Raw genomic sequence first — 72,089 nt, 5'->3', positions numbered from 1 at the left:
AATCAACACCTGTCGAATAAAAGGGCGGGCAGAGGAGTCTGAGGTGCTGGTAAATCTGCCATCTGCGGGACCTTAGGCTGGGCTCTCCATCGCTGACAGGTTGAACAATTGAGCTGGTGGTGCTTGATAGCCTGATGTGATCGCAGAATCCAGTACTGCCTCCGGAGCTCTGCATACACTCGCTCCATTCCTGGATGTAACAGCCGATCATCAAACTCCTTAATGAGGAGCTTTGTGGTTGGGTGACGTGGATCCAGTACAATAGGATGGATCTCTTCCAAGTTGGTGTTCTGTAGTCTCCCACCGACCCGAACAATACTGAGTGTAGGATCCCACTCAGGGGCAAGGCAAGATAGCCGACTGCGGGAGGACACAGGTTTCTGCGCCCAGAGAGCAGCCACCTCTTCAGGGAAACTTTGGGCTTGGCACTCTCTTAGCAGTAAAGACTCTGCATCTTGATGACTAAATGGACTGTAGGTCGGCAGGATTCTTCGCTCTCTCCTGCCATGCTCTCCGAGTTGCTTCGACCAGCTCATTCCATGTATTGAATCCGTTGGCGTCAGGGACAGTAGATCCAGTGTCCACTGCTGTTAAGCAGCAGAAGGTAACACTTTTCAATTCAGATGAGCTCACTGAGGGTGTGGGGTCAGGTCTCTTAGGCCAGTGCTCAGTACCCTGTTTAAGGAAGGGTGGCCCTAGTCTCCATCGACCAAAGTCAGCCAGAGCTAGGAGTGATTTGCCCCGGGTTATGTCGTCAGCTGGGTTGTTCTGTGTGTCGACATAACGCCAATTGCGTGTATCCGACAACTCTTGGATTTCTGACACGCGTGTTCCAACAAATACCTTAAAATGGCAGGAATCTGATTGCAGCCACTCAAGGACTGTCATGGAATCAGTCCACAGTGTTATCCGGCGTAGGGTAAGCGTCATCTCCGTCTCCACAAGCTTGGCCAGCTGAGCTCCAGCTAGTGCAGCACAGAGCTCCAGGCGGGGAATTGATTGCTGTCGTTTTGGGGCGACCCTTGACCTAGCCATCACGAATGATGTGTCGACGGTACCTTTCCTTTGTACTGTCAGGTAGGCAACTGCACCATAGGCCCGTTCCGATGCGTCGCAGAACACATGGAGGTCAAACTCCAGATTCGCACCATCATCACGAGTAGGTAAGTAGCAACACGGGATGGATATTGTGCTGAGCTGCTCTAGCTCAGATTCTCAGGTGCTCCATGCATTTCGGAGATCCAGAGGCAAGTCAGGATCATCCCAGTCTCTTCTCTTTGACCATAGCTGCTGAATGAGCACCTTAGCCCGTGTGGTAAAAGGCACCATAAACCCCAGGGGATCATACTGACTGGCTAAAACCTGGTAGGCCTTTCTCATTGTCAGTGCTGAACCAAGAGTGTCTTCTGCACAGTTCCACCTGAGGCCTAGAGCAGGTTCCAATGGGTCGGTTCTGTTCTGAACTAGCCATTGTTCTGTAGCGACTGACCTTGCCTCGGTAGGCAGATGAGCTACTACCGCTGGTCGGTTGCTGGCCCACTGCCGTAGCTCAAACCCTCCCTCGGCCAGTAGGCTGTGTAGTTGGTCCACTCGATCCTTGGTATGTTGGGAAGGCTCTTGATGCAGTTGTCCACATAAAAGCCTTGCTCCACTGACGGTGGAATGTCAGGATGACTGTCCTGGTAATGACGAGCGTGCATCTGCAAAGTGAAAATGGCACAGCAGGGACTACACGTTGTACCAAATAGCAGCACCTGCCAATCATACACATCAGGTGGGTCCTCGCTGCGCAGGTCTCTCCAGATGAATCTGAGAAGGGGTTTGTCCTCAGGCCTCAGACGGATCTGGTGAAACATTCCCCGGATATCCCCACTGATAGCAACTTGGTGCTGTCGGTATCGCAGGACTCCTAGCAGGGATGGGCCCAAGGTGGACCCCGGCAGCAGTTGCTCATTTAGCGACATTCCCTGGTGTTGGAATGAGCAGTTGAAGACCAGTCTTGGTTTGCTGTTGTGGTGTACCAAATGATGAGGAAGGTACCAAGACTCTGACTGATCTACCCCCTCAGGTTGTAGCTTGGTGACGTATCCTGCTCGGGCAAGCTTGGCAATCTCTGCTGAATAGACAGCTGCTTTCTCTGGGTCTTTCTTGAGTCTTTTCTCTGTGCTCCTCAAGTTAGTTGTAACCGACTGGATGCAACCTTCCAGTTTGGGTGCACCTGACTTGAGCAGGAGGGGAGTAGCATAACGTTGAACTCCCCCAACGTTGACCTGCTGGGTTTTATCCTTAAGAAGCTTTATGGCCTACTGATCTTCTTTGGAGCTGGTAACAACCTTCTCGCTTCGATAAGGGAGGACATCGAGCTGCCATAATCTCTCTACATTTCGGTAAAGGAGATCCTCCGGACTGGTTACAGAAAGGAAGAGGCACTGAGGCACCGATGTTTGGTTTGGATCACACCCCTCAGCACCTTGTAGAGCCCACCTGAGGGCGGTGTGGATGGCTATGGGGCCTCCTTTGGCACCTTGGCGCACCGGCTCAATGGCAGTGATGAGGTGAACATGATCTGACCCTATAAGCACTAGAGGTTGTGCATTGTGAAAGGGGTGAAGCGAAATCTTCCGTAGATGAGCGTGCCGTCTCTGGAGCGTCTGGACTGGGTAGTTCTGCTCCACCAAGTCCAGGCCTGAAGCATTGAAGGCTCTCTGGACCTTATAGCGCTTCCCTGTTGTTTCTTTGGGGGAAATCTCAAAGGTAACCCTGGATCCACTGAGGTGAGTAATGTCAGATCGTACAGTACGGAGGGCAAGGCTCTCCCGCACGTTGTACAGCAGTAGGTAGGATCATGGACCGCTGAGCACCGTCATCCAAGACTGCAAAGGTTTCCATTAACTTGGAGTTGTTATGTAGTAGGACAAGCACGACTTTCAGAAGCACGTTGCCTGATGGGATGGAGGGTGTCAGATAGAGCCGACTCTCAGAAGTGCCAGATGGAGGGTTGATGGAACAATTTTGGGCTACACCATGGAGGACTTGAAGGTAAATGCCACCACAGTCACTGCAGGGTTTCTTGAGGTTGCATGTCTCCGGTGGATGGGAACGAGCACACTTCCAGCAGCGCTTCCCTTCAGTTATCCATCCAATCAGTTCCTTTGTAGGTTGCTCTTTAATGCTGTCGCAGCGAGTAATATAGTGCCCATTACTGTTACAGAAAAGACAGTGCACCTTGAATGGCTTCTTGGGTTTTGACTGCATAGGAGGGCCAGATACCTTGGGCTTTGCTGGTTCTGCACCGTGGTAGATGGTAGCACTTTGACTCCTAGTCTTGGATGGAACCTTCTCCTTGTAATTGCTTGGAGGTTTCTCTTGTTGGTAGCATTGTAGTAACCGACTGGACAACCGATACTGTTGGGCCTTGGATTGGAGCCATCCAGCAAAGTCCTGCAGATTGTAGGGGTTCAGCCTTGCAGAGTTAAGCTTCCCCTGTAGCTGTAGAGACTCAATATATCCATCCCGGAGATATTTCGGTAGCTTGCTGAGCAGACGGTCTACGTGTGAGCAGCAATTAAGCTTGATACCTTGGGGTCCCTCCAGTGAAAGCAGCATGCTGACTAGGAGGTGAACCTGTAAGGAGAATCTCTGGAAGCTATGGGCATCGTTGAATCAGGTGAAGTGAAGATCACTGCAATTTCACTCTGAGCCAGCTGGTGTAGTTGGCCATACTGCAACTGTAGAGCCTGCATAGCGGCTGAGTACGGGTATGGATGGTGGCAGCAAGACTGACCTATTATCTGAGCCTCTGGGAGTTTAAGATGTTCCAGCAGTACATGGTACTTGTATTTCTCAGTCAGTCCCATGTGAGGTTTGAGGAGCAGTTTCAGATTGGCGAACTCTCTCTCGCTGTCGGATGAGAAATCTGGAATAGTGGGTTTCGGTGCACCATACAATGTGGGAGGTGGCATGCCAAAGCCAGGTAGTGCTACAGTCGGGGCTGAGGGCAGCTGAGATGGGACCGCTAGTGCTGAGCCATTCACTAGTTGAGCAGAGGTAAGGGTTTGAGGCAGTGAGGCTAACGGATATGTAGGACCATAGTGGGCAGGAGCGTAGCCCGCTGAAACGGGGCCGGCCTCTTGTCGCGGCTGCGGTTTTAGCACAGTCTGATAGCCTTGAGGCATGTTAGACTGCAGACATAAAGGATCTGAAGCAGGTAACTGCCGTTGCACTGGAGGTGGGGCAGACTGATCAGGAGCAGCATAGGGATAGGACGGTCTAGTGGGCTGTGATGGTACAGGTCCTGGAGGTAGCAGAGTTATTGTGCCAGAGATTGGTGAAAAAAGGGAGCCCTGCTGGTGCTGTGGGGTTGGATGAATTGGTCTGAATCCAATATCACAAAATGAAGGGCTGGAGGACTGTGTGTCCCTTCCTGTTTGACCATTCAATTGTTCTGCCTCTTCACTTGGAACATGATCTATCGTCTTTGTCCTAACCACTGGCTCCAGGGACTTCTCATGGTGTCTCTCACTGTGTGGCTCTGTATTATGGGACAGATTTGTCGGCCCCGGTGAGGGTGAATAGACTGGATTTATGTTGTGTTGAATCACTGTGGGAGGTGGTGTTGGTGAGTGTGTTGCGCTCTCCATGCGTGGAGGGGCCTCACCTACTTCTTCCTCCATTAAGTATGATGTAATACGGTCCATTAACTCCTGGCGTCTGCGCTGTCGTGCCTCGTACTGAGCTAGTTTGCTGGTAAGTTGAGCGATTTCAGCAGCATCTTGCCTTTCCTTCCCGGAGAGGGACTCAACTAGGTTCCTCAATGAATCCATACTCAGAAGGTCTGCAGCTTGGGATTTGTGTGGCTGTGTACCTGCCCAGGTTGGCGGTTATATCTGCCTGGCCACCACTCACTGCTGCTCCTTTCTGCTCCTCTGGCTCTCTCTCAGGATGGCAGGAGGAAAGGTCAGGTCGTGATGGCTGTAGTCAAGGACATAATCCTCCAAATACCTGGGGGTGTGATGTTGCCTGGCTGGTCTCCCCCTGGGATCGGGTTGGGAGAGCGGTGCTGATTCTTCTTCTGATGACATCTTCTGAAGTAGCTAATAAATCCGGCTCGAAGGACCAATGTTGGGATTCAACCCTGTAAATGCTGGATAGTGTGTGTATTGGTCGCTTCAGGGCTCCTATCAAAGAGCACGAGTCACCAGGAGGAGTTCAACTTTTTACTCAGTAGTGCTTTACAGGCAGTCACAAGCTGTACATTGTTGCATATATGAAAGAAGTTTCTGAAATAAACCCAAAAAAGGTACGTTAATGTAACAGCTGTTATAACTACTATTATCTGACATAACAGTGGGTTAATAATCACTTTTATTCTACTTTGTTTAAGAATGCTTGATTCTAATTGGCTGGGAGGAGGGCATTAACCCGGCAGGTTGCACGCTGACCGAGCACAGCGTCATCAAATAGTAGATCAATACGCCGCTTGTATTTTTTTTCTATCACAGAAATTTCAAACATGAGGTCCATTGTAAAAATAAACCTTGTTTAAAAAAGTTTCTAAAATGTGTCGGAAATCTATCGTAGGGTCAGTCGATACATAGTTTTGTAAGCGAGATACAATGTAGCAACTACGTTATTAAACTAACGTTAGCAGTTAGCTACGTATGCGCACAGATTTCCCCCCCAAATCTCTTGTCTAAACGCGGAATAAAAAGTGAGAACGCAACGCCACTTTTGCGTTTTCTCTTCAGATCGTTTCCGTCTAAACATAGCCTAAAGCCCCAAAAACGTATCACACTAAAATAAAGCAAGCTAGCAGATAAAATTAGCAAGCTAGAAAACACAGTTAACTAGCTAGCAGCTTCACATCACAGGGTAAAAACAGTAAGTATTCAGTACTCATTTCAGACTGAAACAACTGAGGAATAGCTGCAAGCGATTTCTTAACTTACTTAAGTAGCGTACGTAACTAACGTAGCCGTGACTACACCCACTGTAACCTACACAGTCTCCATAGGGTGAGGAATTCACAACAGTCGGAATATTGTTTTTTCCAGAATAAGGGCAAAAACCAGAATATTATGTGCATGTAAACTTAGTCAATGTCACATTAATGCAATCGGCACGCAAGTGTGACACTGACGCAACGTTTGTGGTCCAGACGGCGGGTTATGCCTATTGTTAGTGTGTAAAGCAACATCAGTTCAACAATTTGGATGATTGTGTCAATGCCTTCCTCACTATTACACCGTCTATCACTAACAAGAATGCAACAATATAGTACACTGTAATTGCTATAAGCACATCTTGAAAGCCAGACATGCTGGAGATTGCCATCTGCTTGTTAGCCCTCTGTTTTTTCCTGTCAATAAAAATGTAATAATGTTTGCTCTTTACTATGCAACACAGTATATATTTCAATATCTGAAGTTAATGGGTTTTTAACTGGAGTGGCCACATTTGCAAATAACAACGTTGTTCCTGCAAATGAACTCAACTCCCTGATGAGGTGAAAAGTCTACGAGCCTCAACAGTGGGGAATGATTTCACACAGGCTCCTTATCATATGGTATACACACCAAATACACAAGTGCACACAAACACACCGGCTGTCACTGCATTCTTGACTGAATATGAAGGAGGCTGTGAAGAGAGGTATGAGCCTCTCCCTTTGTGGATAGAAATTTAATTATTTCTCTCTCTCTCCTGTATTAGCCTGTATTCAGGTCAGTAATAAAACCTACAATAAACTGGCTATAACGTCTCTCCGGCTGCTTATTGAGGGATGTTGCAATACATAAAAACTTAAACTGCAAAACGTATGTTTAGTATACATTACAAACAAACACATATGTACAGTGGGGAGAACAAGTATTTGATATACTGCCGATTTTGCAGGTTTTCCTACTTACAAAGCATGTAGAGGTCTGTAATTTTTATCATAGGTACACTTCAACTGTGAGAGACGGAATCTAAAACAAAAATCCAGAAAATCACATTGTATGATTTTTATATAATTAATTTGCATTTTAATGCATTACATAAGTATTTGATCACCTACCAACCAGTAAGAATTTGGCTCTCACAGACCTGTTAGTTTTTCTTTAAGAAGCCCTCCTGTTCTCCACTCATTACCTGTATTAACTGCACCTGTTTGAACTTGTTACCTGTATAAAAGACACCTGTCCACACACTCAATCAAACAGACTCCAACCTCTCCACAACGGCCAAGACCAGAGAGCTGTGTAAGGACATCAGGGATAAAATTGTAGACCTGCACAAAGTTGGGATAGGCTACAGGACAATAGGCAAGCAGCTTGGTGAGAAGGCAACAACTGTTGGTGCAATTATTAGAAAATGGAAGAAGATGATGGTCAATCTCCCTCGGTCTGGGTCACCATGCAAGATCTCACCTCGTGGGGCATCAATGATCATGAGGAAGGTGAGGGATCAGCCGAGAACTACATGGCAGGACCTGGTCAATGACCTGAAGAGAGCTGGGACCACAGTCTCAAAGAAAACCATTAGTAACACACTACGCCGTCATGGATTAAAATCCTGCAGCACACGCAAGGTCCCCCTGCTCAAGCCAGCGCATGTCCAGGCCCGTCTGGATGATCCAGAGGAGGAATGGGAGAAGGTCATGTGGTCTGATGAGACAAAAATAGAGTTTTTTGGTCTAAACTCCACCTGCCGTGTTTGGAAGAAGAAGAAGAATGAGTACAACCCCAAAAACACCATCCCAACCGTGAAGCATGGAGGTGGAAACATCGTTCTTTGGGGATGCCTTTCTGCAAAGGGGACAGGACAACTGCACCGTATTGAGGGGAGGATGGTTGGGGCCATGTATCGCGAGATCTTGGCCAACAACCTCCTTCCCTCAGTAAGAGCATTGAAGATGGGTCGTGGCTGGGTCTAAATGGGTCAAAGTCCTGGAGTGGCCTAGCCAGTCTCCAGACCTGAACCCAATAGAAAATCTTTGGAGGGAGCTGAAAGTCCGTATTGCCCAGCGACAGCCCCGAAACCTGAAGGATCTGGAGATGGTCTGTATGGAGGAGTGGGCCAAAATCCCTGCTGCAGTGTGTGCAAACCTGGTCAAGAAATACAGGAAACGTATGAACTTTGTAATTGCAAACAAAGGTTTCTGTACCAAATATTAAGTTCTGCTTTTCTGATGTATCAAATACTTATGTCATGCAATAAAATGCAAATTAATTACTTAAAAATCATCATCATGTGATTTTCTGGATTTTTGTTTTAGATTCCGTCACTCACAGTTGAAGAGTGCCTATGATAAAAATTACAGACTTCTACATGCTTTGTAAGTGGGAAAACCTGTAAAATCTGCAGTGTATCAAATACTTGTTCTCCCCACTGTATATACTGTACAGGCACAGTATTATTACATACTTTATACATTTTACAGGGCTATATTAGACATGTTCTCAGATTTATTTTTGAGCACAAACACATCTGCAAAAATGCATGATTTCTCCTGTCCCATAGTTCACGAGGAGAAAACAAGTAAAGCCGATACTGCTGTTACAAAGCACTGACAAAGGCTGTCAGCTTTTCAGGCTAATTAAAAACTCAGCTTCACTCTGTTCCCTGATCACTCCTCACAAAGACCCTTGAGTGGCATCAATGAGCACGGTCAGGCTTAAGTGAATGTTTACCTCCCCTAATGACTATCTGTCTCAGTGCTGAGTAAATGCATCTGCCTCGGTCCTCTCCGCCACTCGTTAAGGTTACACACACTAACACAGAGACGAGACCTCAGCCCTGAGGTCTGTGTAGTGGCTGTTTGTCGAGTCGACACGACCATTTTGCGGGTTGTTGTTATTTTTGCTGTGCATGATGATTGCGGCTGATTGGTGCACAATGTTGCTTAGCACTTAGAGGAATGCTAGTTTGATTCCACACCTGTGTTGTCTGCTTGAAGCTGCGTGCAAGTTCTTTCTGCTTCTTTAAAAAAAAATGCAAGTCAGGTTGCTGAAAGAACTGTCGGCATGTGTGAATATGAATGTGAATGTCTCTTTTATCTGTGTTCGCCCGGTGATAGAACGATGACCTGCTCCTCGATGATGAGGTAAGATCAGATGTGCCGAAATTCTTTCATATGAATGGCCAAAATGTATCTGGGTGGATGAAATAATGTGGATGTTAAATAATACCGCACTTTAAATAAAGTAAGTTTTTTCCGTAGATAAAACTTATGCATGTGATTTAAAAGGTAAGTTTAACTGCACTGTGCTTTACATTGCCGTAAAACTCAGATTAAGTATGTCTCACATTGCCAGACCTTCCTCCATAGCGCCGCGGAGGAGGGTCTGGCTAGTCCACACAGCATTCCTGGATGGGAGAAAAACATGCTCTGGTGTATTGGCATTTCTTTAAACCAATTACAATCATCTTGGGCGCCGCTATGCCGAACTTGTTTTGGTGGAAGAAAACTCAGATAGGACAGATAGTCTAGCTAGCGGTCTGGATTTACCCTGCAGAGATCTGAGGAGCAGTTAACTATAGTCCTCATAAATCCACCGGAGTTTAAAATTTCAACACAAAGAAAGTGGAAGGTACCGGACATCCAGTGGAATTTTCCAGTGGCACTGGAGCAATCCCGGAAGTGGAAGGTCGTGGATATAGACTATATATAAGTATAGAAGTACTTGTTAGCTGCACAAAATGGATGTTTCGTAGTCATTACGGTTAGGATTTTACAGCACTTTCAAAATAAGAGGAGAACAAGCATGAACATGTCAAATGCCATGGCTGGCCAAAACAAAGGGAGCACAGTAGCTAACATAGCTCCCTTTTTCCATTCACAGCACGTAGCTTTTTTCAGCTAAACAAAGCTCTTAAAACCGACAGTTTACTACATCCTCACCGCCAAAAACGCGGATACACAGTAAGAGACTAGCTGGAGAACAAGAGCCAGGTATTTCTCTCAGGAGTTGCTACTGTATAGAGACCAGAAACAGAGTAAATATTGGACTTACATTCAACTGAAAAGGTGAAGATATGTCAATAATGTTGCAATCACAACTAGTTTCTAAGGCCCACAAGTGGCCCAAAAAAATCAGTTATTACAGGTTTTATTACAGGTGGGGATGGTGCAGTGGATGTGACACATGCCTTTGGTGTGGGAGACCAGCGTTCAATTCCCACTGCGATACTTTAACCAATGTGTCCCTGAGCAAGACACTTAACCCCTAGTTGCTCCAGAGGCGTGTGATCTCTGACATATATAGTAATTGTAAGTTGCTTTGGATAAAAGCATCAGCTAAATGACATGTAATGTAAAGCTATACTGTGCATCAATTTTATATTAATGGACATCTGTTACATTCAAGCCATTGTCAAATTAGTTGATACATCAGCTCCACAAAACTTTCGGTATATACATTATGGCCATGTTTACAAAACAGTGTTGTACGGTGACATTCGTGCACAGCAGCTCGAGTGATGCACTTTACGTCACCTCTAACTCCCATTTTCCACTGGGCATGTCTGTGCTGCGTTCCAGCTGCGTTCAGATTTTGTTCCATCCTCCACCACGTGCCATACCACACTGCGAGCGTCTTGCCTGCCAGAATCGCAGATTATATTGTCTCTACTTTGTACTTTACAGAACAAACACGTGTTTATTAAGCTATCTACCCACTCCAGGCACTTGTACAGTTAACTCCATGCCTTCTCTTTTCTGGCGTTGTCTTTATAAAAAAGATCTGTGCTGTGGTATTATGTTTTTCCACCTTCAAGATGAATCTCGCATCGTCTGGGGTGTTGTACAGGAGACATATATGATAGTGGTGTTTCACTTGCTTCCCGGCTGTCCGAACGCCCCACGGCTTGCGTGAAAATAGACCTTGGCCGTATCTTTAGCGGAGTGGAGCGGAGTGGAGCGGAGAGCAGCTTCATGCACGCTTCTGGGCGCCAGGGCACGGCTGGTGAAATATCAAGCACTGACTTGAATGGCCGTGATTGCTCGCAGCGGGCCGCAACGCATCTGGAATGCAGTGCAGACGCGCCCAGTGGAAAATAGGGGTGAGAAAGGACAACAACAAGAGCTCATCTTCCCAATTTCGACAATGCAAAGCCAGATAAGTTAGAGACCTGCTTACAATTGTTTGCTAAGTCACGTTACATAATTTCTCAAATATATGAGACTTTACAAGGCATGTGTCTTCCAGATACCGTTTAAAAGAAGAATGGGAAAAGGAACTAGGTGTCTCAATACTACCAAATGTTTGGGAGGGGAGCTTGGACTATATCCATGACTGCTCCATTAATGCTCGACACTGCTTAATACAGTTTAAAACTCTTCACAGACTTCACTATTCTAAAGCAAAATTGCATACAATATTTCCAGAAGTGTCACCCCTCTGTGAGAAATGTGAATGCATGGACGCTACCTTACTTCATAGCTACGCTTTATGTCCCAAATTGCAAGAGTTCTGGTGCGACATATTTCATTTTCTCTCTATGATCTTGGAGGTCCAGATAGAGCCTGACCCTGTTTTAATAGTTCTGGGTATATCTGAGGAGTTAAGGAAATTAAGAGTAGCACAACAGCGTCTTCTGGCATATGGTGCTATAATCGCGAAAAAACTTATCTTACTTTTTTGGAAAAAGAAAGAGGTGCCCTCCTTCAAGCACTGGCTGACAGAACTGACCGATACTCTACACTTGGAGAGAATTAGATTCATCCTGAAGGACAAGCTTAGGGATTTTGAGAAAGTTTGGCTTCCCTTGGACTCTTACCTTGGCAGAGAAGGCCTTTAAGACATGAGTAAGAATACACTCCCGGGGTGGGAGGGGTGGGTAACTGAAGAAAGGGATCCTTAGAGGAGTTAAAGGGAGGGGGTGGTAAGCTAGGGAGGGGGTGGTAAGCTATGTCGGGTATTTTCAATTTGTATTACGTCTGTCACTGTTTCTGTTACTATTTATATGATGTCTGTTACAGTTTTTTGTTGTTTTGATTATTCTTAAGGAAACATGTAAATGCCATGCAAACTCCTTTGTTGAATGAAATGTTTCACAATAAATATATTTGAAATGAGAAAGGACAACAGCAACATTCAGCTTTGGAGATGAAGAGGACATAAAAATAACAAGATAATTACCTTTTCTGAAGAGTCCATCATGGTTTGTTTTTTTATCCTCCATGTAAGCAATTGTGTGGAGGGTTGGGGGTGGTGCAATATCACCGAAGGCCTGCGTCGTGTGGATGTTCCGACAGTGTTGTTGTCATTACTTAGAAATCGTCATGGGGGTGATAGAAACTATGCACTATAGCTTAAAGTGTGCATTTCATGTGCATTATTCCTGGCTGCAAGACATTAAGGGACAATAGAGTAAAAGCTGAATTAAAAGAAGCTAATCATAACTCTGGATATGATAGGAAAAAGATAGGAGGAAGATGGTAAGAATGATTTTTTTGGTTGCCATTACTGGATGGTGCTAGTAGTAATACTGCAGAATCCCATGTAACATTTCTCCATAGTTTACACATTTTTAAACCTCTGCTGAATGCGGTTGCCAAGGTTCCGCTTTTGGAATCTTTGGTTACTGCGGCCTCAAAGGGAATATAGGATAGCTCCTTATTATAGGTCACTGCTCAGCCGCTGTGACCTACACATTCCCTGCACCTATCTGAAGCCATAATGAGCCCATTGCTGTGACAGTCTCTTTGATTTTTTGTTGTGTTATTGGTATACATCTGGCCTTGCATGAACATCCTTATGTTCCATCAATTCTCTTGCCTTGAATGTCTCTCCTGAAAATGAATAGGCAAGCACAGCACATCACAGTAGGCTACAAATGTAAACGTATCTCATCTTGTACACACAAACATGCACAAAATGATGAATGATTTATTTGAAACGGTAAATATGAGATGCGGGGACTTGTTTCCACTCTGCTCTTTTGAGTTTGGGGGCTCTGAAACCTAAAAAAAAAAAAAAAGTGTTCTAAAAACTGCCTAAAATGCAATGTGAGAGTAATGAGCCGTGGCACTCTCCACCAAGAATCATCTTTTATTCAAAACTTTAAAAAAAATAAACGTTAACCTGTGCTTGCAGACAAACTTTAAAGAGGCGCTATGCAGTTTTGGCCATTTCTTAGCTGTTTAATCGCTTTTCGCTCGCAGGTTTCTCTATAGAGCTCCCCCTACAGCTTCGGAATAGATATTTGGCAGCTCCGATGTTTACTTGTGTCTGACTCCTCGCTCGGTCAGTCTTCCGTTTCCTCTTTCTCTGTTCCTCCAACAATGCTTTCCTAACTTTCTGCTTCTTTTTAGCCGGCTCAGCCATGACGATAGTGTGAAAAACTCCATCGCTACCTTGTTAGCCGGTTCCTGAATGGGCGTCTGTGTGCAGTGCCGTGAAGCAATTCGTTACATCGCGAGACCTGATATCACGCAATACTTCTTGACGCTGGGGGGAAGCGAGACGACCACCATTCAACCCGAAAAAAGTCATATAACCATTCCAATGACTCCGAAGCTGTTCAGTTAAGGTAAATTAAGCTAAAAAAAACTGCATAGTTCCCCTTTAAATGGTCAGCTTCAATGCAACTTGGAAAAAACAACAACAGCAAAGTAGAAAAGATCCTCATTCAAAAAACAGCACAATATAGACCAAAGAATGTCTGTTCCTATTAGGTAGTTGTCCTTCACAAGTCATCATGGCTGCAAGGCAGGGTCAGAAGAAAAGCAACCCAATCCCGAGACATGATGATGAAACCCTGACAAATCAACTCATTCTTTCACTCCGGAATCTGCAAGTTGCCATGCCACGGGATTTCAGTTTCTCTTTGAGGTTGGGAGCCAGTGAATCTCGCGAAGACGCGAATCAATGGTGTTCATTTCTCTAATCCAATCCCTGTATAAAACCTCCCTTTGAACGTCTGCAGAAAAGCTGAAAGGCAGCACATATCCCTCCCTTCGTTCGTCTGCTCCCTGCCTCTCTGATCCATGCTCAGTGTCCGACGCACAGGCGCGCGGATAGAGCGGGGATAGAGCAGATCTAATTAAGTTTGCTGATGGTGAAAGTGATGATTGCTCTGCAGGAAGAAAGGAGAAGAAGGAAGAAGGCAAAGGAGATAACGAGAATAACTGCAGGGAGGCTGAATGCACCCTTCTCTTCTCCTCATGATCATCATCATCATCACCACAACCATCATTTATTTCATTATTACATGATTCAAACTTTTTATTAAGATTAATTTACACAATGATATCATAATTTCTGGTTTTCTTTACAATCTACTATTAGGAGATTGACTATACATCTATTAGAGTCCTAGAATGTTCATTTATCAAATCACAATGAGATGAATTTTCTGTTTTTCTGAACAACTCAAATGTTCCCAAATATATGCTATATTGAAGTTTCCGTTTCCTTTCCTTGATAATTAGGGTTTTTTGTAAGTACAAAATTGATTGTGCCATTCTAAATCTATTTGCAGAATTAAATAGAATTCAGAAATGTGATGGCACTCGACTTACTAAAAGTTGACATGTGCTGCTATTTTATCCCGATTTCGTCTTTTCTCTCCATCCTGCTTTGGATCTCTATTGATCGCAACAGCAGGTAACTTCTGTCGGTTTTATAAAATGAGGTATCTGACTCGAGCATATCGGCATCCTCTGACCCCCCCCCCACCTCTGAACACCTCCTACTCTCACTTCCTTCAGTTACATCTTAGCCAACCGAGAGTGTGCTCGCTGCTGGAATAAATTGAATTGCGGTTGTATGGTACACGGAGGGAGGGAGGGGGGGAGAGAGAGAGAGAGAGAGAGAGAGAGAGAGAGAGAGAGAGAGAGAGCAGCGAATGCCATTCACACGTTCAGTGCGCTGGGAGTCCAGGCACCGTCAGCAGCTTTCCGTGCGCCCTGCATGCGCTCCGAGCGCGTCGCTCCAATAAAGAGCAGAAATGAGTTAGAGGGCAGCAGCTTTAGCGACGCTCCTCACATGCCGGTGGTCATTTTGGCCCCCCGCACATTCATCGACTCCAAAACCTACTGGTTTGTTTAAAAAAAAGAAATTGGTCTACCTGGAAGGTTTGACCCTGTGCGCACTAGAGGCATCGTGTCCGCTGCGACTCATTCCGTTGGATTGGACCTACAGTACTTACTACGCATCGTCTGAGGCTCTCCGCTGGAACTATATGCCACTGTGAAAAAAGAGAGGAGAAGAGCGCGCTCGGGGGAGGTTGGATGTCATCTTCTGTTTCGCTCAAGTTGCGCTGCCCCTAATTGTGCGTCTGTTTCCATTTGTGGCGATAATCCTAATAAAGTCTTTTGCCAATGTCGCCGCGTCTGTGCGCCGAACCGAACCCAACTTCACGGTCCTATCAGGGGATTTTGCGGAGACTAATTCCGACCACTCCCGGACCACAACACTTACACAATAAGGTAAAAAAAAACGTCATATTAAAACAATAACGGAATTGTACACATTGAAGCTTTTCTAGCATCCAATTTAAAATGAATATACATTATTTAAAAATATATATAATTTGCTTTATTATGTGCATTACGCACACGCACTGTATATACTCTAACCTCTAAAAACAATAGTGACCCTTTGCCATCATTTATGACCCAGCAATACTGGAGAAATGCAGCTCTCAGTTCATCTTTATCCAACTCACGCCCAAACCAAAATTACAACCTTGTTGATATCTGCTTCAACTCCTCTCCCTCTTCCTCTGCTTCCTCCTTCCAGCAGGACTCATCCGGAGTGCAGGGAGCATGAGGAGTCACCGGGGCCGGGGGAAGCAGCATGAGTGGCCCGTGCATCTCCGTTAGACTGACGGCCCTCATGTTTCTATGGAAGTGGTTAACATTAAGCCTGCTCCAGAGCTGGGTGTCAGTAGGGGCCAGGGCAGCGGACCCTGTCGGGGCTGGCTTCAGCGGCTCCACCGGGCCACTGGGCTGGCTCCTGTCGGACAAGGGACCTTTTCACCACTCCCAGGAGTTTGTCGATTTCACAGAGCGCTACCAGCAAGGATTCACCACCAAGTACAAGATATACAGGTGAGAGACAGTGGACAGCTGGGGCCAGGCATAACTGTCTGCAAAGCTCAGATGCCTGTGGGGAAGGTTGTTTGTGAAATGGCCCAAATGCAGAGCATGTTGTGTAATTTCTTTTAAGCCTTGTGGCCTCCCTTGGAAGAGAAGATGCGTTTCTGCAGGATCTTTAGAAAAGTATAGGCAATAGATCACATAATACTTTTTTTGTCTATAAAAGATGCAGATTTAGTAGGTGGCAAAGTGTGGGATGATGCGTTGAGAGATTACTTAGTGGAGTTTTACATATAAATAAAAGCTCTGCATGTGTTCTATACATATAGCTTATCTGGGTGTGACTGGCTGCTTCCTCTTTATGTGGGCAGCAGAGACATATGGTTTAAGTATGATACAAACCCTCAGAAAGCTGCATATCAGTGGAAACTTAAAGTGGAGATAGAGCAGGAGGGTTTGGGCAAAGCAGCGGGATGTAACAGATATCTGACTGAGCCTGTTGATGTGTGACAGTGGGTAGACGTGTGGTGTGAAGTATAGTTGTTTTTTGTTTTTATAGAAGCAGCAGGGTATTGTTTTAAAGACGTTTTTCTTCAGGTTGCAAACTCCCACGTATGAATTCACAGGATTTTAGATAGTTTAGTTTTAGACATTTTTCTGTCAATCAGATGGCATTAAAAGTATACAACATGTATGCTGTTTCATTTTGTTTTTTTTAAATAACACAATTCTGAATCTTGCTTTTCAAGAGAAAGCATGTTGGTTTTGTCATTTCACAATTCCACCAAAGTTTACCAACCATACAAAGTGAATGACTTTGGCTACGTACAGTACACAAGCAAACCATACTGTAACAGCTGTAAACCTCAACTGTACTCAGCAGGCTTTCTTCGTTTGTAAGTCGTCTGTGTGTACGTAAGCGTGGGTGTGTGTTTGTGCATTATACTCAACACCCAAACTCAGACTGATACAATTATTTTAGGTGGTTGTTCAGTGTCCGTTTAAGGCAGTAAGCATGGCAAAGTGTGTGTGTGTATGTGTGTGTGCTTGTTTAACTATATTTGTGGGGTCCAAAAACCTGTAGTCCAGTATTCTTGCGGGGTGCCAACAGCGTTGTGGGGCCAAAATGCTGGACCCTGCAAGTTTAAAGGGCTGTTTGATGGTTAAGACTTGGTTGTAGGATTAGGGATAGAATTAGGTTATGGTTAGGGTGAGGGTAAGGGTTAAGGTTAGGTATTTAGTTGGGATGGTTAAGGTTAGGGTAAGGGGCTAGGGAATGCATTATGTCAATGACGGGTCCCCAAAAAGATAGTGCCACAAACCTGTGTGTGTGTGTGTGTGTGTGTGTGTGTGTGTGTGTGTGTGTGTGTGTGTGTTTTATACATGTTTATTTTACAAAGTCCCATACTAACTGTATTTTGCATACTTTGATGTTTTGACTTCAGGTTGTCGGGGTCCTCTAGAGGTTAGAAGAAACTTCTCTGATCTATAGTCAAACCTTTTCAAAATACATTTTTCATGTGGAGTAGCATAATTTTTGGGGGGTTGGGTTTCTCGATGTTGATGTACTGTTTTCAACCGACAACAACAATAAGGTGACCATGATCGGGCGTGCATACTTGAGTGTCTGTATAAGTGGCTGTGTGTTGTGCCAGGAAAGTGTTGATGAGAGCGGTGCTAGCAGAGCATCCGCAGCCGTGAAGTGGAGAGGCTGAGTCCAGCTGAACAGAGGTTTGACTGACACTGGCATTTAGCAGCTGACAGGGGTGACAATGCCAGGCAAAGATAGAGAATGTAGCGCTGTTGGCTTCCTCACATCCATCACTTCCTCCCTCGCTGCCTCTCTGCTGGCCTCTTCTTTCCATCTCTCGCAGTGTCTCTATACCTCCCTTTCTCCCTTCCTGTGTTTTTGTCTTCGTACCCCACCCTTAGCACTAAAGTTGAACAGATATTACACATACATACACAATATTCACAGTTTACCTAAAACTCACATGGGAATTGTCTGACCTACAGACTGATACCTACAGTATGACTACTAACCTCTATCACCAAATATACAGAAATACAAACTTGACAAGTCCATAACCCTCCTTTCCCCTTGAGCTACAGTGGCCTTTTCAGTTTCCTCTAAAGAAAAGTAAGCTGACTAATTAGAGCAAAAAATCCAACTCAAGTGAAGGGGAAGATTATCAGTTTGTTAAAAAGTGGAATGCAATTCCTGCGTTGTCGTTTGCTTTCCTTGCCTTGAACAGCAAGTCTTTTTAGGCTTTAAATATCTTGCACCCGAAGCACCGCCATCCATAGCTGAGCAGTCGAGGATGCCAGTTAGCTGAGAGCTGAAGAGATCAGAAGTGCCTTTAAAATGCAACGGGCTGCACAGTTTTTTTGTCCCAAAACTGACTCATGATTTTTTATAAAGCCAGGAAAATCTAGGCAAAGTAATCTTTGGGTCATTCGTATTGATCAACAACACTGTTGTGCTTCGTGCAGACACATTACAGTCCTTTATGGGTCAGTAAAAATCTTGTTATTGGCTCTTGAATTGTCACCGCTATGGGTTGTAATCCTAAATCCAAGTCCAAAAAGGCAAACTGGCTTCTTGTAGAACTACTGAGCAGCCAAAATGTCTTCAATGTTGACAGTTTTCCTCAATGCTTTTGCAAAAATGTTTGGTCTTTGTAGCTGTAGAAAAGAAGTATATACACGCAGACTGAGATAGAGGCAGAGGAATAGTAATACAAAAACCTTTAATTATCTGCCAGGTTAGAAGAAGTTTAAATAAAAACATTAAAATCCAACCTCTGTCTCCGCCTTTGTCTCCATATCTATCTCTGTTTTCTCTTTTCTCTCTCCCACTCTCTCGCCCTCCCCCATTCTCGCTCTTCCTCCCTCCCTTGTCGAATGATCTCAAACCAATTGCTCTTCCTCGCTCATAAATATTCTCCAGAGCTCAGTTGGCCTTTACCGTCAGGGGGCAGGGAAGAGGGAGTCGGGGATGAGGGGGAGGACCGCAGGAGTGTCATTTCAGAGGTGTATCCCCCCCTGCTGGCCGGTCACTGCACCGGAACAGCTTGTAGCCATTTCTAATAAAAAAAAAAAAAATTAATTAAGTTTTACAACAACCTTCCATCTTATTAAAAGAACAGATTTAAAAGCTTGAGAATCACAGCTTTCTGTCACACTGGTGTAATGTGAAGCATTGTAACAAAGTGATTTTCAAACTGCAAATCCTCTGAGTGAAATAGGTTTTCTTCTTCTCAAGGTCTCATCAAATGCAATAATGGAGGCGATGAATTAATGGGTTCAACGCCTTTTAAAAGCAGCGAAACACAGCCATAGGAGGCACTTAATATGACTTCCGCTGTGATTGCAAAAAAAAATGCACGTGTTATGTCAGGCATAATGGCTGGTTTTAAAACACTTATTCATTCTTTTATTCTTTGTCTTCTCCTACGCAGGGTTGCAAATCTCTTAAAAGCTTTGTGGCTTTAATTTTATAGTGAAAGCAGTCGGCTGGTTGCATGTTTCCTCGTTCGCCAGATACACCTGGGCATATTCGCAAAAGACAAGACTAAAGCAATTAACAGCATTTCTTAATTGACTGCTCTTGCGGTTCACACTGATGGCATGAGTTCAAATTAAAGCTATTTTGTGCAGTTGCTGCTGTTACGCACGCATCAGAGGTGGAAATGTGTGTAAAATGAACAAAAGCATGTTTCATTTCATAATTTAGAAGCTTGTGGGGTTGTGAAATCATTCCTGTGAACGTGAGAATCTCTTGCGCCATCATTTCTGTAGTCGAGCCACAGCCACAGACAATAACATATTAGTCAAAATGTCAGCTCCTCCTTTTTTCTTCTTCATGGGCCATAACTTTTATATCACGCCTCATCTGACGTGCTTTCTCCTTCTCTTTTCTCTTGTCAGCCAACTGGCTATCACATTGACTTCATGTGATGTAAGGAGTCGTCTCTTGTAATTATGGGGTGATTAGTTTTTCCAGTATATGCAAACATGTTTGTAGAGAGAATATGTGTTGTGTTATCATGTCATTTAGATATGGTGGAAGTATTCTGCTTTTTCTGTCTCGTGTTTGTGATAATGCTGTTGTGTTTTGAATGCTTTAGATGAGACAGCACATTTAAAAGGGATTATACAATGGGATGAAATACATGGGTATACAACCGCATACATGGAGCAATGAAGAAATGAAAAGAAAAGAGAGCCTTGAAGAAAAACATACTACCCCAACACCCCCCCTTTTTTTTGTTGTTGGTCCAATCAGATACTTCATTATCTTACCATGTATGTCTGTGCTGACTACTGACTGTCTACGATAAATACAAAAATAAGTAAAAAAAGAGTACCATACTATAGTCAACCATGCCATATATAATACAGTAGATGTACAGGAAATAATAAATAATGAATATTTAAGACAGCAATACAAACTCTTAAACTCTTCCATTCTGGTAAAGGCATTTTAAATATAAATATCTCATTTTCAAATCAAAGGGGCAACTCGACTTTTTGGGAATGTTTTCTTAAGATGCAAGGCGTGATGTTGTTAAAGCACCACAAAAGCTCTTATCTAAAGGTGAGGGAGGACAGTTGGGTCAGCAAAGTATTTGATTTTACATGCTGAGACTGTGACCTTCCCTATTTTTCGAAAAGTCAACATTGTTTTCTTTGCACCATCTCCATGATATTTCCCTAACCTTAGTGTTTGTGCCTCAACGAAGCCAACTTTCATATCAATCATTTTGTAATAATTTTGACAAACAATTAGGGAGGCCAGATCAATTAAACACATTGGGAGGCAATGATAAACCTCTTTGTTTGTTTAGTTTGGAGGACTTGTTGGGAAGATTGCCTTAATGGTTTGTGTTGAGAGAGAATAGGACATCAACTCTGGTCTCTGGGTTCAACGTAGTCTCCATTGCCAGACCTTTCTCCACAGCGCTGCCGAGGAGGTTCTGGCTAGTCCACACAGCAATCTGGGATGGGAGAAAAACGCATTTCTTTAAACCAATCATAATCGTCTTGGGCAGCAGTAAAGGCCGGACGGAGCAATGGTGCATCTGCAAAACAGCCTTGGAAAGGAACTTGTCTTGGTGGAACATGTGTACGTTCGAAAGTTGTTTTAGTCGTGCAACAGAAAACTCAGATTGGACAGATAGTCTAGCTAGCTGTCTGGATTTACCCTGCAGAGATCTGAGGAGCAGTTAATCATAGTCATAAATCCACCGGAGTTTAGAACGCCAAAAAAAAGAAAGCGCAATGTGAGGGACACCCGGCGGAACCTCCGGAACAATCCCGTAAATGAAACGTCGACGATATAGACTAGGTTCAACGTAACAAAACCGTACACCCAACTGGAGTCTCTGCGGTGATATAACAATGCTCATCCATACTTCCACCTCAGCTACTAAGAGAGGACACATAATAATAGCAAGACAGTTAGCTGTTCCTTGGCACTACATTCCAAACATAGGTTGTTTCAAGCAATATGAGAATAAAGAGATATATGGGCAAGTAAAAAAAAGGTAGGTAAAACTATTTCACTATTCTGCCTTGGTATCATTGCAATAAACAGTTAGTCATTGAATGCAGTTTGTTTCACACTTCATTTATTGTTGGTGCTATGTATATATTTTAATGCAGAACACATTCCAGCACTGCCCCTCCACTTTCCTGGCATATGTAACCAAATCAATCTGACCTTGTTGTAAACAATGTAGAATGCTGTTGCAGGTAAGGGGCTGTTGATCCGGCAATGGTCTCGTTTGTTTTCAATCAATATATTAGTGTCTGGAAATGATTATGGTAAAGATTTGTTTGCAAACACATTGCAGAACAGAACCAGAGAGATAGTGTATACCGAGATACAGTTTTCATCAAACTGCAGTTTTCTCTCATGCATGAATGACAGAGTCATGCAATGACAGAGTTGTGGTGGAGACAGGTCTATCGTCCTCCACTCAAGAGGTTGACTGTGTCTCCGGGACAGAAACAGAGCAGCCTCCTCCCCATGATCACCAGCAGCAATGGCAGTGACGAGGACTTCATCCAGCGCGAAGCTTATGGCTTCTGACAAGTGTGTGATGGGGGAGTTATCAGGGCCAGAGGTCCACGGAAGGAGAAGCAGCTTCTATGAAAGAGAGACTCTGTTCGACTATATTTTATACGGATGGCCATTGATCATTGGGGTAGAGTCTGTACCACTTTCAGTAGGTTTATTTGTCCCCTCAAAGTCTACTTATAGTTGAGCAAGCTTTTTACTTTAAAAACACAATTAACAACAACACTAACTGAAGCTGTTTTCTCATATGAACTCCGGACAATATCAGGAGAATCAGGTCCAGAGTTTTCCTTTCACACATTTGTTTCTTTTATTTATTTTGAACAACATCAACATACTGTAAAAGACGAGAAAAAGAAGAAAAAAAAGTTATGAGTTATGAGTTTGAGAAGGAGCAGGCAGAAGCATAATGCTTATACAGTCCTGCATCTACTTTACAATATCATATTATTACATAAAAAAACAAATAGATATGCGTATACAACATTTTAAATCATACAACAATCCAATAACTTAAACAACATACAACTGTACTGTGTGTACATTCCCATTTATATATCCAGGTCACCTTTCTGTATTGGTATATTCTGTATAATTACAGTTTTCTTGAATATATTTTTGAACTATATAATAGTATGGCACTGTTTGATCTCATTGTTTAGACCATTCCACAAGGTCACCCCACGAACTGAAATGTAGCGCAAAATAGGAGATTGGCCGTGTCAGACACGTTCTCACCGGAAATACTCTTTTTGGTTTAGGCGAGGGGTGACGCCTGGGTAGAGCGTGCAGGAGGCAGGACATGACACTGATTACACTGTGTCACGGAGCTGCATTTGGTCATGAACAACCAAGTCTCTTTCCGTTCCGTTGACCCTTATTCACAGAAGTTCCTGAATCGCATTGTCTCTCCAGGTAGCCGTTTTCCTTGGCGTCTTTGTGTCAGTGACCCTTATTTTTCATCCTTGCATGTTTGTTTTCTTCCGGTTTCACCCCAGCCGCATGATAGTAACGTCATCAACATGCCCACTTGCTCGCTGTGAATTTTCCGCACAATGAGCTGCTCTATTCACACATTGGCTCAATCGGACATTACGCAGACTTTGCACTTGGGAGCTGGCAGTGCCTTCTTATACAGGTCCTCTGGGTAATGTCTAAACAAGTTCAGCGTTGCAGTCCATGTGTAAAAGGGGCTTGGAATAATCAATCCCAAATTTAAAACTGGTTGTGTCAGGATGCAATGGCAGAGTGTCTTTTCAGTGCACAGGAAGTTGTAAATCAAAACTTTCAGAGTAGATTTAAGGATCACTAATAACTGCTCTTCACAGCACAACTTTAATAAAAAATGTTGAGACATGTTATGATGTTTTGGCAGCAAAGTCCTATACATCTTCAGGAATACAAACAATTATTTACCGTCACTGTATAATTACATTTTATAATTTTAACTTTTAGATAAGAAAAGGTCATGAATACAGTTTTACACTTATTTAATAGAGAAAAGAAAAGCTTTAGTTTGTTTTACGGCCTGTGTCACTATTCTTGATAACTTGGCCTGTCCGCCTAATATTGAGATATTGGTAACATTGCTTACCAGTGATATCATTTCAAAATGTGATAATAACTGAAAGCAATGACATTAAAAAAATGAGACCCAGATTAGAATAAAGCATCTCAAAGCATATCAACTGTTAAAGTGATAAACAACTAAGTGAGAGCGCTTTTTTGCAGGTTGCAAAACATGAGGTGCGCCGTGCTGCCTTTTTTGTTAAAGCCTTCTATTAAAAAAACAACGAGCAGCTTGCTGCGTCTTTCTAATTGTTATTGTTGCTAAGCAGCCGCCTCTCAATTCATCCCATTTGCGAATCAAACGCGAATTCAAATTCAACAGAAATGACGTCAGGTGCTTTTAGATAGACACATTGCATGTTAACCACCACGATTAAACACTAGAATTTCTGATCTGAGTTGACGTTTTTTTCAACTCGAGACATTCAGATCACTCCAAAAACACAAGATGCATGGAGTAAAAAAAAAAACGTGAAGCACAATGAAAAAGCAGCGAGCAAAAAGCCACACTCTCATTGAAAAGAATTACAAAAAAACGTCCTACAGGCACTCTGCCTGATCGGGGCCTAAGTGTAATAACAAAAATGGCATGTATGTGGTGACACATTGTGTGCAGCTATAGAGATTATAATTTTAAAAAGCCCATGCAGGCATGTCATTGAAAGAACGCGAGGAGCAGGATTTAGCGTAGCTGGTGGCTCTTCTATCTTCTGTTCCATTTGTTTGTAAGTGTGTGTGTGTGTGTGTGTGTGTGTGTGTGCGCGTGTGTGTGTGTGTGTATTTGTGTATGCGCAGCGTGTATTAACAGTATGTACATGCCTCATTATGTACACAATGTGATTCCAGGCATTCCTTGTTTTCTGTGTGAAGAGGAGTCTCTTGTCAACAGTGTTATGACAAATAGGCAGTACAAAAGGGATCAGTAGGCTTCATGTCAGCAAATCATGCTCTCTCTCTCTCTCTCTCTCTCTCTCTCTCTCTCTCTCTCTCTCTCTCTCTCCGACTTGCCCTTGCTTTCTGTTATCAGAGGTGTAGTAATATTCTTCGGACCTAAAAATCAATAAGCAATTGCATTTTTAACAAACAAAAAAAAGAACGTCTGAGTTTGAATTGCCTCAGTATGCTAAAGTACAGGAAGATTGCATGTTGTTAAAGCTTTGCTTAAAGGCAAAAGAAAAAAAAGAAAGAGATAGCCACCATTTTACATAAATGGCTCACTTGGTGAAAAAGCAGTACATTTTCACCAAGTGAGCCATTTATGTAAAATGGTGGTTATCTATTTCTTTTTTTTCTTTGTTGTCGGTTGGAGTAATCCATTCAGTCAGAGACATTTACATCAGGGAAGTAACTATTTAAAGAAAATAGTTACACTGGCAAAAAAAGGCTCATCCTCAACAAGGATGATTTCTCTAACAACCCAAATAAACACACACACACACACACACACACACACACACACACACTCACAAACACTACATTGGTAAAGTCGAGGTCTGTTGAGGTGGCGGATGCAGTTGCAGCAGCAAACAGCATTGGCATGAGTGTATCAGCAGCAGTGGCGGTTCTAGGGGTGGCAAGGGTTGCCAGTGCTCCCTTGACCCCCCTCTGGCCCCCCTTACTGTGACAAATATTTTCCTACATTTTTCACCCCATCTTTATCCCCGAAGATTGGATATTACTCATGTTTGGTGATAAATAAAATGTAGGTTAACACCGAATGAGTATTCTTGTGTTTATTGTTACATGCGTATCATTAGTCTTTTGTAGAACCAAACCTATGGAGGGTTGGTGGTATGTACGTATGTATGTGCTTTTATTTGGTACTCCTAAAATTGCATGTGGCCCCAGCCTGGCCCCTCCATTTGAAATGGTCTAGAACCACCACTGATCAGTGAGAAGGTTACTAAGGCCACTGTGTACCCCTGGCCTGTACGAATATGATTGGATGGTCATCTGGTAACCAAGCAGCCAATGAATGAGCCACTGATGGAAATGCATGAATGAAGAAGCTGATGTCAATCATACTGTAAAAGCATGCTTGATTATTGCAAAAACAAAGACTTTTTTTATTTTTATTTATATCTATAATTATCTTATAAACCAACATATAAAATATAATGTGATTTTTATTTTCATTCCATTTAATGAGACTAAAGAAAAGACAGCAATTGGTTGTTTTTCTGGTGAGGACAGTTCAAATAAGGGTCATCAAAATGAACTACAATTATGTTTTCCTGTTTGCTGAAAGTGACTACCTTTCCATACCTTTTTATGCCCAGACATCCACCTCGACCTCCTCCCACAGAGGTGTTGGGGTGCTACTTCCACTTTTGCTTCTCAGCGACAGCAAAGTGCCTGACTGGAGACTGCAATTTGCTTCCTGTCTCCTACAGTCAACCCTATTTTTGAAGAAATACTTGGGCAATTTGGGAAAATATGTTTATTGACTTTCTTGCAGAGAGTTAGCTGAGAAGATCGATACCACTGTCACATCTGCAAGCTAAATATAAGCTCCAGCCTGCAAACAATTATCCTAACAAAAAATTGGAAGCAGGGGGAAACTGCTAATACTCTGTACTCTGTTATTTATTTATTTTTTTAAATCTTTATAGCAGCACTTCTACAGCTCACTGAATAATGCGTTCTATTCTCATTTGTTTAATTTCTATTCAAGTCTAAGTGTAAAAAAAGACAAGTTGTGCTTTTATTTGGAGTTATGTAGAGGGCTTTTAATGGCTGGGAGAAGGGAATTTCTGGCTCTTGTTGGGGTTGCCAGGCAACCAGGGGATTTTCCTGAATAATGAGTAATAAAGACTGACTTTAGTCTCCTTTAGCCCATCTGTCGAGTATTATTTTAGAACAGACAGTAACATTTTGAGTTATTCAATGACACCAAAGCAGGAAAAGAATAAATATGTAGTATGGCCAATATATCGATATTATATTGATATTGATGTATAAGACTAGATATCGTCTTGAATTTTGGATATTGTAATATCGTGATTTGACACAAGTCTTGTCTTTTCCTGGTTTTGCAGGCTGCATTACAGTAAAGTGATGTAATGTTCTGAATTTACCAGACTGTTCGAGCTGTTGAGCTGCTTGCCTTAACCCACTTCGTCATTATATTCACATTATTGATGATTATTTATCAAAAACCTCATTGTGTCAATTTTATGTGAAAGCACCAAAAGTCAACCTTACTTGAATGAGATGTCCAATAAGTTGGACTCTTCTTCAACCCCTCAGCATAGGACTTGGTTGCTTCCTTTATCACCATGTTGCATCCCCAAATGCAATTCATCCTAATCCTCTACAGGGGTTTTAGAATGCCTGTGGCTATGATAACAGTCTCAGTAATTTAGTGTTTGAAATGCGGACTTGAGTAACACTTGGTAGCATCAAAGGCATGACCAATCTAAATGAGCAGGAAACAGTATGCTGTGTTGTTAAAAGGACCTCTCAGCTGGTTTAATAGGATTTTCACAAATTAATGGTCTGATGTTTGTTTGATCATGTTGGAGAAACTGTTGGTGTCAATTCCATGAAGCGTTCACAACCAGCAGCTATTAACTACATCATTACACTCTCTTCTGTCGTCTTGATCTCGCTTTCGTTCCCTGTTTGTCTCCACGGTGGGTGGATTACCAAAAGACACAAGTGTCTCCAGCATTTCTCCCCCATCCTACTTCCACTCTCATTTGACTCTCCAGCTCCTGTTGAGACTGGATCATCATAAGCTCAATTTACAAAGTTGATGAATGCCAATATAAAGGTGCCTTTAAGGAAAATGCACGAAATGCAACCGGCATGCGTAGAATTTCTTTTGATGTCGCTCAAATGAAAAGCCTCTCTGTTTGTAATTCTCAATTTCTAAAATCATCTATCTGTGTCTAATGGTGCCTGCGTATTGAGAAGGATCAATGTCACATCAGATTAAACCAAGAGAAGAAAAACAGCAAACTGCGACAAAGAAAAATTTAAATCTGAACATTGAAAACTGCAGAGCAGTTGCAGTTACTGTAGCTTGCAAGGTCTTCCATATTCATGTAATTGGGTTCATCTTCCTGAATGAAGCATGAAGGACTTTTCTTCCATTTTGAACAATTCTCTTTGGGGAGGTCCTTGAAATAACATTGAGTCTACATCAACCGACTGTTTTGCACGACTGGTTATTTTGGTATCTGGGGTAACCCAGCTACAAACACACACATATGTTCTCGCTTAGGCTTCTTTTGATGATAAACTAAAGTTTGTCTATCATGGAAAGGTAAATGTTGGGTAGCTTGTGAGTTTCTTTTTTCTTTTTCTTCGCTTACAAAAATGCAAACCATTTCCAAATGATTTTCTTTCACCTGATGCCACAGTATTTGCTTTTTGTCTCCTGCCCCGTTTTCTTTTCTTTTAATTGAATGCTGTATTCCGAGAGCTTTGATTATTTAAAACAAAAAACAATGTAAAAAACAACAACCTAGTTTTGTAGTGGCCGTTTATAGATTTTTTCAGGCCTACCCTGTCTCCTAAAAAATATCTTTATATACTACTGATACTACAAGCTTACATCATGTGGGACTCAAGATGAGGAACATACTCTCCCGTGTTATATTGCTACGATTTGTAGACAAACTTTCTTCACTGGGAAAAACGTTGCCAGTGAGTATAATCTGACCAACAAAAACTAGATGGATTAACAGAAGAAAACCTGCCTGCATGAAGTCAGAGGTGAAATGAGACTTTTCTGAGTCAGTTAAGTCATTTAATTAACTTCCTCCCCTTTACACCACTATGGCTCAAAATAAATGTGCATTAATTACATGAGAATAAGAGAAAACAAAATGTATCGCAATCCACAATTTCTCCAGTGTGTAAATATTGTGCATTTGCTTTGTAAATACAGAGTTTTGATATGTAGAGCAATGAACTGGACATAACTGCTGTAAAGTCATTACACAGTATCTGAGTGAAACAGCGAGAAAATGAGAGATGAAGGAAAACCGTCTTTAGAGGTAATCAGCTCGCTGCGTATGCATGCAAATATTTGGAACACCTGCAAAGATAATTCAAGTTATTTTTTCTTTCTCTTTTTTTTTCTTTGTCTTCTTTCTCCGTGACAGTCGAATGTTCTGATGATGAGTTCAAATGAGAATGCATCGTAGCTCAACACATTAACATTAGCATGAGTGAGACACAAGCGACAGAAGAATCGTAAAGCTCATTCATGCTAGACTAATTAACTTGCAGCCTGAAGAGGGATTTTAACATTGTGTAAATTGTTACAGAGGTTTTGGTTTCATGCATCAATACCATGAAGTCTTCACATGTTATATCAGTCATATGTGACTTTTGTGTAAAGTTCATAAATGGGCCACAGAGTTGTTCAGGTTAATAGGAACAAACAACAGAATTCATGCGCAAATCTCTCTGAAAAGTTTTTAAAATGACTATGCATTACTGTTACCTGATTTAGCATTGTTTTAAAGATGTGGTATGGCCCTGTGTGGTTTCCCATCATTTTACAGAATTATGAAGCAGTCTTACCATAACTTGTGGTCTTTTTATACACCAGAGGATCAGACTTTAACCCTGCAGAATGCCTTTGTTTTTCACAAAGAATAATGACATTGAGGCTGATCTAAACAATAGTGTATGTGGGCCAGTGCCACTGTAATTGTCCATGTGATATACAGTATCACATAGAACCCAAGTACAGTATGACATTTTATTGGAACTCTACTTGGTGCTTAAACAAATCAAAGAATCTAATTAGTAGCCATATTTTTATATTACCACCAAGAAGGTTATGTTTTAGGTTTGCTTGTCAGGATGGTTACGGTAAAACTCCTGGCCCATGAAATCATGAAATTTGGGTGAAGGGTGTAGCATGGGGAATGGAACAACCCCTTCAATTTTGGAGAGGATCCAAATCACAGGGCGGATACACAAATCAAATTATTAAAGGTGATGTAGGTAGGATTGTGAAGATCCAGGACTTAGCCAAACAATTTCAACATCAACAACTTTTCAGTCTCTCCACCCCTTGCTAAAGCCCAAAACGGTCTCCTAAGCCCCTCCCCCCACAAGGGAGAATGAATGTGTGTGCATGAGCAGTGATTGACATGCAGTGAGACAACCCCCATTTGGTTGGCGGAGGTCTTGGCTCTCAGACTGCCCTTCCAGTTTTATAGTAGTGTTTCAAAATGTCTGAAGTAAATTACAAGAGGCTCCTTTGTCCTGAAAGGCAGTTTTACATTTTCTGATGGCTTCTCTTAAATGTATTTTGTGTTATTAAAATACACGATGTGTCGTGTGAGTGTAATTTAATTTTCAAGACAATTTCACTGTTAACATGCCTCAGGAGATAACACTAGCAGTAGCAGACATTTATGGAGCACGCTCAGTCACATACTGTACTGAACAGACACAATCTGCAGTGCTATGCTCGGTAGCGCGTTTCGACTGCATCAGCAGGTTATTCGCTGGGTTGATTCCCTGATTTGTTATGTTGGGCACCAAGCGACGCCCTCAGGCTGCCTGTACGCTGTGATGGATCTGAGACGGGCTGTGATGGACAGGTAGCAGGGTACAACTCCCCTGCTCTGATCACGGCTCCTTTAGTTCCTGCAGGTCCAGCTTGCTCAGAGGGGAGTTCGGCGTGTGTGTGTGTGGGGGGCTTACAGGTAGATGTGCAGCAGCCCCCTGCTTCACAGAGCTCCAGGTGAAATAAACTTGTGTGTGTCTGTGATAGGCTATTTCAGTCACTCAGCATCTCACTGAGAGGAGTTGAGGGTGAAATAAACCTGCAGTCTTCCATGAAACGAAAGATCTTTTCACGTGTGTTTGTGAGTGGCATGCAGAAGGTGAGGTTACATTGTGACTGCGTGTGTGTGTGCGTACATGTGCGTGCATGTGTGTGTGCTGTATCCACCAGCTTAGCTTTGGCACCAATCATAAATGTCCATCAGCGAGCAGCATGGCGAGGCATTGTGTCAACTGTTGATCACGGTTAAACACTAATGGCCGCTCGTTATGAAGAAACACAGATATGAAACGGGCCTTAATGAGCTGTTTTCTGTTTGTATTGTGCTCAGGGGGTCATTGTTATTGGTGAGAAATTGATTGGCAGCTACACCCGCACCCATGGGGGCTCTGCGATATTCTGGGTGATAGCAGAGTTGTTGCAGCAAGGACAGCTTTGTTAAGATGTTTGCAGCTGCAGGCTGCGTGAATACATGTGTGTTGGCAAGAGTATATTTGCATGAGGGAGTTGGTGTGTGTCTGTAGAGTGTTGGGGGTTCTATATGCATATATATTTATATATATAGAAACGGAGGACGAGCAAACAGTTTGTCACTTTGTGCAGTCCTGTCTGTTGCAGAAGCAAAATGTTTGAATGGGATTCTGCTAGGGGTTGGTGATATAGATAAAGTGATACTTGTTATTGAAAATCTCTGATCAATTTTGTTAAAATCAGTTAAGACATAGATTAATCAACGAGATGGGAATGTCTGTTTATCGGCTAATCCATTGAATAGCTGACAAATTTAAAGTCATTTCACATTGAAGCAAAAATACAACCTAATGTAACAATAGATAGCCTATTTAACCGCCACCCATCAATAAACCCACAGATAATTATAACCCACCTGCAATGCTTTTTGTTACACCACAGTATGGTTCAGTCTCAGTGCCCCTCAATCCTGTTTCCAGCAGCAGCAGGCAGCTATTTTCAGCAAACAAGCTCTGATAAACCCACTGTACACTAAACAGCAGACAGACAAAGCTATTGACTAGCTGGTAAAGAAAGTGGAACGTTTATCAGCTAAAAGCCAGATAGTTTTCTCAGGAGTTGGTGGAGACCAAATTAGAGCTTAAAGGTGAGTGAATATTGGACTTTCACTCATACAGTAGACGAAAACACAACTCCAAATGAATGTGGAATGTATTTTTTTTTCACTAGTGTCCCAACATTGATGAATGCAGTTAAGATTGGATATAAATTGTAGAGTAAAGTATTTTCTTTGTCTCAGTTCATAGGGCATTGTCATATTAACTAATAAACTGTAGAACTGGTATCCAAATTGCAGAAAATAAAATGGGACGTGGCTGCCAATCTGTCTTGTTACAGCATCCAACAGACTGTATCTTTGCGTTATCAAATCAAAATTAATAATAAAAAGATGAAATGGTTGAGTGATTTTCTCCGAAATAACTGTAAATAAGTCAAAACTAAGTATTTGCATGAGTCTTCTCACATGTTGTGGGGTTGTCTGAGTCATGGATATTGCTCAGCTTACATTGAAGATGTTCATTCCTCTCTGTATTTAATTCTCAAAATGAAATTACAATATTTTTTTGTTTTGCTTTAGATGTGTCTTGGTGGGAGGTGGGAGTGGAGAAGGTGGTGAAGAAGATATTGTTTCACTCTGTTTATTTATAATTGATTATTCTTTAAACAGACCTTCCGAGCACTTAATCTGAACAAGAAGGGTAGATGCAGAGTTTTTAGGAGAGATATGTTAATCAAAATAGATATGGTTTGTGTTGCAGCCACTCTCTGACATAACATGGTGTATTTTTGTGTGTAAATCTTACCTTTACAAAGCAAAAACACATTGAAAGGTAAATTCATGCAAGTGCATGTCCGATTTTATTTGTGTCAACCACTGATCCAACAGTGATTGAAAGGTCTACCATTTCTCTAGAACCATGTTTGGATAGAGCTAATCTATGCATCAAGCAGCAGCAATCAGTCTGCAATTGGTAGATAAAGGCAGCTGGCATGCTTCAAGGCCAGGCTGAGTATCAAACGACTTCATTTGAAGCCTGTTACCAACAAAAGAGGCCCTGAAAGCCTCCAATAGTGACACCAGATGAGAAAGGATTGCGCTGTTATTTAAAATCGGGGGAGAAAAAAAATGTTTTTCACTATAATTCAAAGCAATTCTCTGAGCCGGAGGTAGAAACAGCATGAGACCATTCATTAGTTTACTTTAAGTCCACATATTTAGCATTTATAAGCATCTTACAAACTGCCATAACTTTACTCTGCAACACACTATAACGTAGTTTTATGCAGCTATAAGGACACTTGTATGGGTTTATTAATGTATAGTATTTGTCAGCAATTTACCTTCTCATGCTATTTCTCTCTCAGGCTCAGATAATAGTGAAAAACACTGTGTTTCTCCACCCAATTTAAAAAAAATAGAGCAATGTTTTTCTTCTCATGTTTTTGAGGCGCTGTGGTTGGACAGTTACCTGTTTATGTTCTAAAGAGTGGTAAAAAAGATTGACTCAGGTTGTGCAGACACATTTTACGGCTCACAAGGAAAAGATCCGAATAAGATCCTCCATGTGAGGGGCAAGCTGTTTCGTCTACTTTAAAATCACAACAGTGGGTCAAATTTTCCTGATTTTCAAGAAGCAGAAAACAATAGAATTGGTGAATTTAGTCTTTGAATCATCCATACGTCTTGCTTCTGTTGGACCCTTGTCCTTTTCTCGAACGTGCCTGCATGTAGCATTCATGTGTTGTGTGTCCTTTGCTTACTCTTAGCATGTGTTTCTGTGACATTGCAGGGAGTTTGGCCGCTGGAAGGTGAACAGCGTGGCCCTGGAGAGACAAGAGAACAATGGCTTTCCTTTGCCGCTGGACCCAGAGTTCCTCCAGACCATTAGGCAGCTGGGAAGAAGGCCCAGTCTCAGCGCCATCACTGACAACATTATCAAGAAATACGGAACCCACTTCCTGCTCTCTGCAACACTGGGAGGTAAATAAAGTAGACAGGCTGTGATTGTCTTTGTTTTTATTGACCTACCTTAACACAAGGGGGAAAGCCCAAGATTAACATGTGGCCCTATTCCAAACAGGAAACCTTCCAGGAACCTTTTTAAGGCTTGTGAAACTTTACCAGTATTTCAACTTGAGCAACAAGGGTCTAAATTCAGTAGTGAGTGAAACAAAATGTAATTATACTGTATTTCATAATTGTTTTAAACACTAACTAGAACTTTACTATTTTGGAGGACTCTGAACGTCTCTTTTTCAACATCCATTCATACATCACAGTCATGCAGCAGTAAATTACAAAGAACTATGCGATGAATCTGCATCAGAGAAAGCTGATGCTTTCCATTATCGCTCTAATTAATCCATTATTTGTTCAGATGTGGTGGAAACCCTTAAATAGGAAAAGGTTAAGGGGACTTTTTTTTTCCTGTTCCGAATATATCAACCACAGTGTCCTAAGTTGGTACCATGTCATCAACATCTTTCTCTGCTTGTCCGTCATTGTTGCTGTAGACCATCAGCTATCAAATGAAGGAGAATTGCCATACAAGAGTGATCTTTTAAAATGGTCAAAGATCGAGCAGTTAAACATACAGTATTTGAAGCTCTAAAGCTTCTTGTGTGCTCAAACAACTAAATGTGTGACTAAATATTGTCTCAGCTGTGACTGTTGGATTGTTTTGTGGTTGTTTAAGCTCATATTGTCTGATTCAACATGTACAATCTATGTTTGGAGTTGTTAAAAAGAATCTCCAGTTTCCATAACAATGGATGTGAGTTAGCCAGAGTACTGTGCAGCAAAGCTCCCATGGCTATCTACTGCACCATCTCCTTCCAGCTCCTCTGCTGGCTCTTTTCATCTTGTGTCTCTTGTGCATAAACTCTCAAAGCCATGATGAATAACCAACAGTATTTAAAATAGATTGAAAAGACAATCACGTTTGTGTGTTGCAAACAAAAAGAAAGAAGTACAGGAGCTAAAGCATGGCCTGATATTACCTACAGCTGAGACTACAGCTGAGTGGGAGGTGGGGCTCCCAGCAGGGCTCCAAACAGTTTCTCTGTGAAAGAATTAGTTATGACATTACTTGTCAAAACAAGATCATATAGAATAGCGTAAATGTTTGATTTGGTTAAAGATATAGTATAGACATACAGTAGTATTTGAGAATTTTACTGTTTGTCTCACTTTCCCAGAGTCAGAAACTAATAAATGCCTGAGGACAGCCTTTTTATTTATTTGGTGTATTTTGAAGTTGTGTCAAACAGCAGTATTAGGCTATCTTGGCTCAATTGTTGAGTGTCTACGGGATCAAATAACATAGTCATGATGGGCTTTTCTCATCCCATAGGCATCCAGGAATTGAGCGAAACTAAGCAAGTAAACTAAGCTTTGTCTGAGAGAAGGCCCACAGTCTTACATTTTGAAAACCCCTGACCCAGTGGCAAGGAACATATAGGTTGTTTTTATCTAAGCAGTGTGCAAGTGTTTTAAAGGTGCTTTGTGTAGCATATTTTAATGTTAATAATTCTTGAAATAAAATGTGATTCTTGGTTATAACCCAATTTTACAAAGTTTCCAAAGGAAGTTTTTTTTTTTTTTATAGAAGAAATGTGTCAAAATAAAGAAGCTTGTTGCAATGCAATTAAGACTATTATACCATATTATTTCTGTAACTTTATTTGTATTGGAAACACTTTTTTTTTTTTTTTTAACGATTTCAGGACTTAATAAAGTACAAAGTGAGTTATTAAAATTGAGAGTTTTTTTCACATTTTGGTGGACACTGTATCCCCAGTGGAAATGTACATTGTTAGTTCTAAACTCTTTCCAAATTAAAACCAAATTCCCCATGAAAGCTCATGCTGTTAGAAAATGATTTTTCCATTGATCTTTCACTCTTTCCACCGTTTGTCAATACACTGTGCTCTGAAAGCTTTGGCTCTTTTCGTATTAAAAGACTTGGTGTTTCATAAAGCGTCTCAATTTGTGCACTATACTGTAACCACAGACGTATCACAATAACAACGTAGACCACAGTATAAAATGAACAGAGGCAGCTAAGTTTCTAATTAGCTTTCCACCTTTACCATGTTTATCTGCCTATGTGATGGTTTAATTAGCGCTGGCAGGTATTAATGGGTTAATATTTATCATTACACCACTGAGAACAGTGTGTGTGCATGTTCACAGGCGATGAGTCATTAATGAACTGTGTGTATGTGTCTGTGTGTGTATGTATTCTTAGGGGAAGAGTCATTAATGATCTTTGTGGACAAGCGGAAGTTGAGTCGGACATCTGAAGTGAGTGAACCCAATGGCACAGCTGTGACTCTGGAAGCTCTGCACCAGCTGGCTGCCTCCTACTTTATTGACAGGGAGAGCACCCTGCACAAGCTGCACCACATCCAGATCGCCTCCACCGCCATCAAGGTAAAAGCTTGCTGCTCTGAGTCAAACAATAGCAATAAAAGAAACAACCCCTTCTCACTCCCAACTCGTGAAATACTGACCCTTGCTCAGTGGCTCTCAGAAAAAAATGTGCTTCTAAATGGAACGCACCGGGCATAGCCGCAGCAACGGTAGCAAGTAGTATGAAAGACCGAAAATCTGGGTAAGAAGGTTGGTTGGGGTGGTCGATGGGTTCAACAACACTGGACTTTCAGCCAAGAGACCTTCGTGTCACTAGAAAAAAAACATTTTGTAACCCCACTCACGATCTTTTCCTAAACCTAATTGTCCCATTCTTGTGCCGCATGTCAGATAAACGTAAGTCCCGACCCAGAGCATCAAAAAGTGACGCCAAGAGTCTCGACCAAGCGCACCTTAATATGACGCCATAGGGCTACAGGCGAGGCTTGAGATCGTCAAATAGTGACGCCAAGACTCCCGACCCAGAGCGTCAAAAAGTGGCACCAAGAGTCCCTACCAAGTTCGTCTAAATATGACGCTAAAGAAGACTTTTTGCATCAGTAACAAACGCAAAAGGCACCTGACCAAGCAATGCTTTTTGACGCGATGGCAGTAAAAAAGCAGGTACATATTTGCCAGAGCTTTAAATTTTCATTCAATTTTTCATGGATGATTACAGCCATTACATGGCGACATTTTTCAGATTAGATATTGTTTTAGTGGATAAACGTAATTGTTGTATTTTTCATAACATAGCAAGTGCTCTTGATTAGCTCACTTACTAAAGAATTAATGAAATTATAGCCAGTATAGAGCATTCGAATGGGAACTCTATCAGCAGGTTTAGCTCATATTAATGAAAAGAGCTATTATTGCCACCCAGGGTCTAGTTTTTTTCTCTCTCTCTGGATTTAGTCTCCAGATGTATTCAGCATTCACCCTTTCAACCACTTTATTTTTACTGGCAAACATTACAAACATTGAGTTATAGAGTTACTGACCTACATGACATTGAGTTTATACAAATCATTATGGTGATAATAGAATATTATGGGATCTTTACCATGAAATATTGACTCGTATTGTTTTACTGTGCATGCAAACCTGCTGCCCTAATGAATGTTACGAAATCCACAAAACGGCAGTTGGGTTGTAGTTTTAAAGCTTTGTTAATTGTTCTGAGAGAAGCTATTCACGCTTAGACAAGCCAAAGATTTATCGTATTTTCTTTTTTTGTGGAGTACAGTAGGTGACAACATATTTTGTACAGTAAATACAAAACGTAATTCTTGCTGTTTATGTGCTTGTTATGGTTTTGCTATAATAATGGTGTTTGTGCTCCCTGTTGGGTATAAGTGTTTGAACAAATTAATAAAATCACACTCTACAGTGGACAGTACTTGCAAAGTACTTACCAATTACTGTATGCAGTTGGTGACCCATCAACAGGCCCTTAGTGGCCTACTGTGGCCTGCTTCATATGCAGAATAGCATAATGCTGCGCATTATTAAAACATAATTTTAAGGACATAAAGCAGACCAAACCCTATATGGAATGATGAACTTCAGCTTCTGTTCTTACCATTTTTAATTAATGAACCCTTCATAGTGAATGCACTTTTAAGACCTCACCTAATGTTCTAGCCAAAAACCCAGTGGCAGTAGGGACAGTTTCCTAGGTTACCTCCAGTTACTTCAGGAGCAGTACTCCTCCAAATAAATATTTACACAGTGCCATTAGGGAAAATGATCCAGAGTGACTGCCTTTGGTGAGGAGAGCTCTATTACTACAGAGCTCTATTCTATTACTATAACAGATTTACTTCACATTAAAACTGCAAAATATGTCTTAAAACAGTGGTTCCAATTTTGTTTTTTAAAGCAACCCCCCCCACTCTTAGCTAAGCTAAGCTTACCAGGTGCATATTTACCATACAGACATGAGATGGTGTCAAGCATCTCATCTTACTCTCTGCAAGAAAGCGTATTGTCCTGTCCTGTTATTATTCCTGTTAGCTAAATATTTAATAAAGTATAAGTATCCTAAATGGCTAAATGTTAAAACACATGACATCATGCACTGATTATGTTTATTTTTATTTTTATTTACCTTTAGTTGCTTAAAGCACCCAATATATGTGTTGGCTACAAAGGGTTTTGTCTGAAGATGTTTTCTGAGCTTACTTGGTACCATTGATTAATTAGATATTTTTAGATAGTTGTTTTTGCTAACAAGTCGTCCAAATTAAACGACAAAAAGTTTCATAAATCCAACTGAAAAACTGCTTGGTTAGGGTTGGGGAATTATTATGATTTGGGTTCAAATTACTTAATTAAGCCATTAAATCAGTGTTGACTGTCGATAGTAGACAAGGAACAATCACAATCAAAAATCAATCAATTTTTTTCACCTGAACATATACAGTATGTCGTTTGTGGGCATATCTTCCCTGCAGATGACACATTCTAGGGTGATACAACCATTATGCAAATGTGACTGTGACGAGCAAACCATCCCATGAACAAGATACTTTACAGTGACAAATCTTTCTGTTGCTTTCTCTTAAAGTTGCTGTTTTTGTTTCTGTGCATCTGGAAAACGTTCATGCCGGGAAATAAGTTTTTTACTATGAGAATCGCCAAGCGTGAATGAGCTGTCGTTGCCAGTCTTAGATGCAGCATAATTGCCGTGTACTTATGAATTTAAATGAGATTTTAATGTGTATTGTTTTTCATTTTGATACTTTCTAAAATGTAATATAAAAATGTAAATGCCACCATGTTTTTTAATGTGTTGGAGCATTATTTAAAAGTAACAGTCACTTTGTAGGTTACTATCTGGCTGGCTTATTTGTTTGATGTATTAGGATTTTACTTGGAAATTTGATATGCAGTTTTATTGCAACCAATGCTTTAACCGCAAAAGAGCTGCATGTGTGATAGAGACACATACTTAACTCAAAAAGATCTCTATCGGGACATGACAAAATGTCTGCTTTCTTAATACCAATCAATATACAGTCCCACTTTTGTGATCCCCTGCACTATTATGAAATAAAAGCTTTGATATGGAAAACAATTGATAATGTAAGGACTTGGTAGCCATAATGAGCCAAAAATGTAGCTGAAAAATGAAACTGAAAGTCAAACATTCCTTTTAGTAAAATAACTATAATAGCCTATAGAATTAATAGGGCTGGGATGATTAGATTCTTTCACAATACATGGGTGCAGATTCGTATCTGTATTGCAATTTTCATTTATTGCGATTCTAGAAGTATTGCGATTCAAAAGTATTGAGTATTGTGTAATTATTTAACTGGTCGGCATTGTAAGCACTTTACAGTGCTTTAAATGTTACATTGAAGTCAACATGTACACTCAATGAGAGCGAGCAGTACGGTTTACTTCCCTCTTTGCTCTTTCATGTGTGTACAGGCTCATTGGAGCAGTATGCTATGCATATCAAGATATGCTTATGATGTAAATATCACCTTGCATCTTCTACTGCTTAATACCTTCAGGGTGTGTTCATTCATCACTATGTCAGTTGTTATCAGGCAGAATGAATTGAATCGGCTGAGTTTGCTCTTCGCACCGCAGACTGAATTCTCTTTGCTTTCTGAGGAACGTGTTACCTCACATCGCTTTAAAGTGTTTGCACTCACTTGTGGTAAAAAACAGATTAACGTCATAGAATGTATGTACCAGCAGCAACCTGCAAACACACCCACATCTGAGACACTGTCTGCTTCTTCAGTCTTTTTGTGCTGTCTGCTGTGATTTCACAAGCCTCTGCAGTGGTAGTTTTGAGATTGGATGTACCACACCCAAACACATCTCACCTGACTAATAGATCCCCATTTATTGCTTTATTATGATTTTTCTTTAGATCTGTGGTGGGACCTGTTTTGTTTTTACTGCTGTCTTTTGGTAAAACCAGCAAGTCCTTCAACTCATAGGACCACATAGGTCGTTTGTTTCTAGCTTCTAACACAATCCACGTGAGCATTTCCTAAAATAGCACCCCCACTGGTGGCAGCAGATCAACACATGCTTATATCTAAACATAAGTAACCAGTTTGGTTATATTTAGGCAAAAAAAATGCTTGGTTATGTTTAGGAAAAGAAAGTGGCTTGGTTTAAAATAAGTATGTTCGTAATTGTACTTACGTACATACAGTAAGTGGGTTAGGGTTAGGGTTGGGGTTTAATGTTACATTTGTTTTCACACAGGACACAAAACAGCGTCCTCCTGGTAAAAGTCCCATGTTTGTTTGACCCATCCACTCTGACCTCCTCCCTACGCGGAATTTGAACACAGACTTTAAGTACAAACATATTTGTGATACGTCAAAAAAAAAAATAGGACATCCTTACATTAGAAAAGCTGGAACTAGCAGGTTTGGCACATGTTTGGCATTTTTTATTGGTGACTGAATTGATTATCAAAATCCTTTATTTATTTTGTTACTATTATTATGATATTGTTATTAGTAGTAGTATTTGTTACCCAACAGTACCTACCAAAACAATCTTAATAAGATAAAGTGAGTATAGGTGTTACAGTTAGCAGGATTTCTACAAAGTGTTTTGTCCTCCACACATGTTGCTAAGCTTGTAGGGTGCAAGACCTGTTTTGAAATTGCTTGTGGGCAATTGCATCCACCTCATTTGGTTAAATATTCAACTGAGTAACTTGATTTCATATCATACATGAAATGTGAAAATACTAAGTAAAACTGGTTTCCCCTTCACACCCCTAGTAATTCTGTGATGATCTGTGATGCATGCTAAAACTGTAAAAAAAACTGAAACTGTACATAGTACATTATGCAGTCATCAGCAAGGAGGGAGCTCTAACACAGAGCTTCATTGGAAGAGCAGAAACATCAGGGTCTATACCCCTTATTCTGTGTAGCTGCAGCTAAAGCGCTAAATTGCTTGCCTTTTTCTGGGCTGCAGCCCATTTTTCATTGACTCGGTCTTAGTGATGCCCTGCTATACAGTCCATCAGAGATAAAACTTTACATTCTCTAAAGTGAATTGGCAAGAGGACGTTGAGCTGATTTGGCAGCCGCCACTGAACCAAAGTGCTGCTAAAAACCACTGATTGAGATGAATAGAGAAAGAGCCCTCTAGGGTACGTTTGTTTGTAAGGCATTTTCAGGTGACTGATGTAAAATATTCAGAAAGTCAGCAGCCTTTAATTCCAAACATGGGTTTTTACCTCACCCCGATGAAGACGGATGCCAAAACAAAGCTGCCTTTAAGAAGAACACTGGCCCCCTGGTTTTAAGAGATAACATATTTTTTTAGAAATGCCTGGTCTTAAGGCCAGAAAGCACTGAGTGCAGCAGCACTGGAAAATAATCAAAGACGGGAAAAATGAGATGGGAGGGCGAAAAAAAAGGTCTCTACTGCTACACAGTGTGATGAATCAGCCCCTCCATTTCAGTAATTTCCTTTGAGAGCCTCCATCATTTGTCAAACATTTTGTGGTATGAGTGTCATATGCGACTGAACAGAAGAGATGAGACGAGTACAGACAAGCCTCATTCAGCCGGCCTTTCAGCCCAGTATTGAGGTGCAGCAGTTACACAGGAAATGCTGCATCAATCAACGCTCTTACCTTTGATTTGCAGTCCAGGCTTCTCTGTATTGGAGATTCATTAAACCAAAGTTAGGAGGAGAATATCATTAACGGGGAGGAGAAGTGTTGAGGAATGTTTGACCCAATTTGCCACGCAAGCCTTGATTGTTCAGTCAGTCGTGCGACGTTACGCTTCATTTGTTGGCGTGGAAGAGAAACAATTCAGAGGCGAGCTTCAGAAATCAGATAATGGCTGCTGAGGAACGGTTGCAGAGAACACGGCTCCATGAGTTTGGGGGCAGTTTCGATGGCAGGATAAAAAAAACAAAAAAAAACAAAACAAAACAAAGTGCTCCGTTATCACAAGAGTTAATGAATAATTCATTGCGGGCAGATTTCTTTTTAGCATCTTCATTATACAGAAAGGATCAATGTCCTTATTTTTGTCTTTTCGCCTTGTCTTAAACCACTTCAACCTTTGAGATCCATCTCTTCCCTTATATGTGAAGGGTTAAGAAGCTCAGATAATTGCATGAGATAAATAGATGGATACGCTCCTGGCTTTAGTCTCATATCTGACTTCCAATGTCAAAGAAGTTCACTTCTTCCAGCTGTTTGTCTTTAATCTGCAGCTGGTTTAAAGAAGTGAAGCCTGAAGAGCACAAATTTTTACCTCACCCCGATGAAGACAGATGCCAAAACAAAGCTGCCTTTAAGAAGGACACTGGCCCCTTGGTTTTAAGAGATGACATATTTTTTTAGAAATCCCTGGTCTTAAGGCCAGAAAGCACTGATGTTCCTTTCTGAAAATCTGCCCGCAATGAACACAGAATCACATTTGCTCTCTTGGCTCTTTTAAACTGACTGGTAGCTTCCCTTAGAGAGTCTTAGTGAACATAACAACACATACAGTATTAAATTCCACTTTCTTTTACCAAAGGTTCCCCTCTGCTCCCCTGTGGCTTAGAGGGGCTTTTTTCTTCTTCTTACAAACACACAATAATCTCATTTTGATATTTCCTTCCCCTTTTTCTTGCTTAAACTTTATGAGCTTATCCCTTGCTGGTTGACATTAGATTGTAAGCCAGTGCAACAAAGTGGTCTTAAAACATGCATTGAAATCCTCAAAGACTGAATAAACAGCCGGAAACGTATCTCAGATGCTAATGGGGATTTTCACATCTACTATGCAGTGGTGATTATGCCAACGATTCTTGAAAGGTGCGTGGTATGAGGCAAATTTGAAATGACTGATGATTTTCATGAAACATTAATGCTATCCCGTACTTTTTTTCCCCAGCAAGCAGACAGTGCAGCCATTTAAAGCCCATTGTTGCTCACTCTGACAACACAAGCTCACTAAGTGACATTTTATGCTGTTTTTTGTGGAATTATTCATATGAAGGATTTGCAGCATTGATGAATCTTCATCAGCAAAACGCTCCCACCTAACTGGTCTTCTAATAATATTAAAGTCTTACATTTTTAAATAATGGATGTGCCTCAGAGCCATGTGTATCAGTGGACCATGTTAACAGGCTAAGTGCTGCTTCACCCTGCTGAGCCTCACACCAATAACACAGAGGCTATCTTCTTTTACATACTGTGCAAGATCTGATTTAGATAATACAGGTATTTTAATTGCCAATTTATCATCATTTCCGTTCATCATGTTCATTTTATTCAATTTATCAGCTTTAAAAGTTCAGTTTTGGCTTCTCAATAAAATCAGATAGTATATAGTGATGACTTCCTGCTTATTCAAGTTTGATAGAGAGAATGATAATACATTTAATTAGTTTGATATATTAAACATTGCATATTAATTAATGAACATTTGTTTTATGTGTTCTTGTTTATATAATCCTGCTTCCTTTCTTTGTTTGCTATGTCATATACTTGCTTTTGCAACAACACTAGTATTTTTAATACATTTGAACATAAAAGTGTTCTAGTGGGAATACTCGGCCCGACAATATATCTCCCTCTGCTGTAGAAAAAAAACTAGCAGCTGAGCAGTGTTGAATCCAGTTTCGATGCCGCATACTGGCTCTGGGTCTCACCTGCTCCAACAGTTGAAACGACACGCCCTGAGCCACCGCGCTGGGCCGCTGTGTTGTCTGGGAGTGGAACTATGTCAACTTTCCAAGCAGCAGTGTTTCCCTGAACAGTGTGTCTGGCAGCAGCCACAGCTACATTTTCACAGATGGAGTGTAATATGAAGCTAAAAAGGATGCCTTCAGGGCTCACTTGGGAATGTTTGCGTGCTGCTTGAATATACAGACTGATGACAAATTAAAGGAAAAACCTGAATAAATGAGTGGTGAAACATAAAAAATGTAGATGCTTACAGGGCATGAGAGACCTATGTGAATGGTTTGATGAAAATACATTTGCACTTACCAGATCTCACCTCAGTTGAGTACTTATGGGATATTTTAGATGCATGTGTTAGACAGCCCTCTCGACCACCATCATTAAAAGACGTAATACTGTCAGAGGAAAAGAACAGTATTCATCCCCTCTAACAGAGTTCCAGACTCAGACAAGGAGCACTGAAGCTGTTACAACAGCTTGCGGTGATCAACCACCTTAATAAAGTCCCTTTCACACATGCACTTCACACCTGATTATCTAGACATCCGGGCGGAGCTGTATGTGAGAACGCAAATTGGACATGAAACTAACCCAACTCCCCAGGACAAAGACTATCTCGGATAATGTGTAATCTCAGATTGAGCCCATGTGTGAATAGAGCCACTCATTGGAGAATTCACATCGAGCAAGTGGGTGTGGTGATGTTTCTAGCATGACGATTAGGGTTAGTGTTGGGTTGTAACCCTATCCCAAAGGGACCAGTGTTTTTTTTTTTTTTGATTTCTTTATTTAAAAGGGACAACGCACATTAATCAACATGAGTACAGAGTCCAACCTGTAAATATGCCAGATTTAGCCATACAGGCTAATTTTCATCTGCAGTCCCTAGCAGGTTGATGGTTTAAAACATATCCAAATCCAAACCACACTTTTTTTCTAATACTCCTTTTGGTGCCAAAACTTAACTGTCACATCACCGTTTCACATGAACCTTTTGTGACCGGTCACCTTAATTTTGTTAGATATAACAGTTGCATAGATTTTCGTATGATATCATACACACAGGGTTTCACCCAGGAGCCCATGTTTGAATAGAGCCAGTCATTAGAGAATTCACAGCGAGCAAGTAGGTGAGTTGATGTTTCTGTCTGAGGCCCTAATGGACCAGTGTTTTAACCCAAACAACAACCCTTTTTCTAACCTTAAATACTCATTTTGGTGCCAAAACTTAACTGTCACATCACCGTTTCACATGAACCTTTTGTGTCCGGTCGCCTTATAACGATTGCATAGGTTATGATAGGATATCATACACACAGGGTTTCACCCAAGAGCCCATGTTTGAATAGAGCCACTCATTGGAGATTTCACAGTGATGACGTTTCTATCATGCAGCTCGCAAAACTGGAAGAAAGCAAACATCACAGGGTGAAGAAGAAGGGTCATTTACACACACAAAAACGGCAACGAAAATGTCTGGGAACTTCTGTCGGTAAGGGCTGACTTTCAAATCGTCAAGCAACAACAAGAGACTCGGTTGTTTATGGCCAAATTATGGACCTGCTATGACCGCGCTGTAATCCTCATTAGGTCCTGCCTTCTGCATGCTCTACCCAGTTGAGCCCCTTGCCTAAACCAAACTGAGGTGAGAATGTGTCTGACATGGAGAACATCCTGCTGTGTGCTACTTTTTTGAAAGGGAAACTCCGGATAATGTCCAAACCTTTGTATTGATTTTTCCAGTAATTTGTCACCAATGTGTAGTTAACTTGCTCCCCATTACCTCCCCTTTTTCAGAGCTGTGGTGTAATATTGTATAGGCCTATATATGCAGGGTGTGATGCTTAGCATTGATCTGATGGTAACTGAGCTTTTATCACTTGGCAGCTTAAAAGCTTGCTCGTTCAAAGATTCTGTGCATAACGGTGATTGGGAGAAGACAGACAGATACAGCACAGGAGGAAAATGACTTTAGCTTAATGGGAAACTGAAATGGCTTTAGCTTATGTTAATTTATGAAAATTGATCATTTGCTTTATTAGAAACAAGTTCCGGTTTTGCTGCTTTTACCACCATGGTCGCTCCAACATTGAACATCAATATGATCACTCATGAATTTGATTTGTCAAATTGTGATAAAAAAAACACATTTCTATTACTATGGTGATATTAATCTGCAGCCATATCAGTCAGCCCTAAATACAAAGGTAAAGATTTTAGGACTCTAGAGGTTATACAAGATCTATTTTTGATGATGAATACATTCTGAAGGAGCATTTGAACAGTGAGGAGACATTAAAAGGCAAGCCTAGAGGGCAAAGTGAAATGCATAGTGATAAGATAAACAAGTCACGTCCACAGCATGTGTAAGCATAGCAAACTGCCTATTCTAGAAAAGCCTTTAAGTGCAATTAAATGTTCCATTAAATGCAGCTGTTAGTTATTTCAACACAGTCAGCACAATTATCTTGTAGTCAATTATGGCACATTAATAACACCCTTCCCCCGCCTCCCTCTAACTGATCCATGTCATTTGCATATCACATTTTTGTTTTCTTGCTTTTAGCACTTAAAAAACCTCATGGGGTCTTGAATGTAGTGAAATATTTTTCTTTTTGGGGTCGATTTCTAAAGGAGAAGGCTGACTGTGCTCACATGCTCTGCTCCACTGGGTTCTTTTTGCAGATGGTCTCATTGCTATGCATAGAAAAAGACATCTTTAGATTTGCATTTGGTAAATTTTCTCCTTTAAGTTGGACATCTGTCTGTGTTAGAAATCAATCTGCGGATCCCTAGGGAGGCTGCTCGGATTTTAATTAATTGTGTCTTAATAATAAAAAAGAAGAATGTAAGTCAGTTACTCTCCCACACAGCTATGTCTGCCTGTCCTGCCTAAAATTATATTGTTGTATTTGAAAGACAACTTCTAAGGGATTGTAAATTGAAAAACAGTAGCTGTACTGTATTTTGTAGGAGACAGAAAGAGACATGGTGTAAAAAGTACATACAGAGCTCCGAGCTTTGATTCATCCTCAGGTCTCTGTGTATTCAGTTTCCTCATTGACCTTGTAGTTGTCAAAAGTACATGTAAAAAAAAAAGACAACTTTTCTACCCACAGCTGCAAAAGTCTTCCTTTTCCTCATGGCTGGATATCACAGTTGCTGTCATTAATTTAGCAAGGAGATGTTATTACTTTTGTTTGACCTTTGGGAAAATATTAAAAGAAAACGCCGTCATGGTGTTTGGCAATAATTTGCTAGTCACGATGGAAGAAGATGGATTTCCCTTTAGGTTGGCAGTTTATCTTTGCTGCCCATGGAGCCTGGATTTACAAGCGTGCTCCAAATCAGGCTTTTGTCAAGGATGATTGAGCTGAGATTGTGAACAATCTAACCATGATCTCAAAAGGACAGGAGAGATTCTACTTGAGTTCTTTTGTGTGTGTGTGTGTGTGTGTGTGTGTGTTAGTGTCTTATCAGTATAAATCTGGTGTTATGTCTTTGAGCCTTGGATACGGTTCTCTATAGTTATTTTCTTTATTATCTTTCAAGACTTGCAGCTAAAGTTGTGAGATCTATCCATGCCTGTTTTAGAAGGGTAAAGACTTGGAAGCATGAAACAAAAGTTAAGTCCAAACTAAATCCAACTATTTTGTATTGTATTCATGCAGTGTGTCTCATTGACCTTTATCTTAAGACAGCCTATTTTGAGCTTAATTTAAGCTGACTTTCCATACTTGGGGCAATTATGGTCCGTACTTGACTGTTTGCATTTTCAATTTTGAAAATGAATGGCCAGATATATGCTGCTCTTAGTTTTGTCACAATTGTTAACAAACAGCTCAACTGGTTGCAGTGGCTAACTGAGTGACCTTCCCTAAAAAATGTTAAAGCAGAAATTACGACTTGATTCTACAATATTTATGTTTATAGTGGCGGGGCCCTCTAGTGGCTGTAATAAATATGAAGTATAAGAGCGCCACATTTTGCGTAAGGAGGCTGGTTGGGTGGTGGATGGGTCAAACAAGCCAGGCTGTTCTCATAAACAATTTGTACATGTTGGTACGAAATGTAATGCACTGTAATTCCTATGTATTCCACATATTTATTACTGTAAGCACCACATTGACTGCTGCTATAAGGCAGTGACCGCTTGTGGCCGTAGTACTTATGACCAAGGCACCTAGTGTAAGGCCGTGGAAATCACTGATGGAGGAGGATGATGTGGTGGAGCGGCCCAAAACACAGGGCTTTCAAGTAGGGAAGTGGAGTCCAAGTCTCTCGTAGGTGATGTTTTTATGAATTTACTGTGGGAAATTTGGAATTTCACTGTTCACAGCTTTTCAGCACAGACACAAGGACACAGTGATGTTTACTGTGACTGTTTATTCAGACAAACACACGCTTTTTGACAATCAGGACCATCCCTGCACACACACAACTCACTGCAACTGTCCACAGGCCTCTGTATGTACACATCTTTCCCTTTTTTTCTTCTCCTACTCCTACATGGCTGAGTTAATTAACCTGACTTAGAATAGGTGTCTAAAACCAGTTCCCCCCCCCTCCCTCCATCTCCAGCTGGTGCTTCCAACACTCCCACTCATGACAGCGCACTCATGACCAGACCATCTTTCCGGTGCTTTCTTGTGGATCAAAGCTGTCTCATTGGATATAAATCCTTAAACGAGCAAAGAAAAAACGTTTTCACGTTAATATGTACACATAGCTGTTGTGTGACAGATTGTTAGACATACAAAAATGCCATAATGACGCATGGAGTGTCTACCAGTGGCTTGTAAATAACCCACTCTCAGCGCCAAACCAACAACTTCTGCCAACTAGTTTGGCATCTCACTTCATGTCGCTGAACTGTTTTCTAGATTTATACAAGAGTTCTCCTGGGACAAGAGAAACTGTTGCTAACCAAATGTGTTTTTTTCCTCTTCAGCTGTAGTAATTTGATATCCTCCAAGTTCCGGTAGCTTACTTGGGGTGTCATGTATTCTCACATGGAGACTTTACACCTCCCACACAATTACCCATGTCCGCCCTCCACTGTCTGTCATCACATTGTCAGACTGCCATTGTAGGAACTGCACTCTTATAAAGAGAATGAAAAACGGGTGACTTTGACATGATTGAAGTGTTCACACCTACTGACAATAGTAATCCTATTGTAGGTCTGTCCTCATTTTGCCACAGGCTCACCAAAATTGCAAAAAAAAATGTTACACAATGTGATCTCCCATCATACACCTGGTTTGTTTAGATAGATTTGGAAAATGAATCCATAAAAATGGGGGGAAAAAACCTACTGTTAGATCATGAAGGTTCCATAATCATAACCTGGCAGCTGCCAGTAACTTTTTTTTAACCCATTTCAGCCACAATTTAGTATTTTATGTGAGGAAGTCATAATTAACCTCAAATGTACTAGTAGCTACCTGCAATGATATATAACAACAAGGGATGCTTATTGTGAAAGGACATTCTAATTGTTCAACCACTACTTCATAATTAATAAAGTTAAATTAATTAGCTTCCGACAATGACTTTAGATATATCGACAACTCTGTGTTGATTTTGAATTTTCATGTTTGGGTTTGTTGCTGTGTCTTTGGTAGGAGATAAATTCAGTAGGGGTGTAATGGTACACAGAAGTCAAAATTCGGTGCAAGTTCAATACAGCTTAATTGGTGGGGTACTCCTTTAAGCCACATTTGAAGGATGATGCCCACAATTGACAGGTGTTTTTTTTGCCAATCCACAAATCACATTTCAGTCTGTGTAATCATGTAACAATATTGCATGCCCCATGTAAAATATTGCACCAAGCAATTACATGAATCCTCCGGTGCGTATATAATTGAATATGACTTAGCTTACACTAGCATCACAATATAGTTTAGCATGTTATGGGTGTCAAGAGGCATTGTAATAGGGAAACACAATATAAAGATGAATTTGATAGATGACACCACAACATACTCATTATACTTTCCACCAGGGATCCTTATCACAACTCAATGTCCAGCCCACTAGCTCACAGTCGTTCTAGTTATGATTTGCACAATGGAGGTCTAAATGATGCGTGATATATATATATATATATATATATATATATATATATATATATATATATTTATTTATTTATTTATTTTTTTTATTTTTTTTTCTTAGAATAGATAGTGAAGGGAAAGGTTGGTTTTAATTTAATTCTGCAGGGCAGTTATTCAGGTGCTCTCTCTTTTTCCTTTATCTCTCTCACTCTTCTTCTCTGTATACAGTATGTAATGCCATTAGTGGGTTTCTTTCTCAGTATGGATTATTGTTATGTGCTTCTGTGTTCCTCTCTTTAGGTGACTGAAACAAGGACGGGCCCTCTCGGATGCAGTAACTATGACAACCTCGACTCTGTCAGCTCCGTTTTGGTTCAGAGTCCTGAAAACAAGATTCATTTGCAAGGTTGGCCATCCATAATTGAACTCGCCCAATTTCTGATGGAATTGTCACAGTGTCTGTTCTCTGGCAAGCTTATAACTGCAGCATGAGAGTGTCAGAACGAATTTAGCTTCAATCACTCTTTTGCTTTTTTTTTTTTTGCCATGCATGCTTGCAGAGTTCTGAAGTGAATCGCAGACAGTAATGATTCAGAACAAAAGTAGCAGAACTGTGGAGTAAAAATAAAACTTTAAGTGAATTTCAGCACATTGCATGTGACGCCAAGCATATGTGAAGCTTGGCAAGAAAAAAAACCCAAAGAAAATAAGTGCCAGCCTTCAGTGATACACAGATCTAGCATGCAACAGCCATCTATACACATTTCCTGCAATACCTAAAGTGCGTACAGCTCCTTCTTCATTCATCCATGTGACATTTCCATGTTTTTGTCCTTGCCTCAGGCCTTCAGGCCATACTGCCAGAGTACCTAAGGGCCAGGTTTGTGCAGGCAGCTCTCAGCTACATCGCTTGTAATGAGGAGGGCCAGTTTGTGTGCCGGGACAATGACTGCTGGTGCCAGTGCGCCGTCGACTACCCACAGTGTAATTGCCCCAAGGTGGATCTGAGGGCTATGGAAGCCAGCGTGCTTGAAATCCGAGATTCCTGGAACAGGGCCAACCAAGACTTTGAGGAGTCAGGTCAGTGTGTTTTCTTTTTGCACTCATTCAATGGCTGTGACACCTCCCACTGACAGCAAATTAGACCCTATTGTTAGAGGAGCCGATGGGCAAAGAAAAGAAAGGCCCAAAAGCTTGAAAATAAGGGGCAATTACATCCAATCTTTGTGATGGGAATTCAACAATACACAAAGGAGCAATTCTTAAAGCAGCATCTTGCAAAATTATACCAACAAAGAAACAATAGAGAGGACTATCTCATGCATATCAACTGAAATGACTTAGATTTTCCTACATTTAGGCATAGACAGAGCCTATAAATTCTTACATAAAACACCATAATGTTGATGTAAAGCACTTACATACATGTTTGTCTATTTGGTAGGTTTTCATTGAAACACAGTTGCAGAACAATCATTTGACATGACTTTGTTGCAGCTGATGTTACAAAACATAGCAAGGGGATAAACAAAATATATTACCATATATATATATATATATATATATACAGAGGTGTCAAGTAACGAAGTACAAATACTTCGTTACCTTACTTAAGTAGAAATTTTGGGTATCTATACTTTACTGGAGTAATTATTTTACAGCAGACTTTTTACTTCTACTCCTTACATTTTCACGCAATTATCTGTACTTTCTACTCCTTACATTTTAAAAATAGCCTTGTTACTCCTATTTCAGTTCAGCTTGTTTTCATTACGGCTTGTCATTGTTCAAATAAAAACCTATCCAGATAAATTGCGCCATCCAGATAGAGTGAATTTGATTGTGGTTGGATGAGAAGTATAAACATATACCATTCCGACACCCTATTGGTTTGTACGCGATCCATCACATCTGCACCTGACACAAATCACGTCACACTCCAGCAAGGAAATAGCAGCCGTATGTAGCCTAGTACTAGTACGAAGATGTCCGTGGCAGAGACTCAAGAGAACTCGAGCAAAATGTCCCGACCAAGCACCAGCGAGGAGGTTGGTAGCCAGGAAGACCAGCCAACCCTTCTACATCCCTGGCCATAGCCTACCTGGAAGAATTTTTAGAAATGTTTGGATGCAGAAACAACTCCTTTCAAATGGGCTGCCCACCTAAGTACCACAAGCTAATTGTCTCCAAAACTCGCCATCTAATATGAAATAGCATATTGATATTATTTTTTTCCCTTACATTACTTTTACTTTTATACTTTAAGTAGTTTTGAAACCAGTAATTTTATACTTTTACTTGAGTAAAAAGCTTGAGTTGATACTTCAACTTCTACAGAAGTCTTTTTAAACCCTAGCATCTATACTTCTACCTGAGTAATGAATGTGAATACCTTTGACACCTCTGTATATATATATATAGACCATGAGTAATTAATTTATGATTATTTTTTGTTGGACAATCTGCTAAATTAAATGGTGATTGTCGTGTTACAGCCAGAGATATTAAAGGCATAGCTGACTCCGTAAAAATGGTGTAGAAAAACCGTTGACAAATCTGTTATCTTGCAGTGTACGTTGTCAAATCACCAAACCCTCTTTGCCATGGAAATGACTACCTTTTGCTGCCATTTGAGCCTGTCTGTGTGCAGAAATTGCACAGTGCAAAATCTCATGCCCATAAAATGGAAAGGGTAGCATTTACAGTAATGTTACTGGGTCAACAGTGATTCAGTCAAATGAAGGTTTTTCAGTACTCTAGGCGAAGCTGTCACACTCCAGAAACACACTACAGTTTCTGTAATCTGTTAGCAGCTTATGATGTAACCTGTAATGTGATACTTCACAGCTCAGTTGTAGCCATCTGATCAGTTAACCTTATTTAATGTCAGCTGGTTGACATTGCAAAAACAGGCACATCAACTAACTATTGTGCTTAGGTATGAGTGTAAAAAATATATATCATACAAGCTTTCAAACAAGCTTTTTGCAAGTTTATTTTATTAATGAATATAGGCACACTTTGAATATTAATTAAAATGTTGCACCTTCACATTGTATTACTTATTTTTCTAAATGTTCCAACATAGCTCTGTTTCAGTGTTCCCGTCATTATTGAAACTGTGAGCTGCATCCACAGGCCCTGAGGGCATCTAGATGTTTCAGTCATCCCCAGCCCTGCCTTAAGCTGTGCACCTTGCTGGCTGAGTGTGTTATTTACTGGCTACATGTTTTTGTACTGAGGGCAACTTGATTAGCACACAGCTGGCAATAACAAGGCGCCCTAAGAACTACAGTTGCAGTGTTGTATTAAATAAAGAAAAATAAGTAAGTTCCCTCGAAACCCCTGGGGACCCACTTGTGTATTTGATCTAATACATAGAGAATAACTAACATCAGTGGCAGAGAGATTAATAATCATGACTCACTGCTTAATAGGAAGACTATATATATATTATATGGCTGGATCAACGTCTTAATTATTGAAAGCTGTACATTTCTTCACTGTTTTACACAGTTTCCTGGTGATCTTTACCTTTCGTGAGACAAATAATAGAGTCATATTCATAATATTATCTTGAAATAGAAAGACGTCTAAGGTCTGTTGACTGTAGGGTGCAATATGTACCAAGTCAGGGGGTAAAATAAGTACAGATCCAAGAGGTCTTGGTCAAAGCACATTACAATATTTTTTAGCATTTGCTTAAAATTAACCCAGCAACAAAGGCACATTATTTATCAATTGTAACCTCATAATTTAGCAATTTAAGAAGAACCTGCCAATTAAGCCTCTTGAAACACATCATTACCCTCCAACCACAATTTGTTTTTTAACAGTGCCCGGAATGTGTCTGTATTTGTGCACCTCCGAATCTGACACTGTCATCTATTTTTGAAATCATACAAAGGGGAAGCACATGGAAATACACAGTCAATTTACAATGATCACATGGGTTGAAAAAAATTAAGAAATCATAGCTGTCTATTTAAAATAATTACCACCCTGATAAGGCACTTTGTAAAAGCACAGTCATTTTCTTTTAACGCCACAAGGTTTGAACAAGGTAGTTTCATTTTGTTCCTTTTATCCTTACTGTACTATTACCTTGTAATTACCTTTTTATACTTTTCATTGCAGCCCAATGCCCCCCCCCGCTACTGAGCCTTTTTTTTTTTTTTTTTAAAGTATATTCATGACCCACATTTTTTTAAAATATATTTACATCTGTAGTAGAAACAAATGGGCGTGTGGATTGGTGCCACAGACAGTGGATGGAAAGTGTTCAGAGAATAATCAATGCCTATTAATACAAATTACAGTAATATATCAAAAAGCAACATCTTAACTGAACATGTGGAATCTTTTCTCCTCAGGACAATGTCTCTCATTTTAAAATGTAGGCCACCCAAAGCACCCACACATACCCTTTTAATATATTTTATTACAAGCTGTTTAATCAACTTATTAATTTCATAGGAACATGTAATACACCTTGCATAATCACCAGGGAAGTCATTGACACTTAATTGGTTTTCTAATCAGATGCTGTATTATCAAGATAACGATAACTAATTACAAACAGTGGAGTCATTTTCTCATCAGTGTTGCGCATCACATTGGCTTTCCATACAACCAATCATGATTACAGTGATGATGATATTGTTATTGAATGCCTTGGAAATGGAATCTGTTTGTGCAGCTCTGAAGGGCTGACATATATTATCATCTGTGCTCCTTGTCCATAATTTTTCCACACAGACAGATCAGCAGAAATAGCCCTGCAAAAGCTGTTGGCCGTTCAATAGTGGAAGAAATAAAACCTTGCCCCAACCTTGTCTTTAGCTCTGTCTTTTTCCATTAGCATGTGCGTCAAACAATATCCCTTCCAGTTTGCCCTGCAGCTCTTGAGCCCTATGTGGCCTCTGCAAAGTGATTCTCCCATTTGGTGTGATTAAATTGGCCAAATAGTTGTAAGGAAGTGAGAGAGTTAGTTTGGCCTGTCTTGGAGAAGTGTTCACCTCTCATCGTGCATCTCTCCGTGCCTTTCAGATGAGTTTCAGAACTTTGTTCGAAGGCTTCCCACGTTCTACGCCCTGAACACGTCCGCCATCCAATACTTCTGGAAGATGGAGCCGACCATTCACCAGCGCTACAAACAGCTGGAGCTCAGCACCCAGCAGCTTCTGAGCAAAGCCAGACGCATCGTCAACAAGCTCTTCACCCTCAGCAAGAGGTGTCGAATGCCGCCTAAAATCATTATGCTGAGGGAGAGGTGAGAAGTTGATAAGTATTCCTGCTGACTTTTCTGTTAATACAGACGTGTGTGTGTGTGTGTGTGTGTGTGTGTGTGTGTGCGTGCGTGCGTGTGTAAAAATAAGCAATAATTCCAAAGCCTGCAGCCACATCACAAGTCCTTTCAAGCAAGCTGTGAACGGCGGTGCTCATTTCCTTTCTTCAGCCAACTCTGTGCGCAGCGCTTTGTTATCGTCTCAACTATGCAATATGCTAATAACGCACACAATATATTAGCGCTTTGATATTCAACTAAGGTCCTACTGAAGTGAGCTATAGTGTCACACCTGATGACTTGGCTGTACTCCCAGCCCATGTCTTCTTTACATCGAGGAAATCGAAGCCATCCTCCTGTGAAATTAAAGTTTGCAGTGTTTTAAAAGAATATGCTAAGTTTGAGAGATTTTCCTGTTGTTTAACTAGCCCGTGATGATATCATAGACAAGAATAAAAGTTTTCCATGTCCCTTCATTCAATCTATTTTTGTGTTTTTCACAGAAAGAAATTGTCATATAGTCTAGACTCTAAGCTTATAAAAAAGAAATGTGATTTAGTCTGTACAGTTAAAGCATCGTTGCTTATTTTAGGAGCTATTTCAGGTAAGAAACTAAATATGTATCCTGTACAATGTGATTTTTAGCTGCAGCTACAGTCTCTCGTCGCCCACCACCTTCACCTCCTAAAAGAATATAATCCCTTTTCATTCTTTATACCAGCATTGTATCAATCACCTATCACACCTTAGATATTGAACATGCACAAGCTGTATTGCTAAACTTAGAGCTGAGAGAATGTTCTGCTTTGTTAATGCCTTTATAAAGTTTTAGCATAGAGCACAATAGTCAGTGAACCACAGAGTTGGTACACACTGTTATGGGATATTTACTACTAGGACTTAGATCCCCTTTTCAGGCACTGAACAGCCAAACTGTGTTTGTCCTTATTTACTATTAGACTGAACCAAAATCTTAACTGACACTTAAATGAAAGAAAAGCGGCACAGCTAAAAATTGAGAGTTTGCTCTCATGCAATATGTATTTTATTGCGGTTAAGGAGGTTTAAAGGCGCAAAATATGGGAGGAGGGAACGGTAATTCAAATAGTCTATGCACCTGAGTTATCACTGTAGACTGACTCCTGCTACAGAGGAAACTGCATCTGAAATGTAATGTCTGGGAAAGACAGGTGTAAAATCTGCCTCACTGTTTTATCAGACACACACAGTGTGAGACTATAGCCAAACACAGTCAGAAATAGAGAGAGAGAGGTTCTAATTAAAAGATGCATTACAACGTTACTGTCATGGTTGCGATTTTCTGTTATAGTTTTTCCTATTTTATTGTGCTAATTCATTCCCCGTTTCCTTGTTGTTTACTGTCTCTTGTGTTCTCTGTTGCATTTTACCCTGTTTTCATCCTTGTGTATGTTTCAGTTTCATGTTTTATTTTGTAGTCTGTTTTCGCCCATGTCATGTCTTGTTTTACTTCCTGCCTTGTGTTTTCCTGCCTTTGTGATTGTCTGCCCCACCCTGATGTGTTTCACCTGTTCTTGAGCCCGTGCCAGTTCATTTTTGGATGCCTGGTATTTTGGTTCCTCAACGGGGTTTTGGTTCCGTTTTTGCCTGCTGTCTTCAGGACTCCTTTTGTTGTATTGCTTTTTATTTTATTAAATCCTCAAGCTCACCACTGCCCTGCTGTCTCTGCATTTTTGGGTCCGCCATTTCCCGAATTGTAACAATTACTTTAGCAGAGCTCTCCTCTCAGCGGCACAACACGAGACAAAAGAGCAGCAATGCAACACCCTGTTATCTTTCACACAACCTTTTTGTTTCCGTTAGCCCCCGTGCCTATTTCTCCTGACTTTGAATGGCTCAGCAGCTCCAGTCCAGTGCAATATGATTGAATGAGCCAGTATTAGTCATTAAGTAGGCTGTGATGTTATCCATTTACAGAAATAATCCAGTCAAAGGAATTTTAACAGTTTAACTAATCTCCCACATTTCCATAACTCAACTCAATCATGGATCTTTTTGTTGAGCTGACATCAGGTTATTTAACTTATAATTCCTCACATGTTGTAACTGGCCATTAGTATGGTCCAGTAGACTTTAAAAGTCTGTTGTTTTGTGTATTCATTTCAAGTTATTGTCTTCAGGCTGTGTTATTAAAGTACATGTCCTGTTAGTTATATTATGAAGGCTGGTACTTTTATTTTAAAGGAGTAATGCCGGTAGGATGCAAAAAGACTCACTGTAGAATGGCAGACTGGTCAGTACATGTGTCTACCTAAAGCACTAACTAAAAACTAATGACAATGCAATTAGATGATACAATCAGTTAATTGCAGGATATGTGGAGATAAATCCATAAATAAGGGACATCCACATCTACACTGAATCTATTGAGTATTTCTCAACACTTCAGCTGGACAGTATCTGGGGCAAATTTAGGGAGAGTAGTAAATGCAGTAATGATGTATAGTGAGAGTGATGAAAGTAAATACTTAAACTGGATATTTTGGATCTTGCTGTGATTCAACCAGGTGCTCTCGAAAGATCTGAGGAGTTTGTGTTATTTTATATTAGTGAGGTTCAAAGCCCAGCAGTTAGAAAAAAGATGCAGTCCCTCCTTTGATTGAAATATCGTATTTTTCTCTTTATCAAAATATTTTCATTGTGGGATATCACTTATAAGTTTCCCTATTGTCTTGTATGTAATGATCTAGCTCATGGTGGATTATTTTTCTTCTTCTTTTTTTATGAGATAAATATATATATATATATATATATATATATATATATATATATATATATATATATATATATATATATATTCATATATCTCTGCAGCCTTTATTTATGTACTGAAGCATCATGGTTTATGTCAGATGAAGAAAAAGCAAATATCGCCAAAAATCAATTTTGGAGTTTATACTGTTACTTTCTAGTACAGTCTTGGAAGATAAGGACAGTATGCTTGTTTTTGGTTTTCAGCTGCTGTCTGAAAATACAAGGTGTTAGTATATCAGTGATGGAGCTGCACACAACAACTGATGTGTTTTTGTTTTTTTCTGCGGTTCACCAAGTAAATAAATATTGCTTTTAATGGAAAAAATGGAGCGCATCTTCTGTGGAGAAAAAAAGTTTAGCTGACTAGTGAAAACTGAATCCATAGCAGGAGAAAGTTTGTGTGATGCATTGATCAGTGTGAAATGAGCTGACAGACAATGAACAGATTGCAGAGTGAACACCCAGCTTCTCTTGGCCCGTACTGCACACTGCGTCTCCATGACAGTTTACATGTCCTGCTGACACAATGCGCTTAATGATGGCGGGACAGCTTCCTCCCTCTTGCTGTGCACAGCCTCCACTCTGGAGGTGAGATATGCACAACTGACTCTGAAGCTGGATACTGTTAAAACTGTTAACACATTGTAACGAAAAATGTACCCAGATTTTAAATTTGATGTTTTGAGAAAATGTCTTTTGCTCCTTTACTTTTTCCTCCATGTCACACTCTGCTACACACAATGACTACACTCACTGTGATGTTGGAATATATCGTATTAAAGTGGCTTGCTGGTTCAAAGCGCTTGTGTTTCTCTATCGACTTGGCTCCACATGATACTCGGCACAAAAACAAAACCCCAAAAAATCTAATCTGTCACAGTTTTGGCTCTATTCTTTCTACACCTTTAAAATTTGTTAATTAGCCTTGTGCAAGTTGTTTTTTATATATTTGTTTACTCAATTAAGATGAAATTGAATGAAAAATATGCTTATGCTTTTCTTCTTTTTCCCCAATGCAGCAAAAACTAAAAAAATCTATATTTTATAAGATTTCTCAGGAATGTAGACACTAACAATGTATAGGTATTACATGCACAAGTAAAACGTGCAACTGCCTTAAAAATGTTACCTGCATGTATACAATTTTACCATTATCACACATAGCATACATTAGTATGACATTATCACACTAACTTTGCCATTTCTGTGTGATTCTTGCATAATGATTATTTCCTGGAGCCCCAATAGGTAGACCTTTATTTAGAATTGCTGAAATATGCCTCATATATTTAATAACTGGGTAAACTTGGCTGACTTTTAATGACTTTGATCTACAATAATATTCATCATTGAAGTTAAAATTCCCAGTGCTGCACACACAGCTATTATTTATTCAAACAACTGTTAGGACTAATGTTTTTTCCTTCAAAAATATGTTGTTGTTTAATCTAAATTGCTTATACATGCACCATTGTCTGCATATGACCACAATGACAAAACTGCTAACTCTGCGGGGGAACACAAGGGGATTCAGAAATATAACAGATGTGAACAAGGAAAGTGAAAGATTTGGGACATTGTATTCTTCTCATGCAATCCATCTGCTTCTATTTTTCATAAACAATCTCAGGAATTTTGATTTACCATTAGAGTTTGTATCTCAGAATAAATTAAACATGACAATTGTTACTTATATAGTCCTAGTCACTGACTCTCAATCATTTCTTTAGATTGGATGGTGTATCAAGAATACAGACCCTGATGTTTTAAAAAAACGATATTCTACGTGGTTATCATTTATGATGTTAAACTATGTTCATAAAGGCCCAGGCCAAGAAACATTTGCTTCATAAAGTGGGATTATATATGAAACATATTCTTCCAGGGTTGGAGCAATAGTGGTTATTAATGAGAAAATGATTGTTTGTGTATATGTCTGTGATGATACCAGCACCAATCAAAATGGAGAACACAGCAATCAGAATCTGATTAAAGTTGTTGTCTTGTCAGCGTATCAGGCCAGAAGAGTTCCATGTTATACAGAAAGATAAAATAGGGATCCTGATAATAAAACAAAAAAAATATATATATATGTATATTTATACTATATTTATATAGATAAAGATAACAATTCACACAGGGACACAGGATGAAAACTTGGAAAATGTATATATATATTATGTTTTATTGGGTCTTTAACTTTATTTCTTTTATTGTATTTCTTATTTAGTCCCATTTAAAGATTTTCTCTTGAAATTTTTCAGGAGCCGTGACGCAACTCAAAATAGCTTCTATGCGGTCATTCCCCACATGACAATCATTTCTTTAATTTACATGTTTCTGTGCAAGATGGACTTTTTTTTATTGAATACTTTTTTTTATTATATAGATGTATTCTTATCTACAGTAGTCTTGCATTGCCAGACCTATCTCCACAGCCCTGTTGAGTAAGGTCTGCTACACCACAGATACATTCTGGGATAGGAGAAAAAAACGTTCTGGGCTGTTTGCATTTCTTTAAACCAATCACAACCGTCTTGGGCGGCGCTAAGTTCCAGACGCACTTCGTCCATAGCAATCCCACTAATCGGTCCCAAAACGGCCCAGTTGGATAGTAAATGCCGTAAACAGATTCCTTGCAAATCGTTACAATCATTCACCGAAAGAACCAAGCAGGCCTGCCTTATTGCACCATCAAAATTTTCTTCAAATCTTGCCATTTTAAACGTGTAGCTTGCTAGCTTGTAGGTAGTTGTTGTTTACCGTAGTGAATAACTTTTGAGAACGGCTTTATCCTGAAAATGTACTTCCGTTGATCCAGACTATTTAAAGTAAATCTTAAATAGTGCTCTTTTTCTGTTGCAGGCCATACAGCTACTGGCTGAACTACATCCTCTCTATCATGTACTGCAGTGAGAACAACCACATTGGCTCCTACCTGGAGGAGACCAGAAGCTGCTCCTGCCCCTACGAGCACCCCCCCTGTCAGGGTGTGATCCCCTGCACAATGGGCGAGGGCACCTCCTGCGCCTCCTGCTCCTATGAGAACCGCTCCCGCTGTGCCACCTGTAACCAGGGTTACATGCTGAGCCAGGGCGTGTGCCGCAACGAAGTGCCCGACTCCACCGATCACTACATTGGCTTTGAGACGGACCTGCAGGACCTGGAGCTGCGCTACCTTTTGCAGAAACGTGACAACCGCATCAGCATCCACGGGATCTTTGTCAGCAACGACGTCAGGCTGAATAACTGGTTCGACCCATCATGGAGGAAGAGGATGCTGCTGACGCTGAAAAGTAATAAATACAAGTCAAACCATGTCCACATGCTCCTGGGGATGTCTCTACAGATCTGCCTTACCAAGAACAGCACTCTGGACCCCATGCTGTCTGTGTATATCAATCCGTTTGGGGGTAGCCACTCGGAGAGTTGGATCATGCCCATTGACCAGAACAACTACCCAGACTGGGAGAGGACTAAATTAGACCTTCCCTATGACTGTTATAACTGGACTTTGACTTTGGGCAACAAGTGGAAAACATTTTTTGAGACAGTCCACTTTTACCTACGGAGCCGGATCAGAGGGCCCTCAAGTACTGGGAACGGAACTGCATATTATGAACCCTTGGAGTACCTGGAACCGGGGCGAAATCTAGGCTACATGAAGATCAACAGCATCCAGGTGTATGGCTATAGTATGCACTTTGACCCAGATGCGATCCAGGACTTGATTTTACAGCTTGACTACCCATATACTCAGGGATCGCAGGACTCTGCCCTGCTGCAGCTGCTGGAGATCCGGGATCGGGTCAACAGGCTTTCCCCCCCTGGAGCTCAGCCTCTGGACCTCTTCTCTTGTCTGCTGCGGCACCGGCTCAAACTGTCCACCACGGATGTTGCCAGGATCCAGGCAGCACTGCAGACTTTCAGTGCCAAGCAGCCCAACTCTATGGAATACGAAACAACCAAATTATGTAGCTAATAAGTGGGCGGGCGGCCACGTGCACAGATGGCAGAGCAGTTATCACACAGGCCTGAGGATGGTTAAGAGCAATTCTGGAGCCGAGCGAGGGACATTTGGGGGACATTTTCATTGTCGTCATGGATCTCAAGAGTGCATTTGAGATTGTCATGTCAGCTTTTCGTATAAATTTGTACAACATTGTAGAATTAAGGAGGATTTCACCAAACTTGCCTCATAGCTTTTTTTTTCTCTCCTGGTGAAAATAATAACTTTGACAGTTAATAATATAAAGTTAAAACTCTATCACCACTGATATGTTGCCGTGAAACGTGTGCTGACGTTTGTAGGTTGCACAAATTTGAAATCGCTCACATACGTAAACAAAAGCTTTTGCTGATGAAGTATTACCCAAGCAATGTAATCATCTCACAGATATAAACATTTCAACAACAGCATGTTTTTTTGTTTGTACTTTTCTCATCACATTTATTTCCCCTGTTGAGTATCAAGGCCCTCCCTTTTAACCTGGCACATAATGGGCACCTCATTGTTTTTAGCTTTCCATACAACAATAAACTCACTCCTTTTTTAAACTGTACTACACATTTTTTAGAAAATAAAAAATAAACAAAATCAATAAATAGATGCTGTATTACTCAAGATTTGCTGAGAAAAAAATTACACCATGATCACAATATATGTTACATGTGCTTTTATTTTTATAATGCTGTTGTTTGTGAAACAAAAAAAAACAAAAAAACTGTCTATAAAATGTATAATACAATTTGTTAATATACTAAATAAAAACATTTTTATGTGTGGTCTATAGATGGTGTACTTTTCATGCAAGAGATGCTTATGACACAACAGTTTCACAGCTGGTGTAATTATTGCCATTAATATACTGTAGAGTCCATTACATTTGGGTGTTACAGTGTGACAGCATGCAGACTACAGAGGCACTGGAACTTGACTTAAGCCTTTTATTAAGGTTATAAATATCACCTGTGCTTTTCCTGCTATGGCATGTCAAATGTCTGCTGTGGAGAATATATGGGCCCTGTTTTTAACAATGAACTGCTGAGTTAGCTTGACTTAATTGTCAAGGATTTAACACAAGTATCTGGGTCTGTTGTCAAAGCGTCAACTCCTCAAGGCCAAACCGGCACGAGCACAAGCTAATTCACTGTTAGCTGCAAGCTAACCAAGATGTTTTAGGTAAATCCTATAAAGTCATTTTCAGATACAAATGACTGCTTTTAAATGTTAATAAGGTAAAAATGTACTTGAATGTATCTACATAAGAGTGACATGACACTGTCATGAACACATGACAGAGTCATGACACATGAACCCTAACCCTAACCCTAACCATAACTTGTTGTGACAAAAACCGAATGACACTTAGTAAAGGAAGTGTTATGTCATAAATGTTTGTGACACGTTCGTGACAGTGTCATGTCACTCTTATGTAGATACCTTCAAGTAAAGTTGATGAGAACATACAGACCATTAATAAGTGTTGGTGTGATTATAACAATTTAGTTTTCAAAATGAAGAAATAAATACCATGGGTGTGCGTATGCAAACAAGATTTAAACACACATAAACGTTTCTGACTCTTAAAACAATAAAACCAGAAAACATGGCATTCAACTATTACATAATGATGAAAATATGCCTTTTGTGATGGTCATGGCACACCTGAATAAAACACAGCCATCTTTAATGTTTTTCAATTAGTAACACTTGTGCTTTTTGTACTATGACAAGTCAAAATGACTGCTGTGAAAAAGCATATTTCTCATGTTGAACTCTAACAATTTTGAAACTTGCAACATACAAAGTAAGATTATATACTAATTTATTCCTCTGGACATCAATTCAAGATATAAGACCTCTGAAGGACAACAAGTGTCTTGACAGAGCATTTCATACACGCATGTTTGAGATTAAAGCTACAACTGATCACCTTTTGGCTGATGTTTTTAAGATATGCAGCATTGCATACCATGCTCTGTAGTAACAGGAGGATAATTTACGTGCTTTAGATCTCTTTCGGATTTGTGCTGATGGTTGGCTGCTGGAGGCAGTGGGGAAGATACAGCAACAAAGCCTGTTATCTCCGGTGGTTCTTTCACTGGTTTGTAGTCTGTTGTAATTTCTGGGGGTTTATGTCTTACTCCAAGCCGTGAAATATAAGCATCACACTCCGTGTCCCCCCCAAGTGCTTTGTGCTGCCGACTGCTCCAAACGCAGCCATTCCTTTACTCCCCTCTGATCTTTAACCATTTCAAATGATGAAAGCAGTCAGTGTGGAAATGCAGGTTCAGAGACTCAAATTGCCCAGAGTATTCCCCATCACACGTTCAACAGACAATGATACTTTCTGCAAGAGATGTCAGAAAAAATGAAAAACATTTCCTGCTAGCATAGTGGAATAAAAAAGAAAGGATAAGTTGGAAATTAAAAGTAACATTTTGACAGATTTCTTAACTGCTATTGTTTTAACTGCCATTACATCAGCATAAAAACAATTTGTCAATTTGTTGTCTTAATGTTTTTTAGTATTTCCTGTGCAATCAAACTAAAATCTGCGTGATAAATTACTGAACATATTCATCTGCAATAATAGGTACATTATAGCTTAATGATGCGACCCAGTGTGTGCTGATGTATACAGCAGCACCCAGCGCCCCTGAACAAGAGAGAATGAAGAATGGATTGATAGAGTGAGTGAAAGTTGTTTTGGAAAACACCGTGCTATTCGGCTAGTACCGACATACTGTAACATTAGCAGTTGCATGGACAAACAAATGTTTTTGCTGATTAAATCAAGTCTCATAAGCATCAATGTTTCATTAATTTCTTTTCTCACATCTGAACAAAACCCCTGTAGCATATTAATACTGTAATAACACCATACTAGCACGGATATTCCCCCTTCCAACATTTAATGGAACATAGCGTTAGCTTCATCATGCACCAGAGTGTCGGGTGTTTTGCTTTTATCATATTTTTCTGCATTGTGATTTGGTTTGAAATTATGCATGCATTAAAACAATGTAAAGAGCGGTCCCAGGGTCGGCTCTAGCCCTTGGTTGCCCTAGGCCCCCCAGTCTTGCATTGTCAGATCTCCACAGTGCTGTGTCAGTGATAGAGTAGCAATGTATGTTCATTTTAGTTTCTAGCTTGCATGTAAGTTAGATGTCACCAACATTTGGTCTAATCATAACTGGTCTGGCAACCCAAAGGCCAGTGTTTTGTTTCCAGATTTGTGCGCATGGTGACTTATGATGTGGGGGTCTGGGGATCCACCCCCTGAAAATGTTGAGCATTAAACACTTCATTTCCTGCATTCAGGTGCATTTTTATGCACCTATTTCCACCTTTTTCTGAATCAATTTATGCTGGAAATATCAGGCATATTGCTTTCATCTATTTATTCTCCTGTAGATTGACTTTTCTAATTATATCTGAGTCAGCACACATGTAGCCTAGGCATGATTTACTCTTCCCTCTTTTGCATCTTTTGTTGGGAAAGTAACCCTCATTAAATGTGCATATTCACCTCAATGATACATGAATTCATTATAATGAATTAATAAACCCCTGGACTGTAATATTTCAGATCAGATTTCAGATTTCTGCTCATGTTCAAAACTTTGTGCACATTCAAATATATCTCATCTGTGCTCTCTGAGATATGGAGGAGTCGTGATACTTTGAGAAAAATGCCCACAGCAGAGCGCGTCCATTATAAACCTGAATCTGCACAGACCACGGAAGGTGCGCTGCAGCAGCTCCGTGGTCTGTGCCGCTGCTCGTCTCTATTTTTACAGCGAGAGTGGACACTAATGGTACATATCCATTTGTCCGACACGACTGAAGCGTGGTGTCGCGACGTCATACATCCATGGTTGATGGTCCACGCCCTTGACCGGCAGCTGATTGGACGAACCAGGGTACCCCCAGGATCCTCCAACTTAAATTCAAGGCTTTTTAAGACCTTTTCCATTTCAAATTAAATTCAATGCCAACTTCGTACCCATTCCGACAGAAGTATGAGGGGAAACTGTAAAATCTGTATAAATATTTCAACCCTAGAAAATAATGATAAGTAAGCTACTTGAATTAAATAAAACATTTTATTTAAATTATCAGTCATATTTAATACAATTTATTGGATTATAATATAATATAATCTAATAAAATAAGATATATTACACTGCATAATGAGCACTTTTACTTTTGGTACATTAAGTATATTTTGATAATACTTTTGTACTTTAACTTAAGGGAGATGTTGAATGCAGGACTTGTAACTAACAAGTAATTTGTAACTCTACAACACCGTTTTTTTCTACTTTTACTGCACTACATGATCTGAGTAAGTCTTCCACCTCTGTAAATCACCAACAACAGTCGTGCATTAAAACCTGCAGCAGTGTTTAAAACTGAAAACACACAGCTCAGTTCAGCGTTTACTTGCAGCTCTGCTACAGTAGCAGATAACCGATAACGTTACCTGCCGGTCACATCGTCTCTAAACGGGTCAACAGATGTTAGAGTCCGGCGGCTGCTCGCTCTGTTTGTTATAAGATGCACACCGAGCAGATTAATGCTCTCACAGATCCAATCTTTGCAGTTGTTACCGCTCGGTGTTTGGCTAGCTAATAAGCTGTTAGCCTGTTAGCTTGAGCTTTGTCTGAAGGCGCCGAGTGGCTAGTGTCAGTACCCGAGCCATACCGCCTGTAAGATCCGTTCTGCGCATGCGCATAGTTACGTAGTAGAAAACTAACAATGTCCCTGTGCGATTTGTACCACGCATGCTTTGAAACACTTTATGACCAAACATCACAACTTTTTTATTAAATCTTTATTATACAATAGTCATAGCTACAAACAATCGAGACTTGTCACTGATCCAAAACCGTGTAGCGACGTCGTTGTTGTGTTGTTTATGTTAATGTTTTTACTTTTAATACTTCGTCTTGACTAATAACCATAGACTATTATTAATGCGATGAAGTGTAAACGTACATAAGTGTCCTTTTGAAGACAGCCACCACTGAAATATGAGAGAAATATGAAATATGTCCGATTGTGTAGTGTTTGGTTCAGAAGCCTTTATATGCGATTTTTGACGTTAGAAAGTGCTGCTTCGTTCCACTACAATCTAACGTTAGCATACTCATAGCTAACTATTGTAGCTGCATGCTAACGCGACATAGCGGAGCATATATAGCTAGCTATATATGTACGTATGTAGCAGGACTTTGTACCGTAAAAAATAATAAAGGCTTCTAAACCAAATACTAAACAAATACAAATACAGTAAAGTGACCGGAAATTGAGGTGAAATGTCCAGCATTGAGCTACATAATAGTTTGCTAGGAGTTTGCTGGTCTCTCACAGAGAGCGGATCTTACAGGCGTTACGGATCGGGTACTGACAGCCAGCCAGGCTCCAAAAACACCGACACATTCCGCACATCCTCTGCTCAGTTTAACCGCTATCCCCAGTTGTACCAGTCAGAGAGGCGTGTTTACTTCGTTTCTCAGTCCTCCGGTGCGTCCAGCGACGGGCTCCGGTCAGTTTTTAATTAGCCTACATTAGTAACAGCTAATTTTGTTACAGTATGTTTACGGTAAAGGCAAACAAATATAATACCTTTGTAACAAAATCCAAGACTTTGTATAACAAATTCAAGGCTTTTAAAGCCTTAATTTGAGATTATCAAAATTAAGACTTTTTCAATGCTTTTAAGACCCCGCAGGTACCCTGACGAACACCTGATGTGGGTCTGGCTTCTTGAGAATTTCAACAGTGTCATGGCGGCTCGTTGAGAATACAATCTAGTATTTTACGAAAATAGTTCACCGAAACGTGTTTCTGAAAACATAAGAAATAAGCCATACAGTTGCTGAATCTGTCTTTATTTCAGATCGACAAAGGTCAGTTTAAAAGATTTTCGTCTACTTCTACTGGATAGTCACGTCGCGTTCAACGGATTCATTTGCATAAAGATGGGCATCGGCCAGCTTTTTGACGCGCAGCATTTTTTCAAATGCAGCACCGGCTTCCCGGAATGCTTTGTGTGCATGTTGAAGTCACTTGACGTCACCCATAGGAATAGTGCGGCGCGACAGAAGCGGCACACGGTCAAATGGATCTGTACCGTAAGCGACGCACAGGTCTGCTTCAGAGCTCCATGTGTTTGAGTCTGACCTATAGACTGGAAACGCCACGGGAACTGAAGTTTTCCCTCAATTAGGAAATGCTCGACAATAATTATCAATTCAATCTAATAATCAGGTTGACAAGTAAACGTGCGGCTGAGGGGGCGCCCTAGGATGATCATGTTTAATAAAAGTGTTTTATTTCTTGTCATTCTAATTCTATTATTAATGAGAAGTAGACCTAAGGGCGACATGGCACCCCCAACACATTTGACGCCCTAGGCAATCACCTAGTTCACCTATAGCAATCGGCGGCCCTGAGCGGTCCGTGCGGGATGCGTTGCACTAGACTCCATGTAAATCAGAGCAAGTCAATGCCGTAATATGGATTCACACCAAAGCATTGTTATTTTCATTAAACCACAGGTCCAAGGGGGAACAATGAGGAAGACTTGAATTGTTTGTTTTTTTCATACTCAGGGAGCCATCATAATCCATCAATTAAAACAAAGAAGAGAAGTCAAAGTGCAAGACCAGTGTCGACAACAAATTGAAAGAAAAATGGGACCTTTAGGTATTTCTGCCATGGCATTAAATACATTAAACTCAGTGCAGGTGGTAACTAGAGTCTCTGGAGTCATTTATTAAAATTAGGCAAATGTGCTTTGTGCCACAATACATTTAAAAGATAAGCTTTTCTTTGAATTTTTGCTGCTTTGGTGTTTAGGACTTCTTATACCCATCATCAGATGCTGAGAGAGGAGCTCATTGATGGCAGCTCTGTGATTATTTGGGACATGGCTAAATAATACTGTGTTTCTGTCTATGCTCAAGAGAGTCAGATATTGGCCTTGAGATAAAAAGCAGAAATCAGAACCATTTGTTAATCAAATTAACATAAATTTCATTCATTGTTTATTAAACATTCTAGGTTTTATTATATAGGGTTAAAGGTTGAAAGAACCTTTATTTTTTTTTGTAATTCAAGTCCTTATTTTCACAAAGATATAACCCTGACACACAAGGCATGCTCATAAAGAAATGATACAATGTTAAAGCTGTGTGCTTCTAAAAACTACACTTGATGTTGATAGCAAAAAAGTGACCCATAAAAAAATAAATAAAACACACAATAATTCTTTAAAAGAGACAAGGTTGTATGCAATTGAGCAGAGAAATCCCTGACGTTTTGCAAAGTAGCTTGCTTCTTCAGAGGGATCAAGCAGAATGGAGCCAGGGTTGTATATGGTATGTACTGTGGGGGACAACATCAGACAAAGGGACTGCCAATGAAGGCTAGTTTTTTAGTTTGAATATTTATTAATGTGCATTATCCCTTTTCAAATGTATTATTATGGTCACTATTATCACACATAACATACATTAATTTAGTTCACACTGAAGTCCTGCACGGATCAACAGATGTTAGAGTCCAGCGGCTGCTCGCTCTGTTTGTTATAAGACGCACACCGAGCAGATTAATGCTCTCACAGATCCAATCTTGCAGTTGTTACCGCTCGGTGTTTGGCTAGCTAATAAGCTGTTAGCCTGTTAGCTTGAGCTTTGTCTGAAGGCGCCGAGTGGCCAGTGTCAGCACCCGAGCCGTACCGCCTGTAAGATCCGTTCTGCGCATGCGCATAGTTACGTAGTAGAAAACTAACAATGTCCCTGTGCGATTTGTACCACGCATGCGTTGAAACACTTTACGACCAAACATCACAACTTTTTTATTAAATCTTTATTATACAATAGTCATAGCTACAAACAATCGAGACTTGTCACTGATCCAAAACCGTGTAGCGACGTTGTTGTTATGTTGTTTATGTTAATGTTTTTACTTTTAATACTTCGTCTTGACTAATAACCATAGACTATCTATTATTAATGCGATGAAGTGTAAACATAAGTGTCCTTTTGAAGACAGCCACCACTGAAATATGAGAGAAATATGAAATATGTCCGATTGTGTAGTGTTTGGTTCAGAATCCTTATCTGCGATTTTTGACGTTAGAAAGTGCTGCTTCGTTCCACTACAATCTAACGTTAGCCTACTCATAGCTAACTATTGTAGCTGCATGCTAATGCGACATAGCGGAGCATATATAGCTAGCTATATATGTACGTATGTAGCAGGACTTTGTACCGTAAAAATCACCAATAAAGGCTTCTAAACCAAATACTAAACAAATACAAATATAGTGAAGTGATTGGAATTTGGGGTGAAATGTCCAGCATTGAGCTGGAAACAGAAATCAGAACCATTTGTTAATCAAATTAACATAAATTTCATTCATTGTTTATTAAACATTCTAGGTTTTATTATATAGGGTTAAAGGTTGAAAGAACCTTTATTTTTCTTTGTAATTGAAGTTCTTATTTTCACAAAGATATAACCCTGACACACACGGCATGCTCATAAAGAAATGTTACAATGTTAAAGCTGTGTGCTTCTAAAAACTACACTTGATGTTGATAGCAAAAAAGTGACCCATAAAAAAATAAATAAAACACAATTCTTTAAAAGAGACAAGGTTGTATGCAATTGAGCAGAGAAATCCCTGACGTTTTGCAAAGTATCTTGCTTCTTCAGAGGGATCAAGCAGATGGAGGCAGCCAGGGTTGTATACGGTATGTACTGTGGGGGACAACATCAGACAAAGGGACTGCCAATGAAGACTAGTTTTTTAGTATGCACAATTAATGTGCATTATCCCTTTTCAAATGTATTGTTATGGTCACTATTATCACACATAACATACATTAATTTAGTTCAAATACATAAACACATAATATCAATTAAAAAGAAGAAAAAATATGTAATCATAAATAAAACCTTAGAGCAAAACTAATTCCAAGATCACGTGAAATACCAAAGCATTCTCATGAACGGGTCAGTATGATATCGTACGAAAATGTATGTACACCAAAACGTATGACATTCTACGAAATTAGGAGACCGCCGGCCGGTCACGTGACGCCGGCTGGTCACGTGACGCCGGCTGGCCATGTGATGCTGGCTGGCTACGACCTCCATTAAGCCGAGCGGCAGTTGCTAGTTGTTTAAACCACTACAGAGCTTCGTGACCTGGGCTACAGACCTTCGTTTTATCAGCGGTAGTTGTTGGTTCAGTTACCCGAAAATAGGTGACTTTGTGCCGGGTACAGAGCACCACGAGCTGCCGGTCGTTTCGGCAGACATTACTGTTAAATTTAGTCCACAAAATATGAGCGTTTTGCTACGACGAAAGTTAAGATTAGGCACCAAAACAACTGTTTAAGATTAGGAAAAAGATCGTGGTTTGGATTAAAACACACATTTCCTGGGTGAAAGGCTTTAGTTTTCCCCGGGAAGCAAACTCCGCCCACCCATCCACCCTGACCTCCTCACATTCTTATACAGCGACATTCAATTGTGTAAGAATTTCTCCCATCTAGCGGTGAAATTGTATATGACAAACAACTGAATATTACTTTCTAACCCCCCATTCCAAGCGCGTTAAAACTCCTACGGTGGCTGTATTATTCCAAGAAGTACGACTTCGCCCCTGACTGTTCCTTCCAGTGTAATAATAGTTTTACGTTATTTTGGTACCATTTCATTGCTAACATCATCTATCAGGTTCCCAAACATATGCAAGCTAATGTTAGTAAAGTATCAGTGCTATCGTTATTCTGTATATTGAACGAGATTAATAGTGTACGGCAATGTTTACAGCGTAGGAGAGAAGCAACAGAGGTTTGTGTTTTTAATATACAGTATTTCTCTGAGCAGTATGAACAATGTCAATGAAACCTAAATTAGCTCTTATCTCCATCGTTTACACGCAGCTGTTCTAGCTGTAGCTAGTCTGTGTTACAACTGCACATGATGTGAGTTGTCTGCCAGGGAAATCACAACACATATGATTACATTTATGTTACAAGGTAGACAATCCTTTTTCATCATTGACGTGAGGAAAAGTATCCTAGACATCATTCTAGCATTATGCACAACCATGCTGTATTTAGCCAAGCAAGTAGCAACTATAAAACTTTGAATTTACACAAATAGGCAGAATTACCTTTTGAGAAGAAAGCACGCAACTTCGGTGTCCCTTTTAAAATCCTTGCTCCTTATGAGCTCTTTCCATCTTGGAAAAGCCACTCCAATATTAACTTAGGTCTTTGCTTGTCGCGTTGTCGTTTTAATTCTCTTTTTAACCTCCTTGGCGACTCCGTTACATGTCC

General features: G+C 40.5%; 1 protein-coding gene across 2 annotated transcripts; it reads left to right on the top strand.

The window, feature by feature from the left end:
- Positions 1-14,841: 14,841 nt before the first annotated feature.
- LOC144523078 (BMP/retinoic acid-inducible neural-specific protein 3-like) lies at positions 14,842-62,489 on the top strand. 2 transcript variants are annotated; one of them, XM_078258378.1, is made up of 8 exons: positions 14,842-15,415; positions 15,732-16,039; positions 33,261-33,451; positions 35,721-35,905; positions 49,937-50,042; positions 50,480-50,716; positions 54,686-54,908; positions 60,582-62,489. In XM_078258378.1, exons 2-8 carry the CDS (start codon positions 15,786-15,788, stop codon positions 61,696-61,698), a joined length of 2,313 nt encoding a protein of 770 aa, XP_078114504.1. In that variant the 5' UTR covers positions 14,842-15,415; positions 15,732-15,785; the 3' UTR covers positions 61,699-62,489. The 2 variants fall into 2 exon arrangements, with proteins under 2 accessions (XP_078114504.1, XP_078114503.1); XM_078258377.1 differs by having other exon boundaries at positions 15,729-16,039.
- Positions 62,490-72,089: the final 9,600 nt, after the last annotated feature.

Source organism: Sander vitreus, chromosome 9, assembly GCF_031162955.1.
Source record: "Sander vitreus isolate 19-12246 chromosome 9, sanVit1, whole genome shotgun sequence".
Classification (NCBI taxonomy): Eukaryota; Metazoa; Chordata; class Actinopteri; order Perciformes; family Percidae; genus Sander; species Sander vitreus.
Note: the sequence above shows the minus strand (reverse complement) of the source record. Positions and strands in the feature narration are given on the sequence as shown.

What these genes read in the sequence shown, in the direction of transcription:
- LOC144523078 (XM_078258378.1), top strand. Translation starts at nt 15,786, where the DNA reads ATGAGTGGCCCGTGCATCTCCGTTAGACTGACGGCCCTCATGTTTCTA. An exon ending in ACCAAGTACAAGATATACAG is followed by an intron (nt 16,040 to 33,260) that starts GTGAGAGACAGT and finishes GTGACATTGCAG; the next exon opens with GGAGTTTGGCCGCTGGAAGG. An exon ending in ATCATTATGCTGAGGGAGAG is followed by an intron (nt 54,909 to 60,581) that starts GTGAGAAGTTGA and finishes TTTCTGTTGCAG; the next exon opens with GCCATACAGCTACTGGCTGA.